Genomic DNA, 72,089 nt, shown 5'->3' on the forward strand with positions numbered 1-72,089 from the left:
TCTGTATGTGGTTGGGTGGCACGGGTTAACTGTGTGAGAGGGTGACAGAGGTTCACTCTGGGTGGGAGGGTGGCACGGGCTCGCTCTGGGTGAGAGGGTGGCACGGGTTCACTTTGGGTGGGAGGGTGGCACGGGTTCACTCTGGGTGGGAGGGTGGCACGGGTTCACTCTGGGTGGGAGGGTAGCGCGGGTTCATTCTGGGTGAGAGGGTGGCATGGGCTCACTCGGCCGAGAGGGTGACACGGGTTCACTCTGGGTGAGAGGGTGGCACGGGTTCACTATGGGTGAGAGGGTGACACGGGTTCACTCTGGGCGAGAGGGTGGCACGGGTTCACTCTGGGCGAGAGGGTGACACAGACTCACTCTGGGCGGGAGGGTGGCACGGGTTCACTCTGGTGGGAGGGTGGCACGGGTTCACTCTGGGTGGGAGGGTGGCACGGGTTTACTCGGTCGAGAGAGTGGCACGGGTTCACTCTGGGCGAGAGGGTGGCACGGGTTCACTCTGGGCGAGAGGGTGACACGGACTCACTCTGGGCGGGAGGGTGGCACGGGTTCCACTCTGGTTGGAGGGTGGCACGGGTTCACTCTGGGTGAGAGGGTGGCACGGGTTCACTCTTGGTGGGGGGGTGGCACGGGTTCACTCTGGGTGGGAGGGTGGCACGGGTTCACTCTGGGTGGGAGGGTGGCACGGGTTCACTCTGGGTGGGAGGGTGGCACGGGTTCACTCTGGGTGGGAGGGTGGCACGGGTTAACTCTGGGTGGGAGGGTGGCACGGGTTCGCTCTGGGTGGGAGGGTGGCGCGGGTTCGCTCTGGGTGGGAGGGTGGCACGGGTTTGCTCTGGGTGGGAGGGTGGCACGGGTTCGCTCTGGGTGGGAGGGTGGCACTGGTTCGCTCTTGGTGGAAGGGTGGCACGGGTTCACTCTGGGTGGAAGGGTGGCACGGGCTCACTCTGGGTGAGAGGGTGGCACGGGTTCACTCGGTCGAGAGGGTGGCGCGGGTTCACTCGGGCGAGAAGGGTGACACGGGTTCACTCTGGACGAGAGGGTGGCACGGGTTCACTCTGGGCGAGAGGGTGGCACGGGTCCACTCTGGGCGAGAGGGTGGCACGGGTTCACTCTGGGTTGGGAGGGTGGCACGGGTCCACTCTGGGCAGGAGGGTGGCACGGGTTCACTCTGGGTGGGAGGATGGCACGGGTTCACTCGGGGTGGGAGGGTGGCACGGGCCCACTCTGGGCAGGAGGGTGGCACGGGTTTCACTCTGGTGGGAGGGTGGCACGGTTCACTCTGGGCGAGAGGTGGCACGGGTTCACTCTGGGTGGGGGGTGGCACGGGTTCACTCTGGGTGGGAGGGTGGCACGGGTTCACTCTGGGTGAGAGGGTGGCACGGGTTCACTCTGGGTGAGAGGGTGGCACGGGTTCACTCGGTCGAGAGGGGTGGCGCGGGTTCACTCTGGGCGAGAGGGTGGCACGGGTTCACTCTGGGCGGGAGGGTGGCAAGGGTTCACTCTGGGTGGGAGGGTGGCACGGGTTCACTCTGGGTGGGAGGGTGGCACGGGTTCACTCTGGGTGTGAGGGTGGCACGGGTTCACTCGGTCGACAGGGTGGCACGGGTTCACTCGGTCGAGAAGGGTGGCACGGGTTCACTCTGGGCGAGAGGGTGGCACGGGTCCGCTCTGGGCGGGAGGGTGGCACGGGTTTCACTCTGGTGGGAGGGTGGCACGGGTTCACTCTGTGTGAGAGGGTGGCACGGGTTCACTCTGGGTGGGGGGGGTGGCACGGGTTCACTTTGGGTGGGAGGGTGGGACGGGTTCACTCTGGGTGGGAGGGTGGCACGGGTTAACTCTGGGTGGGAGGGTGGCACGGGTTCACTCTGGGTGGGAGGGTGGCACGGGTTCGCTCTGGGTGGGAGGGTGGCACGGGTTCGCTCTGGGTGGGAGGGTGGCACGGGTTCGCTCTGGGTGGAAGGGTGGCGCGGGTTCACTCTGGGTGGGAGGGTGGCACGGGTTCGCTCTTGGTGGACGGGTGGCACGGGCTCACTCTGGGTGGGAGGGTGGCACGGGTTCACTCTGGGTGGGAGGGTGGCACGGGTTCACTCTGGGTAAGAGGGTGGCACGGGTTCACTCGGTCGAGAGGGTGGCACGAGTTCACTCGGGCGAGAAGGGTGGCACGGGTTCACTCTGGGCGAGAGGGTTGCACGGGTTCACTCTGGGCGAGAGGGTGGCACGGGTCCACTCTGGGCGAGAGGGTGGCACGGGTTCACTCTGGGCGGAAGGGTGGCACGGGTTCACTCTGGTGGGAGGGTGGCACGGGTTTCCACTGGGTGAGAGGGTGGCACGGGTTCACTCTGGGTGGGAGGGTGGCACGGGTTCACTCTGGGTGGGAAGGGTGGCACGGGTTCACTCTGGATGGGAGGGTGGCACGGGTTCACTCTGAGTGGGAGGGTGGCACGGGTTCACTCTGGGTGGGAGGGTGGCACGGGTTCACTCTGGGTGAGAGGGCGCACGGGTTCACTCTGGATGGGAGGGTGGCACGGGTTCGCTCTGGATGGGAGGGTGGCACGGGATCGCTCTGGGTGGGAGGGTGGCACGGGTTCACTCTGGGTGGGAGGGTGGCACGGGTTCACTCTGGGTAAGAGGGTGGCACGGGTTCACTCGGTCGAGAGGGTGGCACGAGTTCACTCGGGCGAGAAGGGTGGCACGGGTTCACTCTGGGCGAGAGGGTTGCACGGGTTCACTCTGGGCGAGAGGGTGGCACGGGTCCACTCTGGGCGAGAGGGTGGCACGGGTTCACTCTGGGCGGAAGGGTGGCACGGGTTCACTCTGGTGGGAGGGTGGCACGGGTTTCCACTGGGTGAGAGGGTGGCACGGGTTCACTCTGGGTGGGAGGGTGGCACGGGTTCACTCTGGGTGGGAAGGGTGGCACGGGTTCACTCTGGATGGGAGGGTGGCACGGGTTCACTCTGAGTGGGAGGGTGGCACGGGTTCACTCTGGGTGGGAGGGTGGCACGGGTTCACTCTGGGTGAGAGGGCGCACGGGTTCACTCTGGATGGGAGGGTGGCACGGGTTCGCTCTGGATGGGAGGGTGGCACGGGATCGCTCTGGGTGGGAGGGTGGCACGGGTTCACTCTGGGTGGGAGGGTGGCACGGGTTCACTCTGGGTGGGAGGGTGGCACGGGCTCGCTCTGGGTGGGAGGGTGGCACGGGTTCACTCTGGGCGGGAGGATGGCACGGGTTAACTCTGGGCGGGAGGGTGACACGGGTTCACTCTGGGCGGGAGGGTAGCACGGGTTCACTCTGGGTGGGCGGGTGTTACGGGATCACTCTGGGTGGGAGGGTGTCACGGGTTCACTTTGGGTGGAAGGGTGGCACGGGTTCACTCTGGATGAGAGGGTGGCACGGGTTCACTCTGGGTGGGAGGGTGGCACGGGTTCACTCTGGGTGGGGTGGTGGCACGGGTTCACTCTGGGTGGGGTGGTGGCACGGGCTCACTCTGGGTGGGAGGGTGGCGCGGGCTCACTCTGGGTGGGAGGGTGGCACGGGTTCACTCTGGGCGAGAGGGTGACAAGGGTTCACTCTGGGTGGGAGCGTGACACGGGTCCACTTAGGGTGGAATGGGTGGCACGGGTTCACTCCCGGGTGGGAATGGTGGCACGGGTTCACTCCCGGGCGTGCCAGGCTAGGTGCAGGAGTTTTCCCCGAAGAAGTCGGCAGACCTCAGGAGGTCCTGCAGGTTGCCGTAGCGCTGCGCACCGCAGAGACACAGAGACAAAGGTCCCCCGTGTAGCCTCTAACAGCTGCAGGGGCAAGTGCTGTTAGCGAGTAGCAGCAGCACATAGACACAGACAAAGGTCCCCCGTGTAGCCTCTAACAGCTGCAGGGGCAAGTGCTGTTAGCGAGTAGCAGCAGCACATAGACACAGACAAAGGTCCCCCGTGTAGCCTCTACAGCTGCAGGGGCAAGTGCTGTTAGCGAGTAGCAGCAGCACATAGACACAGACAAAGGTCCCCCGTGTAGCCTCTAACAGAGCTGTAGGGGCAAGTGCTGTTAGCGAGTAGCAGCAGCACATAGACACAGACAAAGGTCCCCCGTGTAGCCTCTAACAGAGCTGTAGGGGCAAGTGCTGTTGGTAGTAGCGGCAGCACATAGACACAGACAAAGGTCCCCCGTGTAGCCTCTAACAAAGCTGTAGGGGCAAGTGCTGTTAGCGAGTAGCAGCAGCACATAGACACAGACAAAGGTCCCCCGTGTAGCCTCTAACAGAGCTGTAGGGGCAAGTGCTGTTAGCGAGTAGCAGCAGCACATAGACACAGACAAAGGTCCCCCGTGTAGCCTCTAACAGAGCTGTAGGGGCAAGTGCTGTTGGTAGTAGCGGCAGCACATAGACACAGACAAAGGTCCCCCGTGTAGCCTCTAACAAAGCTGTAGGGGCAAGTGCTGTTAGCGAGTAGCAGCAGCACATAGACACAGACAAAGGTCCCCCGTGTAGCCTCTAACAGCTGCAGGGGCAAGTGCTGTTAGCGAATAGCAGCAGCACATAGACACAGACAAAGGTCCCCCGTGTAGCCTCTAACAGCTGCAGGGGCAAGTGCTGTTAGTGAGTAGCAGCAGCACATAGACACAGACAAAGGTCCCCCGTGTAGTCTCTTAACAGAGCTGTAGCGGGGGCAAGTGCTGTTAGCGAGTAGCAGCAGCACATAGACACAGACAAAGGTCCCCCGTGTAGCCTCTAACAGAGCTGTAGGGGCAAGTGCTGTTAGCGAGCAGCAGCAGCACATAGACACAGACAAAGGTCCCCCGTGTAGCCTCTAACAGAGCTGTAGGGGCAAGTGCTGTTAGCGAGTAGCAGCAGCACATAGACACAGACAAAGGTCCCCCGTGTAGCCTCTAACAGAGCTGTAGGGGCAAGTGCTGTTAGCGAGTAGCAGCAGCACATAGACACAGACAAAGGTCCCCCGTGTAGCCTCTAACAGAGCTGTAGGGGCAAGTGCTGTTAGTGTAGCGGCAGCAGCACATAGACACAGACAAAGGTCCCCCGTGTAGCCTCTAACAGAGCTGTAGGGGCAAGTGCTGTTAGCAGCAGCAGCACATAGACAGAGACAAAGGTCCCCCGTGTAGCCTCTAACAGGCTGCAGGGGCAAGTGCTGTTAGTGTAGCGGCAGCAGCACATAGACACAGACAAAGGTCCCCCGTGTAGCCTCTAACAGAGCTGTAGGGGCAAGTGCTGTTAGCGAGTAGCAGCAGCACATAGACACAGACAAAGGTCCCCCGTGTAGCCTCTAACAGAGCTGTAGGGGCAAGTGCTGTTAGCGAGTAGCAGCAGCACATAGACACAGACAAAGGTCCCCCGTGTAGCCTCTTAACAGAGCTGTAGGGGCAAGTGCTGTTAGCGAGTAGCAGCAGCACATAGACACAGACAAAGGTCCCCTGTGTAGCCTCTAACAGGCTGCAGGGGCAAGTGCTGTTAGCGAGTAGCAGCAGCACATAGACACAGACAAAGGTCCCCCGTGTAGCCTCTAAACAGAGCTGTAGGGGCAAGTGCTGTTAGCGAATAGCAGCAGCAGCACATAGACACAGACAAAGGTCCCCCGTGTAGCCTCTTAACAGAGCTGTAGGCAGGGGCAAGTGCTGTTAGCGAGTAGCAGCAGCACATAGACACAGACAAAGGTCCCCCGTGTAGCCTCTTAACAGAGCTGTAGGGGCAAGTGCTGTTAGCGAGTAGCAGCAGCACATAGACACAGACAAAGGTCCCCCGTGTAGCCTCTTAACAGAGCTGTAGGCGGGGGCAAGTGCTGTTAGTGTAGCGTTAGCAGCAGCGTTGCCTGTGAAGGCCTTCGGCCGCTGTGGCTACACACACACAGAGGGGGTGGGTGGCCAGCAACACCACCACCAACACCACGCCCGGCCGCCTTTGTCTCTCTCCCCGCAGTGCTAGCGATGTTTTATACCGAACTGATTTAAGGCTGAGCCGACCTAGAGGAAGGAGACGCAGGACACACACACACGTGCACGCGCGCATACAACAATGTCGGTGACGTCATCGCGGCACTTGTGCCAGGCTAGGTGCATGAGGAGGAGGAAGTCACGGGACAGACCCAGCAGGTGCCACGGGTTGACTGCTGTGCCAGGCTAGGTGCATGAGGAGGAGGAAGTCACGGGACAGACCCTGCAGGTGCCACGGTTTGACTGCTGTGCCAGGCTAGGTGCATGAGGAGGAGGTCACGGGACAGACCCAGCAGGTGCCATGGGTTGACTGCTGTGCCAGGCTAGGTGCATGAGGAGGAGGTCACGTGACAGATCCAGCAGGTGCCATGGGTTGACTGCTGTGCCAGGCTAGGCGCAGGAGGAGGTCACGGGATAGACCCAACAGGTGCCACGGGTTGACAGCTGCTGTGCCAGGCTAGGTGCATGAGGAGGAGGAGGTCACGGGACAGACCCAGCAGGTGCCACGGGTTGACAGCTGCTGTGCCAGGCTAGGTGCACCACCTGTGTAAGTGTGGAGGAGTAGGCCAAATACCGCAGTTGTGCCACGTGTAGCGGCCTGCAGTGGACGAGGCAAGGGCTCACCTCCTCGACCCAGCCGGACCGCTCCAAGCTCGCGATGGCCGCTCGCACGGACGTCCTGGGGTTGTTGGTGGTGAGCGGGGTGCTGGTGAGCGGGGTGCTGGTGGTGAGCGGGGTGGTGGTGAGGGGGGTGGTGCTGGTGAGCGGGGTGGGGAGAGGGGTGGTGAGCTGAGTGGTGGTGGTGAGCGGGGTGGTGAGCGGTGTGGTGAGCGGAGTGGTAGTGAGGGGGGTGGTAAGGGGGGTGGTGAGGGGGATGGTGGTGATGGTGGTGGTGAGCGGAGTGGTTGTGGCGGTGGTGAGGGTGGTGGTGAGCGGAGTGGTGGCGGTGGTGATGGAGGTGGTGATGGAGGTGGTGAGCGGAGTGGTGGCGGTGGTGATGGAGGTGGTGATGGAGGTGGTGAGCGGAGTGGTGGCGGTGGTGATGGAGGTGGTGTTGGAGGTGGTGAGCGGAGTGGTGGTGGTGGTGGTGTCGGTGAGGGTGTCGGTGAGGGTGGGGCTCTCCGTCACCACCCCCCAATTGGTGAGCTCTGCAACTTGGTCCTCGTTGTTGTTGTTGTTATTGTTGTTGTTGTGGTTGTTGTGGTTGTTGTGGTTGTGGTTGTTGTGGTTGTTGTGGTTGTTGTGGAGGATGTCGACGAGGTGTAGGAGGAGGCGCTGTTTGTAGTGGCGGAGGTCGTGGTAGAGGCGCGTGCGGCGTCCACACTGCACGCCCACGTGGAACACCTGGGGGGGAGCACGTGACTCAACACGTGACTCAACACGTGACTCAACACGTGACTCAACACGTGACTCACAACGTCACTCACAACGTCACTGACTCCCCGCGTCACTCAGCACGTGACGCCCCATGTCACTCCCCACGTGACTCAGCAAGTGACTCACCACGTCACTCAGCACGTGACTCCCCATGTCACTCCCCACGTCACTCAGCACGTGACTCCACACGTCACTCAGCACGTGACGCCCCATGTCACTCCCCACGTGACTCAGCAAGTGACTCGCCACGTCACTCAGCACGTGACTCACCACGTCACTCAGCACGTGACTCCCCATGTCACTCCCCACGTGACTCAGCACGTGACTCCACACGTCACTCACAACGTCACTCAACACGTCACTCACAACGTCACTGACTCCCCGCGTCACTCAGCACGTGACGCCCCATGTCACTCAGCACGTGACTCACAACGTCTCCTGACTCACCACGTGACTTCACCATGTGACTCACCATCACGTCACCGACTCCCCACGTGACTCATCACGTGACTCACCACGCCACTCACCGCGCCACTCACTCACCGTGCCAATCACTCACCACGTGACTCGCCACGCCACTCACTCACCACGCCACTCACTCACCACGCCACTCACTCACCACGCCACTCACCACGCCACTCACTCACCGTGCCATTCACTCACCACGCCACTCACCACGCCACTCACTCCCCACGTGACTCATCACGCCACTCACCACGCCTCTTACTCACCGCGCCACTTACTCACCACGCCACTCACTCACCACGCCACTCACTCACCACGCCACTCACTCACCGCGCCATTCACTCACCACGCCACTCACTCCCCACGTGACTCATCACGCCACTCATCACGCCACTCACCACGCCACTCACTCACCACGCCACTCACTCACCACGCCACTCACCGCGCCACTCACCACGCCACTCACTCACCGCGCCACTCACTCACCTGCAGGTCGTGGGTGAGGAAGCACTCCGGCTGCAGGGTGAGGGGGTGGTAACCCTCACCCCACAGCTCCACGCGGACGCGGGGCGGGCGAGGCAGCTGGCAAGCCTCGCACCTCACCACCACCACGCCCCCGGGGCTGCTCCTCACCACCACGCCCCCGGGGCTGCTCCTCACCAGCACGCCCCCGGGGCTGCTCCTCACCACCACGCCACGCTCACCAAGGCGTAGACGCGGGTAGGAGTCGACACGTGCCTTGGGGGAGGGTGGTGGTGGTGGGGGTGTTAGTGCGGGGTGTTAGTGCGGGGTGTTAGTGCGGGGTGCTAGTGCGGGGTGCTAGTGCGGGGTGCTAGTGCGGGGTGTTAGTGCGGGGTGTTAGTGCGGGGTGTTAGTGCGGGGTGTTAGTGCGTGGTGTTAGTGCGGGGTGTTAGTGCGGGGTGTTAGTGCGGGGTGTTAGTGCGTGGTGCTAGTGCGGGGTGTTAGTGCGTGGTGCTAGTGCGGGGTGTTAGTGCGGGGTGTTAGTGCGGGGTGTTAGTGCGGGGTGTTAGTGCGGGGTGTTAGTGCGGGGTGTTAGTGCGTGGTGTTAGTGCGGGGTGTTAGTGCGGGGTGTTAGTGCGGGGTGTTAGTGCGGGGTGTTAGTGCGTGGTGTTAGTGCGGGGTGTTAGTGCGGGGTGTTAGTGCGTGGTGCTAGTGCGGGGTGTTAGTGCGGGGTGTTAGTGCGGGGTGTTAGTGCGGGGTGCTAGTGCGTGGTGCTAGTGCGGGGTGTTAGTGCGTGGTGCTAGTGCGGGGTGTTAGTGCGGGGTGTTAGTGCGGGGTGTTAGTGCGGGGTGTTAGTGCGGGGTGTTAGTGCGGGGTGTTAGTGCGTGGTGTTAGTGCGGGGTGTTAGTGCGGGGTGTTAGTGCGGGGTGTTAGTGCGGGGTGTTAGTGCGGGGTGTTAGTGCGTGGTGCTAGTGCGGGGTGTTAGTGCGGGGTGTTAGTGCGGGGTGTTAGTGCGGGGTGCTAGTGCGGGGTGTTAGTGCGGGGTGCTAGTGCGGGGTGTTAGTGCGGGGTGTTAGTGCGGGGTGTTAGTGCGGGGTGCTAGTGCGGGGTGTTAGTGCGGGGTGTTAGTACAGGGTGTTAGTGCAGGGTGTTAGTGCGGGGTGTTAGTGCGGGGTGTTAGTGCAGGGTGTTAGTGCGGGGTGTTAGTGCGGGGTGTTAGTACAGGGTGTTAGTGCAGGGTGTTAGTGCGGGGTGTTAGTGCGGGGTGTTAGTACAGGGTGTTAGTGCGGGGTGTTAGTGCGGGGTGTTAGTGCAGGGTGTTAGTGCGGGGTGTTAGTACAGGGTGTTAGTGCGGGGTGTTAGTGCGGGGTGTTAGTGCGGGGTGTTAGTGCGGGGTGTTAGTGCGGGGTGTTAGTACGGGGTGTTAGTGCGGGGTGTTAGTGCGGGGTGTTAGTGCGGGGTGTTAGTGCGGGGTGTTAGTGCAGGGTGTTAGTGCGGGGTGTTAGTGCGGGGTGTTAGTGCGGGGTGTTAGTGCGGGGTGTTAGTGCGGGGTGTTAGTGCGGGGTGTTAGTGCGGGGTGTTAGTACGGGGTGTTAGTGCGGGGTGTTAGTGCGGGGTGTTAGTGCGGGGTGTTAGTGCAGGGTGCTAGTGCAGGGTGTTAGTACAGGGTGCTAGTGCAGGGTGTTAGTGCAGGGTGTTAGTGCGGGGTGTTAGTGCGGGGTGTTAGTGCAGGGTGTTAGTGCGGGGTGTTAGTGCGGGGTGTTAGTGCGGGGTGTTAGTGCGGGGTGTTAGTGCGGGGTGTTAGTGCGGGGTGTTAGTGCGTGGTGCTAGTGCGGGGTGTTAGTGCGGGGTGTTAGTGCGGGGTGTTAGTGCGGGGTGCTAGTGCGGGGTGTTAGTGCGGGGTGCTAGTGCGGGGTGTTAGTGCGGGGTGTTAGTGCGGGGTGTTAGTGCGGGGTGCTAGTGCGGGGTGTTAGTGCGGGGTGTTAGTACAGGGTGTTAGTGCAGGGTGTTAGTGCGGGGTGTTAGTGCGGGGTGTTAGTGCAGGGTGTTAGTGCGGGGTGTTAGTGCGGGGTGTTAGTACAGGGTGTTAGTGCAGGGTGTTAGTGCGGGGTGTTAGTGCGGGGTGTTAGTACAGGGTGTTAGTGCGGGGTGTTAGTGCGGGGTGTTAGTGCAGGGTGTTAGTGCGGGGTGTTAGTACAGGGTGTTAGTGCGGGGTGTTAGTGCGGGGTGTTAGTGCGGGGTGTTAGTGCGGGGTGTTAGTGCGGGGTGTTAGTACGGGGTGTTAGTGCAGGGTGTTAGTGCGTGGTGTTAGTACAGGGTGCTAGTGCAGGGTGTTAGTACAGGGTGTTAGTGCAGGGTGCTAGTGCAGGGTGTTAGTGCAGGGTGTTAGTGCAGGGTGTTAGTGCAGGGTGTTAGTGCGGGGTGTTAGTGCGGGGTGTTAGTGCGGGGTGTTAGTGCGGGGTGTTAGTACAGGGTGTTAGTACAGGGTGCTAGTGCAGGGTGTTAGTACAGGGTGTTAGTGCAGGGTGCTAGTGCAGGGTGTTAGTGCAGGGTGTTAGTACAGGGTGTTAGTGCAGGGTGTTAGTGCGTGGTGTTAGTATGGGGTGTTAGTGCGGGGTGTTAGTGCGGGGTGTTAGTGCGGGGTGTTAGTGCGGGGTGTTAGTGCAGGGTGTTAGTGCAGGGTGTTAGTGCAGGGTGTTGGTACCTGGTAGCGAGGTTTCCATCGGCTCTGAGCTGTGAGGTTTTTCAGCCTTAGCTGCAGCAGCTCGTCCAGGTGGTCGAGAGAGACACGGAAACATGGGGGCGGAGACACGGCTACACACGCAGAGACACACGGAGACACACAGAGACACGGCTACACACACAGAGACACACAGAGACACTGCTACACACACAGAGACAAGCAGAGACACGGCTACACACACGGAGACACACACAGAGACACACGGAGACACACAGAGACACGGCTACACACACAGAGACACACAGAGACACTGCTACAAACACAGAGACACGCAGAGACACGGCCACACACACGGAGACACACACAGAGACACACGGAGACACACAGAGACACTGCTACAAACACAGAGACACGCAGAGACATGGCTACACACACGGAGACACACACAGAGACACATGGAGACACACAGAGACACTTCTACACACACAGAGACACACACAGAGACACTGCTACACACACAGAGACACACGGAGACACGCAGAGACACGCGGAGACACACAGAGACACTGCTACACACACAGAGACACACGGAGACACACAGAGACACGGCTACACACGGAGACACACACAGAGACACACAGAGACACTGCTACACACACAGAGACACGCAGAGACACGGCTACACACACAGAGACACACGGAGACACACAGAGACACTGCTACACACACAGAGACACACGGAGACACTGCTGCACACACAGAGACACTGCTACACACACAGAGACACGGAGACACTGCTACACACACAAAGACACACAGAGACACTGCTACACACACAGAGACACATGGAGACACTGCTACACACACAGAGACACACAGAGACACGGCTACACACGGAGACACACACAGAGACACACAGAGACACTGCTACACACACAGAGACACGCAGAGACACGGCTACACACACAGAGACACACGGAGACACACAGAGACACTGCTACACACACAGAGACACACGGAGACACTGCTACACACACAGAGACACTGCTACACACACAGAGACACGGAGACACTGCTACACACACAAAGACACACAGAGACACTGCTACACACACAGAGACACATGGAGACACTGCTACACACACAGAGACACGCAGAGACACGGCTACACACACAGAGACACACAGAGACACACAGAGACACGGCTACACACGGAGACACACACAGAGACACTACTACACACACAGAGACACACGGAGACACACACAGAGACACGCAGAGACACACAGAGACACTGCTACACACACAGAGACACACAGAGACACACAGAGACACGGCTACACATGGAGACACACACAGAGACATACAGAGACACTGCTACACATACAGAGACACACACAGAGACACTGCTACACACACAGAGACACACGGAGACACACGGAGACACACACAGAGACACACAGAGACACGGCTACACACGGAGACACACAGAGACACACGGAGACACACAGAGACACGCAGAGACACACAGAGACACGGCTACACACGCAGAGACACACAGAGACACACACAGAGACACACACAGAGGCACGCAGAGACACACAGAGACACTGCTACACATGCAGAGACACACGGAGACACACACACAGAGACACGCAGAGACACACGGAGACACACAGAGACACTGCTACACACGCAGAGACACACAGAGACACACACAGAGACACGCAGAGACACACAGAGACACTGCTACACACGCAGAGACACACAGAGACACACAGAGACACGGCTACACACGGAGACACACACAGAGACACACACAGAGACACACAGAGGCACTGCTACACACGCGGAGACACACAGAGACACACACAGAGACACGCAGAGACACACACAGAGACACGCAGAGACACACACAGAGACACACAGAGACACACACAGACACACGGAGACACACACAGAGACACACAGAGACACTGCTACACACGCAGAGACACACAGAGACAGGCAGAGACACGCAGAGACACTGCTGCACACGCGGAGACACACAGAGACACACACACAGAGACACGCACAGAGACACGCAGAGACACACACAGAGACACACAGAGACCCACACAGACACACGGAGACACACACAGAGACACACAGAGACACTGCTACACACACAGAGACACACGGAGACACACACAGAGACACACACAGAGACACTGCTACACACGCAGAGACACACGGAGACACACAGAGACGCACAGAGACACTGCTACACACGCAGAGACACACGGAGACACACGCAGAGACACACAGAGACACACAGAGCCATGCAGAGACACACACAGAGACACGGAGACACACACAGAGACACACAGAGACACACAGAGACACTGCTACACACGCAGAGACACACGGAGACACACACACAGAGACACACGGAGACACACAGAGACACTGCTACACACGCAGAGACACACAGAGACACACACAGAGACACGCAGAGACACACAGAGACACTGCTACACACGCAGAGACACACAGAGACACACAGAGACACTACACACGCAGAGACACACAGAGACACACACAGTGACACACAGAGACACTGCTACACACGCGGAGACACACAGAGACACACACAGAGACACGCAGAGACACACACAGAGACACGCAGAGACACACACAGAGACACACAGAGACACACACAGACACACGGAGACACACACAGAGACACACAGAGACACTGCTACACACGCAGAGACACACAGAGACAGGCAGAGACACGCAGAGACACTGCTGCACACGCGGAGACACACAGAGACACACACAGAGACACGCACAGAGACACGCAGAGACACACACAGAGACACACAGAGACACACACAGACACACGGAGACACACACAGAGACACACAGAGACACTGCTACACACGCAGAGACACACAGAGACAGGCAGAGACACGCAGAGACACTGCTGCACACGCGGAGACACACAGAGACACACACAGAGACACGCACAGAGACACGCAGAGACACACACAGAGACACACAGAGACACACACAGACACACGGAGACACACACAGAGACACACAGAGACACTGCTACACACGCAGAGACACACAGAGACAGGCAGAGACACGCAGAGACACTGCTGCACACGCGGAGACACACAGAGACACACACAGAGACACGGAGACACACACAGAGACACACAGAGACACTGCTACACACGCAGAGACACACAGAGACAGGCAGAGACACGCAGAGACACTGCTGCACACGCGGAGACACACAGAGACACACACAGAGACACGCACAGAGACACGCAGAGACACACACAGAGACACACACAGTCACACGGAGACACACACAGAGACACACAGAGACACTGCTACACACGCAGAGACACACAAAGACACACACAGAGACACACAGAGACACGCAGAGACACGCAGTGTGGTGAGTGAGTGGTGAGTGAGTGAGTGGTGAGTGAGTGGTGAGTGGTGAGTGAGTGGTGAGTGAGTGGTGAGTGGTGAGTGAGTGGTGAGTAGTAAGTGGTGAGTACTGTAAAGGTGAGTGAGTGAGTGGTGAGTGAGTGGTGAGTACTGTAAAGTTGAGTGGTGAGTGAGTGGTGAGTGGTGAGTGAGTGGTGAGTGGTGAGTAAGTGGTGAGTAGTAAGTGGTGAGTGTTGAGTAGTGAGTGGTGAGTACTGTAAAGTTGAGTGGTGAGTGAGTGGTGAGTAGTGAGTGGTGGGTAGTGAGTGGTGAGTGAGTGGTGAGTAGTGAGTGGTGGGTAGTGAGTGGTGAGTGAGTGGTGAGTGGTGAGTGAGTAGTAAGTGGTGAGTGAGTGGTGAGTAGTAAGTGGTGAGTGGTGATTGAGTGGTGAGTGGTGAGTGAGTGGTGAGTGGTGAGTGAGTGGTGAGTGAGTGGTGAGTACTGTAAAGGTGAGTAGTGAGTGGTGAGTACTGTAAAGTTGAGTGGTGAGTGGTGAGTGGTAAGTGGTGAGTAGTAAGTGGTGAGTACTGTAAAGGTGAGTGAGTGGTGAGTGAGTGGTGAGTGTTGAGTAGTAAGTGGTAAGTGGTGAGTAGTGAGTGAGTGGTGAGTACTGTAAAGGTGAGTGAGTGAGCGGTGAGTGAGTAGTGAGTGGTGAGTGATGAGTACTGTAAAGGTGAGTGGTGAGTGAGTGGTGAGTAGTAAGTGGTGAGTGAGTGGTGAGTGAGTGGTGAGTGGTGAGTGAGTGGTGAGTGAGTGGTGAGTGAGTGGTGAGTACTGTAAAGGTGAGTGGTGAGTACTGTAAAGGTGAGTGGTGAGTGAGTGGTGAGTACTGTAAAGGTGAGTGAGTGGTGAGTAAGTGGTGAGTGGTGAGTAGTAAGTGGTGAGTGGTGAGTACTGTAAAGGTGAGTGAGTGGTGAGTAGTAAGTAGTGAGTAGTGAGTGGTGAGTACTGTAAAGGTGAGTAGTAAGTGGTGAGTACTGTAAAGGTGAGTGGTGAGTACTGTAAAGGTGAGTGGTGAGTGAGTGGTGAGTACTGTAAAGGTGAGTAGTAAGTGGTGAGTACTGTAAAGGTGAGTGGTGAGTGGTGAGTACTGTAAAGGTGAGTGGTGAGTAGTAAGTGGTGAGTGGTGAGTACTGTAAAGGTGAGTGAGTGGTGAGTAGTAAGTGGTGAGTGGTGAGTACTGTAAAGGTGAGTGGTGAGTGAGTGGTGAGTAGTAAGTGGGGAGTACTGTAAAGGTGAGTGGTGAGTACTGTAAAGGTGAGTAAGTGGTGAGTGAGTGGTGAGTGGTGAGTACTGTAAAGGTGAGTGGTGAGTGAGTGGTGAGTGGTGAGTGGTAAGTGGTGAGTGAGTGGTGAGTGGTGAGTACTGTAAAGGTGAGTGGTGAGTGAGTACTGTAAAGGTGAGTGAGTGGTGAGTGAGTGGTGAGTGGTAAGTGGTGAGTGAGTGGTGAGTGGTGAGTACTGTAAAGGTGAGTGAGTGTTGAGAGTACTATAAAGGTGAGTGGTGAGTGGTGAGTAGTAAGTGGTGAGTAGTGAGTGGTGAGTGAGTGGTGAGTACTGTAAAGGTGAGTAAGTGGTGAGTAAGTGGTGAGAGTACTGTAAAGGTGAGTAGTAAGTGGTGAGTGAGTGGTGAGTACTGTAAAGGTGAGTGAGTGGTGAGTACTGTAAAGGTGAGTAAGTGGTGAGTAGTAAGTGGTGAGTACTGTAAAGGTGAGTAGTAAGTGGTGAGTACTGTAAAGGTGAGTGGTGAGTAGTGAGTGGTGAGTGAGTGGTGAGTGAGTGGTGAGAGTACTGTAAAGGTGAGTAAGTGGTGAGTAGTGAGTGGTGAGTAGTGAGTGGTGAGTACTGTAAAGGTGAGTGGTGAGTAGTAAGTGGTGAGTGAGTGGTGAGTGAGTAGTAAGTGGTGAGTGGTGAGTACTGTAAAGGTGAGTAGTAAGTGGTGAGTACTGTAAAGGTGAGTGGTGAGTAGTGAGTGGTGAGTGAGTGGTGAGTGAGTGGTGAGTGAGTGGTGAGAGTACTGTAAAGGTGAGTAAGTGGTGAGTAGTGAGTGGTGAGTAGTGAGTGGTGAGTACTGTAAAGGTGAGTGGTGAGTAGTAAGTGGTGAGTGAGTGGTGAGTGAGTAGTAAGTGGTGAGTGGTGAGTACTGTAAAGGTGAGTGAGTGGTGAGAGTACTGTAAAGGTGAGTGGTGAGTGGTGAGTAGTAAGTGGTGAGTGGTGAGAGTACTGTAAAGGTGAGTAAGTGGTGAGTAGTGAGTGGTGAGAGTACTGTAAAGGTGTGTGAGTGGTGAGTGGTGAGTAGTAAGTGGTGAGTGGTGAGTGGTGAGAGTACTGTAAAGGTGAGAGTACTGTAAAGGTGTGTGAGTGGTGAGTGGTGAGTAGTAAGTGGTGAGTGGTGAGAGTACTGTAAAGGTGAGTAGTAAGTGGTGAGTAGTAAGTGGTGAGTAGTGAGTGGTGAGTGAGTGGTGAGTGGTGAGTGAGTAGTAAGTGGTGAGTGGTGAGTGGTGAGTAGTGAGTGGTGAGTACTGTAAAGGTGAAGGGTGAGTGGTGAGTGGTGAGTAGTGAGTGGTGAGTGAGTAGTGAGTGGTGAGTGAGTGGTGAGTAGTAAGTGGTGAGTACTGTAAAGGTGAGTAGTAAGTGGTGAGTGGTGAGTAGTAAGTGGTGAGTGAGTGGTAAGTGGTGAGTAGTGAGTGGTGAGAGTACTGTAAAGTTGTGTGAGTGGTGAGTGGTAAGTGGTGAGTGGTGAGAGTACTGTAAAGGTGAGAGTACTGTAAAGGTGTGTGAGTGGTGAGTAGTAAGTGGTGAGTGGTGAGTGGTGAGAGTACTGTAAAGGTGAGTGGTGAGTAGTAAGTGGTGAGTGGTGAGAGTACTGTAAAGGTGAGAGTACTGTAAAGGTGTGTGAGTGGTGAGTAGTAAGTGGTGAGTGGTGAGTGGTGAGAGTACTGTAAAGGTGAGTGGTGAGTAGTAAGTGGTGAGTGGTGAGTGGTGAGAGTACTGTAAAGGTGTGTGAGTGGTGAGTAGTAAGTGGTGAGTGGTGAGTGAGTGGTGAGAGTACTGTAAAGGTGAGTAGTAAGTGGTGAGTAGTAAGTGGTGAGTAGTGAGTGGTGAGTACTGTAAAGGTGAGTAGTAAGTGGTGAGTAGTAAGTGGTGAGTGGTGAGAGTACTGTAAAGGTGAGTAGTAAGTGGTGAGTAGTAAGTGGTGAGTAGTGAGTGGTGAGAGTACTGTAAAGGTGAGTAGTAAGTGGTGAGTAGTAAGTGGTGAGTAGTGAGTGGTGAGTACTGTAAAGGTGAGTGGTGAGTAGTAAGTGGTGAGTGGTGAGTGGTGAGAGTACTGTAAAGGTGAGTGGTGAGTAGTAAGTGGTGAGTGGTGAGTGGTGAGAGTACTGTAAAGGTGAGTAGTAAGTGGTGAGTAGTAAGTGGTGAGTAGTAAGTGGTGAGTGGTGAGTGAGTGGTGAGAGTACTGTAAAGGTGAGTAGTAAGTGGTGAGTGGTGAGTGAGTGGTGAGAGTACTGTAAAGGTGAGTAGTAAGTGGTGAGTAGTGAGTGGTGAGTAGTGAGTGGTGAGTACTGTAAAGGTGAGTAGTAAGTGGTGAGTAGTAAGTGGTGAGTAGTAAGTGGTGAGTAGTGAGTGGTGAGAGTACTGTAAAGGTGAGTGGTGAGTAGTAAGTGGTGAGTGGTGAGTACTGTAAAGGTGAAGGGTGAGTGGTGAGTGGTGAGAGTACTGTAAAGGTGAGTAGTAAGTAGTGAGTGGTGAGTAGTAAGTGGTGAGTAGTAAGTGGTGAGTGGTGAGTGGTGAGTACTGTAAAGGTGAGTGGTGAGTAGTAAGTGGTGAGTGGTAAGTGGTGAGTGGTGAGTACTGTAAAGGTGAGTAGTAAGTGGTGAGTGAGTGGTGAGTGGTGAGTGGTGAGTACTGTAAAGGTGAGTAGTAAGTGGTGAGTAGTGAGTGGTGAGTACTGTAAAGGTGAGTAGTGAGTGGTGAGTGGTGAGTGAGTGGTGAGAGTACTGTAAAGGTGAGTGGTGAGTAGTGAGTGGTGAGTACTGTAAAGGTGAGAGTACTGTAAAGGTGAGTAGTAAGTGGTGAGTAGTGAGTGGTGAGTAGTAAGTGGTGAGTAGTGAGTGGTGAGTACTGTAAAGGTGAGTAGTAAGTGGTGAGTGAGTGGTGAGTGGTGAGTAGTGAGTGGTGAGTACTGTAAAGGTGAGTAGTGAGTGGTGAGTAGTGAGTGGTGAGTGGTGAGTACTGTAAAGGTGTGCCAGGTAGTTTGGGTCGTAGTAGCTGTGGGTGAGGGCTGCCACGACTCCTGAGAAATGCTCCCTGGGGCTCCTCACCGGGGCTGGTGAGCGACACGTGGTGAGGGTCAGGGTGAGCAACACGTGGTGAGGGTCAGGGTGAGCAACACGTGGTGAGGGTCAGGGTGAGCAACACGTGGTGAGGGTCAGGGTGAGGGTGAGCGACACGTGGTGAGGGTCAGGGTGAGCAACACGTGGTGAGGGTGAGCAACACGTGGTGAGGGTCAGGGTGAGCAACACGTGGTGAGGGTGAGCAACACGTGGTGAGGGTCAGGGTCAGGGTGAGCAACACGTGGTGAGGGTCAGGGTGAACAACACGTGGTGAGGGTCAGGGTGAACAACACGTGGTGAGGGTCAGGGTGAGGGTGAGCAACACGTGGTGAGGGTCAGGGTCAGGGTGAACAACACGTGGTGAGGGTGAGGGTCAGGGTGAGCAACACGTGGTGAGGGTCAGGGTGAACAACACGTGGTGAGGGTCAGGGTCAGGGTGAGCAACACGTGGTGAGGGAGAGCAACACGTGGTGAGGGTCAGGGTGAGCAACACGTGGTGAGGGTGAGCAACACGTGGTGAGGGTGAGGGTCAGGGTGAGCAACACGTGGTGAGGGTGAGCAACACGTGGTGAGGGTGAGGGTCAGGGTGAGCAACACGTGGTGAGGGTGAGCAACACGTGGTGAGGGTGAGGGTGAGGGTGAGCGACACGTGGTGAGGGTCAGGGTGAGGGTGAGCAACACGTGGTGAGGGTCAGGGTGAGGGTGAGCAACACGTGGTGAGGGTGAGCAACACGTGGTGAGGGTGAGGGTGAGCCACACGTGGTGAGGGTGAGGGTGAGCAACACGTGGTGAGGGTGAGGGTCAGGGTGAGCAACACGTGGTGAGGGTCAGGGTGAGGGTGAGCAACACGTGGTGAGGGTGAGGGTGAGCCACACGTGGTGAGGGTCAGGGTGAGCAACACGTGGTGAGGGTGAGCAACACGTGGTGAGGGTGAGGGTCAGGGTGAGCAACACGTGGTGAGGGTGAGCAACACGTGGTGAGGGTGAGGGTCAGGGTGAGCAACACGTGGTGAGGGTGAGCAACACGTGGTGAGGGTGAGGGTCAGGGTGAGCAACACGTGGTGAGGGTCAGGGTGAGGGTGAGCGACACGTGGTGAGGGTCAGGGTGAGGGTGAGCAACACGTGGTGAGGGTCAGGGTGAGGGTGAGCAACACGTGGTGAGGGTGAGCAACACGTGGTGAGGGTGAGGGTGAGCCACACGTGGTGAGGGTGAGGGTGAGCAACACGTGGTGAGGGTGAGGGTCAGGGTGAGCAACACGTGGTGAGGGTCAGGGTGAGGGTGAGCAACACGTGGTGAGGGTGAGGGTGAGCCACACGTGGTGAGGGTGAGCAACACGTGGTGAGGGTGAGGGTGAGCAACACGTGGTGAGGGTGAGGGTGAGCAACACGTGGTGAGGGTGAGGGTCAGGGTGAGCAACACGTGGTGAGGGTGAGGGTGAGCAACACGTGGTGAGGGTGAGCAACACGTGGTGAGGGTGAGGGTGAGCAACACGTGGTGAGGGTGAGCAACACGTGGTGAGGGTGAGGGTGAGCAACACGTGGTGAGGGTGAGCAACACGTGGTGAGGGTGAGGGTGAGCCACACGTGGTGAGGGTGAGCAACACGTGGTGAGGGTGAGGGTGAGCAACACGTGGTGAGGGTGAGGGTGAGCCACACGTGGTGAGGGTGAGGGTGAGCCACACGTGGTGAGGGTGAGGGTGAGCAACACGTGGTGAGGGTGAGGGTGAGCAACACGTGGTGAGGGTGAGCAACACGTGGTGAGGGTGAGGGTGAGCAACACGTGGTGAGGGTGAGGGGGAGCAACACGTGGTGAGGGTGAGGGTGAGCAACACGTGGTGAGGGTGAGCAACACGTGGTGAGGGTGAGCAACACGTGGTGAGGGTGAGCAACACGTGGTGAGGGTGAGCAACACGTGGTGAGGGTGAGGGTGAGCAACACGTGGTGAGGGTGAGCAACACGTGGTGAGGGTGAGCAACACGTGGTGAGGGTGAGCAACACGTGGTGAGGGTGAGCAACACGTGGTGAGGGTGAGGGTGAGCAACACGTGGTGAGGGTGAGCAACACGTGGTGAGGGTGAGGGTGAGCAACACGTGGTGAGTATCTCCCCCCCCCCCACCACCACCTTTCCTCACCTCTCCTCACCAGCCGACTGACGAGCGACTGCCGAGGTGGTACACACTTCCACCGCCTTACACCGCCACCACCACCACCATCATCACCGTCATCATCATCATCACCGTCATCATCATCATCACCGTCATCATCATCATCACCGTCATCATCACCATCACCGTCATCATCACCATCATCATCACCGTCACCACCATCGCTGTCGTTACTCCAATCGTCGTCTTCGTCCGAGGAGTCCGAAGCGATGAATCCTCTCAGACTGCCCTGGCTGCTGCTGCTGCTGCCACCCCACGTGGTGCTGCTGCTGCTGCCACCCCACGTGGTGGTGGTGGGGCCGCCCCCCCACGTGGTGGTGGTGAGGCCGCCACCCCACGTGGTGCTGCTGCTGCTGCCACCCCACGTGGTGGTGGTGGGGCCGCCACCCCACGTGGTGCTGCTGCTGCCACCCCACGTGGTGGTGGTGGGGTCGCCACCCCACGTGGTGCTGCTGCTGCCACCCCACGTGGTGCTGGTGGGGCCGCCACCCCACGTGGTGCTGCTGCTGCCACCCCACGTGGTGCTGTCCACCAGATGAGCCGGGCGATCGTCGATCCGCTGCTCATCGACACGCGGCAGCGGGGGTTGGTGGATCACCGAGAGAGACACCACAGAGACACCACAGAGACACAGAGAGACACACAGAGATATAGAGACACATAGAGACACACAGAGACACATAGAGACACGCAGAGACACCACAGAGACACGCAGAGACACGCAGAGACACAGAGAGACACACAGAGACACACAGAGACATAGAGTGACACACAGAGACACGCAGAGACACCACAGAGACACAGAGAGACACAGATAGACACACAGAGACACACAGAGATATAGAGACACATAGAGATACATAGAGACACACAGAGACACAGAGATACACATAGAGACACATAGAGACACACAGAGACACATAGAGACACTCAGAGACACATAGAGACGCACAGAGACACATAGAGACACACAGAGACTGACAGAGACCCACAGAGACCCACAGAGACCGACAGAAATCCCATAGAGACCCTTAGAGACCTATAGAGACCCACAGAGACCCATAGAGACCCATAGAGACCTAAAGAGACCCACAGAGACCCACAGAGACCCACAGAGACCCATAGAGATCGACAGAGAACCATAGAGACCCTTAGAGACCCACAGAGACCCACAGAGACCCACAGAGACCCATAGAGACCCATAGAGACCCACAGAGACCCACAGAGACCCATAGAGATCGACAGAGAACCATAGAGACCCTTAGAGACCCACAGAGACCCACAGAGACCCATAGAGACCCATAGAGACCCACAGAGACCCACAGAGACCCACAGAGACCTATAGAGACCCACAGAGACCCACAGACACTCATAGAGACCCACAGAGACCCACAGACACTCACAGAGACCCAGAGATACCCATAGAGACCCACAGAGACCCACATAGACCTATAGAGACCCACAGAGACCCACAGAGACCCATAGAGACCCATAGAGACCCATAGAGACCCACGGAGACCCACAGAGACCCATTGAGACCGACAGAGACCCACAGAGACCCACAGAGACCCATAGAGACCCACAGGGACCCACAGAGACCCATAGAGACCCATAGAGACCCACAGGGACCCACAGAGACCTATAGAGACCCACAGGGACCACAGAGACCCATAGAGACCGACAGAGACCCACAGAGACCCACAGAGACCCATAGAGACCCACAGAGACCCACAGAGACCCATAGAGACCGACAGAGACCCACAGAGACCCACAGAGACCCATAGAGACCCACAGAGACCCACAGAGACCCATAGAGACCCACAGGGACCCACAGAGACCCATAGAGACCCACAGAAACCCATAGAGATCGACAGAGACCCACAGAGACCCATAGAGACCCACAGAGACCCACAGAAACCTATAGAAGATCGACAGAGACTCACAGAGACCCATAGAGACCGACAGAGATCCTAGAGGCCACAGAGACCATAGAGACCCATAGAGACCCACAGGGACCCACAGGGACCCACAGAGACCCACAGAGACCCATAGAGACCCACAGAGACCACAGAAACCCATAGAGACCCATAGGGATCGACATAGAGCCATAGAGATCCATAGAGAACCATCAATATTCATAGCAACGGTCAGGAAGGGGTGGAGCCATGGGGGGGGGGTGGAGTCAGGATGGGGCTGGAGTCAGGGTGAGGGTGGAGTCAGGGTGGGGGTGGAGTCAGGGTGGGGGTGGAGTCAGGGTGGGTGTGGAGTCAGGATGGGGCTGGAGTCAGGGTGGGGGTGGAGTCGGGGCGGGGGTGGAGTTAGGGTGGGGGTGGAGTCGGGGTAGGGGTGGAGTTAGGGTGGGGGTGGAGTCGGGGTGGGGGTGGATTCAGGGTGGGGGTGGAGTCAGGGTGGGGGTGGAGTCAGGGTGGGTCTGGAGTCAGGATGGGGGTGGAGTCAGGATGGGGCTGGAGTCAGGGTGGGGGTGGAGTTAGGGTGGGGGTGGAGTTAGGGTGGGGGTGGAGTCAGGGTGGGGGTGGAGTTAGGGTGGGGGTGGAGTCAGGATGGGGCTGGAGACAGGGTGGGGGTGGAGTCAGGGTGGGGGTGGAGTCAGGGTGGGGGTGGAGTCAGGGTGGGGGTGGAGTCGGGGTGGGGGTGGAGTGAGGGTGGGGGTGGAGTCAGCGTGGGGGTGGAGCCATGGAGTAAGGGAGGGGGAGGAGCCAGGGGAGGGGGTGCAGTCAGTGTAGGGGTGGAGCTATGGGTGGAGTTGAGTTAGGGTGGGGGTGAGGCAATGGGTGGGGGTGGAGTCGGCGTGGGGGTGGAGCTATGGGTGGAGTGGAGTTAGGGTGGGGGTGTTGTCAGAGAGGGGGTGGAGTCAGGGTGGGGGTGGAGTCATGGTGGGGGTGGAGTCAGGATGGGGGTGGATTAAGGGGTGGAGATGGGGGAGGAGCCAGGGAAGGGGGTGGAGTCAGGGGAAAGGGTGGAGTCAGGATGGGGTGGAGTCAGACAGGGGGTGGAGTCAGGGGTGTAGGTGGGGGAGGAGCATGGGAAGGGGTGGGGTCAGGGTGGGCGTGGAGTCAGGGGAAGGGGTGGAGTCAGGGGATGGGGCGGAGTTAGGGGGTCACCTGACTGTCCCTTGTGACGTCTGCAGGTTGAGTCTGAGACTCAAACACCACGTGGCGACACAAAACACGGCCATGATGACCCCCCTAAGTAACACGGTTATTCTGACACCCCTAAGTGACACGGTTATTCTGACACCCCTAAGTGACACGGTTATTCTGACCCCCCTAAGTGACACGGTTATTCTGACCCCCCTAAGTGACACGGTCATTCTGACACCCCTAAGTGACACGGTTATTCTGACCCTCCCTAAGTGACACGGTTATTCTGACCCCCCTAAGTGACACGGTTATTCTGACCCCCCCTAAGTGACACGGTTATTCTGACCCCCCCTAAGTGACACGGTTATTCTGACCCCCCTAAGTGACACGGTTATTCTGACCCCCCTAAGTGACACGGTTATTCTGACCCCCCTAAGTGACACGGTTATTCTGACCCCCCTAAGTGACACGGTTATTCTGACCCCCCCTAAGTGACACGGTTATTCTGACCCCCCTAAGTGACACGGTTATTCTGACCCCCCTAAGTGACACAGTTATTCTGACAGCCCTAAGTGACACGGTTATTCTGACCCTCCCTAAGTGACACGGTTATTCTGACCCCCCTAAGTGACACGGTTATTCTGACCCCCCCTAAGTGACACGGTTATTCTGACCCCCCTAAGTGACACGGTTATTCTGACCCCCCCTAAGTGACACAGTTATTCTGACCCCCCCCTAAGTGACACGGTTATTCTGAAACCCCCTAAGTGACATGGTTATTCTGACCCCCCCTAAGTGACACGGTTATTCTGAAACCCCCTAAGTGACACGGTTATTCTGACCCCCCCTAAGTCACACGGTTATTCTGACCCCCCCTAAGTGACACGGTTATTCTGACCCCCCTAAGTGACACGGTTATTCTGACCTCCCCTAAGTGACACGGTCATTCTGACCCCCCCTAAGTGACACGGTTATTCTGACCCCCCCTAAGTGACACGGTTATTCTGACCCCCCTAAGTGACACGGTTATTCTGACCCCCCCTAAGTGACACGGTTATTCTGACCCCCCTAAGTGACACGGTTATTATGACCCCCCTAAGTGACACGGTTATTCTGACCCCCCCTAAGTGACATGGTTATTCTGACCCCCCCTAAGTGACACGGTTATTCTGACCCCCCTAAGTGACACGGTTATTCTGACCTCCCCTAAGTGACACGGTTATTCTGACGCCCCCGCCTAAGTGACACGGTTATTCTGACCCCCCTAAGTGACACGGTTATTCTGACCCCCCCTAAGTGACACGGTTATTCTGACCCCCCTAAGTGACACGGTTATTCTGACCCCCCTAAGTGACACGGTTATTCTGACCCACCCCCCTAAGTGACACGGTTATTCTGACCCCCCCTAAGTGACACGGTCATTCTGACCCCCCTAAGTGACACGGTTATTCTGACCCCCCATAAGTGACACGGTCATTCTGACCCCCCTAAGTGACACGGTTATTCTGACCCCCCTAAGTGACACGGTTATTCTGACCCCCCCTAAGTGACACGGTTATTCTGACCCCCCTAAGTGACACGGTTATTCTGACCCCCCTAAGTGACACGGTTATTCTGACCCCCCTAAGTGACACGGTTATTCTGACCCCCCCTAAGTGACACGTCATTCTGACCCCCCTAAGTGACACGGTTATTCTGACCCCCCTAAGTGACATGGTTATTCTGACCCCCCTAAGTAACACGGTTATTCTGACCCCCCTAAGTGACACGGTTATTCTGACCCCCCCTAAGAGACACGGTCATTCTGACCCCCCTAAGTGACACGGTTATTCTGACCACCCCCTAAGTGACACGGTTATTCTGACCCACCCCCCTAAGTGACACGGTTATTCTGACCCCCCTAAGTGACACGGTTATTCTGACCCCCCTAAGTGACACGGTTATTCTGACCCCCCTAAGTGACACGGTTATTCTGACCCCCCTAAGTGACACGGTTATTCTGACCCCCCTAAGTGACACGGTTATTCTGACCCCCCCAAGTGACACGGTTATTCTGACCCCCCTAAGTGACACGGTTATTCTGACCCCCCTAAGTGACACGGTTATTCTGACCCCCCTAAGTGACACGGTTATTCTGACCCCCCTAAGTGACACGGTTATTCTGACCCCCCCAAGCGACACGGTTATTCTGACCCCCCTAAGTGACATGGTTATTCTGACCCCCCTAAGTGACACGGTTATTCTGACCCCCCTAAGTGACACGGTTATTCTGACCCCCCTAAGTGACACGGTTATTCTGACCCCCCTAAGAGACACGGTTATTCTGACCCCCCTAAGTGACACGGTTATTCTGACCCCCCCTAAGTGACACGGTTATTCTGACCCCCCTAAGTGACACGGTTATTCTGACCCCCCTAAGTGACACGGTTATTCTGACCCCCTAAGTGACACGGTTATTCTGACCCCCCTAAGTGACACGGTTATTCTGACGCCCCCGCCTAAGTGACACGGTTATTCTGACCCCCCTAAGTGACACGGTTATTCTGACCCCTAAGTGACACGGTCATTCTGACCCCCCCTAAGTGACACGGTTATTCTGACCCCCCCCCCTAAGTGACACGGTCATTCTGACCCCCCTAAGTGACACGGTTATTCTGACCCCCCTAAGTGACACGGTTATTCTGACCCCCCTAAGTGACACGGTTATTCTGACCCCCCTAAATAACACGGTTATTCTGACCCCCCCTAAGTGACACGGTTATTCTGACCCCCCCTAAGTGACACGGTCATTCTGACCCCCCCTAAGTGACGCGGTTATTCTGACCCCCCTAAGTGACACGGTCATTCTGACCCCCCCTAAGTGACACGGTCATTCTGACCCCCCCTAAGTGACACGGTCATTCTGACCCCCCTAAGTGACACGGTTATTCTGACCCCCCTAAGTGACACGGTTATTCTGACCCCCCCTAAGTGACACGGTTATTCTGACCCCCCTAAGTGACACGGTTATTCTGACCCCCCCTAAGTGACACGGTTATTCTGACCCCCCTAAGTGACACGGTTATTCTGACCCCCCTAAGTGACACGGTTATTCTGACCCCCCTAAATGACACGGTTATTCTGACCCCCCCTGAGTGACACGGTTATTCTGACCCCCCCTAAGTGACACAGTTATTCTGACCCCCCTAAGTGACACGGTTATTCTGACCCCCCTAAGTGACACGGTTATTCTGACCCCCCTATGTGACACGGTTATTCTGACCCCCCTAAGTGACACGGTTATTCTGACCCCCCTAAGTGACACGGTTATTCTGACCCACCCCCTAAATGACACGGTTATTCTGACCCCCCTAAGTGACACGGTTATTCTGACCCCCCCTAAGTGACACGGTTATTCTGACCCCCCTAAGTGACACGGTTATTCTGACCCCCCTAAGTGACACGGTTATTCTGACCCCCCTAAGTGACACGGTTATTCTGACCCCCCCTAAGTGACACGGTTATTCTGACCCCCCCTAAGTGACATGGTTATTCTGACCCCCCTAAGTGACACGGTTATTCTGACCCCCCTAAGTGACACGGTTATTCTGACCCCCCCTAAGTGACACGGTTATTCTGACCCCCCTAAGTGACACGGTTATTCTGACCCCCCTAAGTGACACGGTTATTCTGACCCCCCCTAAGTGACACGGTTATTCTGACCCCCCCCCTTAGTGACACGGTTATTCTGACCCCCCCTAAGTGACACGGTTATTCTGACCCCCCTAAAAGACACGGTTATTCTGACCCCCCTAAGTGACACGGTTATTCTGACCCCCCCTAAGTGACACGGTTATTCTGACCCCCCTAAGTGACACGGTTATTCTGACCCCCCCTAAGTGACACGGTTATTCTGACCCCCCTAAGTGACACGGTTATTCTGACCCCCCCTAAGTGACACGGTTATTCTGACCCCCCCTAAGTGACACGGTTATTCTGACCCCCCTAAGTGACACGGTTATTCTGACCCCCCCCCTAAGTGACACGGTTATTCTGACCCCCCTAAGTGACACGGTTATTCTGACCCCCCTAAGTGACACGGTTATTCTGACCCCCCTAAGTGACACGGTTATTCTGACCCCCCCTAAGTGACACGGTTATTCTGACCCCCCCTAAGTGACATGGTTATTCTGACCCCCCCTAAGTGACACGGTTATTCTGACCCCCCTAAGTGACACGGTTATTCTGACCCCCCCTAAGTGACACGGTTATTCTGACCCCCCTAAGTGACACGGTTATTCTGACCCCCCTAAGTGACACGGTTATTCTGACCCCCCCCCTTAGTGACACGGTTATTCTGACCCCCCTAAGTGACACGGTTATTCTGACCCCCCCCCCTTAGTGACACGGTTATTCTGACCCCCCTAAGTGACACGGTTATTCTGACCCCCCTAAGTGACACGGTTATTCTGACCCCCTAAGTGACACGGTTATTCTGACCCCCCTAAGTGACACGGTTATTCTGACGCCCCCGCCTAAGTGACACGGTTATTCTGACCCCCCTAAGTGACACGGTTATTCTGACCCCTAAGTGACACGGTCATTCTGACCCCCCCTAAGTGACACGGTTATTCTGACCCCCCCCCCCTAAGTGACACGGTCATTCTGACCCCCCTAAGTGACACGGTTATTCTGACCCCCCTAAGTGACACGGTTATTCTGACCCCCCTAAATAACACGGTTATTCTGACCCCCCCTAAGTGACACGGTTATTCTGACCCCCCCTAAGTGACACGGTCATTCTGACCCCCCCTAAGTGACGCGGTTATTCTGACCCCCCCTAAGTGACACGGTCATTCTGACCCCCCCTAAGTGACACGGTCATTCTGACCCCCCCTAAGTGACACGGTCATTCTGACCCCCCTAAGTGACACGGTTATTCTGACCCCCCTAAGTGACACGGTTATTCTGACCCCCCCTAAGTGACACGGTTATTCTGACCCCCCTAAGTGACACGGTTATTCTGACCCCCCTAAGTGACACGGTTATTCTGACCCCCCTAAGTGACACGGTTATTCTGACCCCCCTAAGTGACACGGTTATTCTGACCCCCCTAAATGACACGGTTATTCTGACCCCCCCTGAGTGACACGGTTATTCTGACCCCCCCTAAGTGACACAGTTATTCTGACCCCCCTAAGTGACACGGTTATTCTGACCCCCCTAAGTGACACGGTTATTCTGACCCCCCTATGTGACACGGTTATTCTGACCCCCCCCCCCTTAGTGACACGGTTATTCTGACCCCCCCTAAGTGACACGGTTATTCTGACCCCCCCTAAGTGACACGGTTATTCTGACCCCCCTAAAAGACACGGTTATTCTGACCCCCCTAAGTGACACGGTTATTCTGACCCCCCTAAGTGACACGGTTATTCTGACCCCCCCTAAGTGACACGGTTATTCTGACCCCCCTAAGTGACACGGTTATTCTGACCCCCCCTAAGTGACACGGTTATTCTGACCCCCCCTAAGTGACACGGTTATTCTGACCCCCCCCCTAAGTGACACGGTTATTCTGACCCCCCTAAGTGACACGGTTATTCTGACCCCCCCTAAGTGACACGGTTATTCTGACCCCCCTAAGTGACACGGTCATTCTGACCCCCCCTAAGTGACACGGTTATTCTGACCCCCCTAAGTGACACGGTTATTCTGACCCCCCTAAGTGACACGGTTATTCTGACCCCCCTAAGTGACACGGTTATTCTGACCCCCCTAAGTGACATGGTTATTCTGACCCACCCCCCTAAGTGACACGGTTATTCTGACCCCCCTAAGTGACACGGTTATTCTGACCCCCCTAAGTGACACGGTTATTCTGACCCCCCTAAGTAACACGGTTATTCTGACCCCACTAATGACACGGTTATTCTGACCCCCCTAAGTGACACGGTTATTCTGACCCCCCTAAGTGACACGGTTATTCTGACCCCCCTAAGTGACACGGTTATTCTGACCCCCCTAAGTGACACGGTTATTCTGACCCCCCTAAGTGACACAGTTATTCTGACCCCCCTAAGTGACACGGTTATTCTGAGCCCCCCTAAGTGACACGGTTATTCTGACCCCCCTAAGTGACACGGTTATTCTGACACCCCTAAGTGACACGGTTATTCTGACCCCCCCCTAAGTGACACGGTTATTCTGACCCCCCCTAAGTGACACGGTTATTCTGACCCCCCTCCTAAGTGACACGGTTATTCTGACCCCCCCTAAGTTACACGGTTATTCTGACCCCCCCTAAGTGACACGGTTATTCTGACACCCCTAAGTGACACGGTTATTCTGACCCCCCCTAAGTGACACGGTTATTCTGACCCCCCCTAAGTGACACGGTTATTCTGACCCCCCCTAAGTGACATGGTTATTCTGAACCCCCCTAAGTGACACGGTTATTCTGACCCCCCCCCTAAGTGACACGGTTATGCTGACCCCCCCAAGTGACACGGTTATTCTGACACCCCCTAAGTGACACGGTTATTCTGACCCCCCTAAGTGACACGGTTATTCTGACCCCCCTAAGTGACACGGTTATTCTGACCCCCTAAGTGACACGGTTATTCTGACCCCCCTAAGTGACACGGTTATTCTGACCCCCCTAAGTGACACGGTTATTCTGACACCCCCTAAGTGACACGGTTATTCTGACCCCCCTAAGTGACACGGTTATTCTGACTCCCCTAAGTGACACGGTTATTCTGACCCCCCCTAAGTGACACGGTTATTCTGACCCCCCTAAGTGACACGGTTATTCTGACCCCCCTAAGTGACACGGTCATACTGACCCCCCTAAGTGACACGGTTATTCTGACCCCCCTAAGTGACACGGTCATACTGACCCCCCTAAGTGACACGGTTATTCTGACCCCCCTAAGTGACACGGTTATTCTGACCCCCCTAAGTGACACGGTCATTCTGACCCCCCTAAGTGACACGGTTATTCTGACCCCCCCCTAAGTGACACGGTTATTCTGACCCCCCCTAAGTGACACGGTTATTCTGACCCCCCTAAGTGACACGGTTATTCTGACCCACCCCCCTAAGTGACACGGTCATTCTGACCCCCCTAAGTGACACGGTTATTCTGACCCCCTCTAAGTGACACGGTTATTCTGACCCCACCCTAAGTGACACGGTTATTCTGACCCCCCCTAAGTGACACGGTTATTCTGACCCCCCCTAAGTGACACGGTTATTCTGACCCCCCCTAAGTGACACGGTTATTCTGACCCCCCCTAAGTGACACGGTTATTCTGACCCCCCTAAGTGACACGGTTATTCTGACCCCCCCTAAGTGACACGGTTATTCTGACCCCCCTAAGTGACACGGTTATTCTGACCCCCCCTAAGTGACACGGTTATTCTGATCCCCCTAAGTGACACGGTTATTCTGACCCCCCTAAGTGACACGGTTATTCTGACCCCCCTAAGTGACACAGTTATTCTGACCCCCCTAAGTGACACGGTTATTCTGAGCCCCCCTAAGTGACACGGTTATTCTGACCCCCCTAAGTGACACGGTTATTCTGACACCCCTAAGTGACACGGTTATTCTGACACCCCCTAAGTGACACGGTTATTCTGACCCCCCCTAAGTGACACGGTTATTCTGACACCCCTCCTAAGTGACACGGTTATTCTGACCCCCCCTAAGTTACACGGTTATTCTGACCCCCCCTAAGTGACACGGTTATTCTGACACCCCTAAGTGACACGGTTATTCTGACCCCCCCTAAGTGACACGGTTATTCTGACCCCCCCTAAGTGACACGGTTATTCTGACCCCCCCTAAGTGACATGGTTATTCTGAACCCCCCTAAGTGACACGGTTATTCTGACCCCCCCCCTAAGTGACACGGTTATGCTGACCCCCCCAAGTGACACGGTTATTCTGACACCCCCTAAGTGACACGGTTATTCTGACCCCCCTAAGTGACACGGTTATTCTGACCCCCCTAAGTGACACGGTTATTCTGACCCCCTAAGTGACACGGTTATTCTGACCCCCCTAAGTGACACGGTTATTCTGACCCCCCTAAGTGACACGGTTATTCTGACACCCCCTAAGTGACACGGTTATTCTGACCCCCCTAAGTGACACGGTTATTCTGACTCCCCTAAGTGACACGGTTATTCTGACCCCCCCTAAGTGACACGGTTATTCTGACCCCCCTAAGTGACACGGTTATTCTGACCCCCCTAAGTGACACGGTCATACTGACCCCCCTAAGTGACACGGTTATTCTGACCCCCCTAAGTGACACGGTCATACTGACCCCCCTAAGTGACACGGTTATTCTGACCCCCCTAAGTGACACGGTTATTCTGACCCCCCTAAGTGACACGGTCATTCTGACCCCCCTAAGTGACACGGTTATTCTGACCCCCCCCTAAGTGACACGGTTATTCTGACCCCCCCTAAGTGACACGGTTATTCTGACCCCCCTAAGTGACACGGTTATTCTGACCCACCCCCCTAAGTGACACGGTCATTCTGACCCCCCTAAGTGACACGGTTATTCTGACCCCCTCTAAGTGACACGGTTATTCTGACCCCACCCTAAGTGACACGGTTATTCTGACCCCCCCTAAGTGACACGGTTATTCTGACCCCCCCTAAGTGACACGGTTATTCTGACCCCCCCTAAGTGACACGGTTATTCTGACCCCCCCTAAGTGACACGGTTATTCTGACCCCCCTAAGTGACACGGTTATTCTGACCCCCCCTAAGTGACACGGTTATTCTGACCCCCCTAAGTGACACGGTTATTCTGACCCCCCCTAAGTGACACGGTTATTCTGATCCCCCTAAGTGACACGGTTATTCTGACCCCCCTAAGTGACACGGTTATTCTGACCCCCCTAAGTGACACGGTTATTCTGACCCCCCCCCCCTAAGTGACACGGCCATCACCTCGTCGGTTGCCATGACGACCGCGCGCTCCAGCTCATCAACTTCCTCGAGGTCGAAGTCCGAGTCGGTGTCCGGGGCGTCGCCATGGCGACCGAGGGCGATGGTGCTGCGGTTGCCATGTCGACCAAGGGCGATGGTGCTGCGGTTGCCATGTCGACCGCTGGCACCGTCGCCATGGCGACCGAGGGCGATGGTGCTGCGGTTGCCATGGCGACCAAGGGCGATGGTGCTGCGGTTGCCATGTCGACCGCTGGCGCCGTCGCCATGGCGACCGAGGGCGATGGTGCTGCGGTTGCCATGGCGACCGAGGGCGATGGTGCTGCGGTTGCCATGTCGACCGCTGGCGCCGTCGCCATGGCGACCGAGGGCGATGGTGCTGCGGTTGCCATGGCGACCGAGGGCGATGGTGCTGCGGTTGCCATGTCGACCGCTGGCGCCGTCGCCATGGCGACCGAGGGCAACGGTCCTGCGGTTGCCGCGGCGACCGTTGGCGCCGTAGCCATGGCGACCATCACCACCATCACCATCATCATCACCACCATCACCACCATCACCACCATCATCACCATCATCATCACCACCATCACCACCATCGCTGCCACCACCAATGGCATCTTCACTGCTGCTGTTTGCATCCAGAATCACTGCGCTGCAGAAGGAATACAAGGGTAGTGATGGTGGTGGTGGTGATGGTGGTGGTGGTGGTGATGGTGGTGATGGTGGTGGTGGTGGTGATGGTGGTGTTGGTGGTGATGGTGATGGTGGTGGTGATGGTGGTGATGGTGATGGTGGTGGTGATGGTGGTGATGGTGGTGGTGATGGTGATGGTGGTGGTGGTGGTGGTGATGGTGGTGATGGTGGTGGTGGTGGTGATGGTAGTGATGGTGGTGATGGTGGTGGTGGTGGTGGTGATGGTGGTGGTGGTGATGGTGGTGATGGTGGTGATGGTGGTGGTGGTGATGGTGGTGATGGTGGTGATGGTGGTGGTGGTGATGTTGATGGTGGTAGTGGTGGTGGTGATATTGATGGTGGTGTTGTTATCAGTGGTGATGGTGGTAGTGGTGATGTTGATGGTGGTGATGGTGATGGTGGTGATGGTGGTGATGGCGGTAGTGGTGATGGTGGTGATGGTGGTGGTGATGGTGGTGATGTTGATGGTGGTAATGGTGATGGTGATGTTGATGGTGGTGATAATGGTGATGTTGATGGTGGTGATGGTGGTGGTGGTAGTGTTGATGGTGGTGATGTTGATGGTGATGGTGGTAGTAGTGATGACGTTGATGTTGATGGTGGTGATGGTGTTGATGGTGGTGATGTTGATGGTGATGGTGGTGGTGGTAGTAGTGATGACGTTGATGTTGATGGTGGTGATGGTGTTGATGGTGGTGATGGTGGTGATCGTGGAGATCGTGGTGATGGTGGTAGTGGTGATGTTGATGGTGGTGATGTTGATGGTGATGTTGATGGTAATGGTGGTGATGTTGATGGTGGTGATGGTGGTGATGGTGGTGGTGGTGATGGTGGTGATGGTGATGTTGATGATGGTGATGTTGGTGGTGGTGATGTTGATGGTGATATTGATGGTGGTGATGGTGGTGATGATGGTGGTGATGGTGATGATGGTGATGTTGATGTGGTGATGGTGGTGATGGTGATAATGGTGATGTTGATGGCGGTGATGATGTTGATGGTGATGTTGATGATGGTCATCTTGATGGTGGTGATGGTGGTGATGGTGGTGATGTTGATGGTGATGGTGGTGATGGTAATGTTGATGGTTATGGTGATGGTGGTGATGGTGGTGATGGTCGTGATATTGATGGTGCTGATGTTGATGGTGTCAGTAGTGATGGTGGTAGTGGTGATGGTGATGGTGGTCGTGGTGATAGTGGTAGTGGTGATGGTGGTGGTGATGGTGGTGGTAGTGGTGATGGTAGTGATGTTGATGGTGTTGATGGTGATGGTATCAGTGGTCATGGTGATGGTGGTAGTGGTGATGTTGATGGTGGTGATGGTGGTAGTGGTGATGGTGATGATGTTGTTGATGTTGATGGTCGTGATGTTGATGGTGTTGATGTTGATGGTTTCAGTGGTGATGGTGATGATATTGATGGTGGTGATGTTATCAGTGGTGATGGTGGTAGTGGTGATGTTGATGGTGGTGATGGTGGTAATGGTGATGTTGATGGTGGTGGTGGTGATGGTGGTAGTGTTGATGTTGATGGTGGTGATGTTATCAGTGGTGATGGTGGTAGTGGTGATGTTGATGGTGGTGATGGTGGTAGTGGTGATGGTGTTGATGGTGGTGGTGATGGTGGTGATGTTGATAGTGGCAATGGAAATGGTGATGTTGATGGTGGTGATGGTGATGGTGGTGATGTTGATGGTGGTGATGGTGGTGATGGCGGTAGTGGTGATGGTGGTGATGGTAGTAGTGATGACGTTGATGTTGATGGTGGTGATGGTGTTGATGGTGGTGATGGTGGTGGTGATGGTGGTGATCGTGGAGATCGTGGTGATGGTGGTAGTGGTGATGTTGATGGTGGTGATGTTGATGGTGATGTTGATGGTAATGGTGGTGATGTTGATGGTGGTGATGGTGGTGATGGTGGTGGTGGTGATGGTGGTGATGGTGATGTTGATGATGGTGATGTTGGTGGTGGTGATGGTGATGTTGATAGTGATGGTGATATTGATGGTGGTGATGGTGGTGATGATGGTGGTGATGGTGATGATGGTGATGTTGATGTGGTGATGGTGGTGATGGTGATAATGGTGATGTTGATGGCGGTGATGATGTTGATGGTGATGTTGATGATGGTCATCTTGATGGTGGTGATGGTGGTGATGGTGGTGATGTTGATGGTGATGGTGGTGATGGTAATGTTGATGGTTATGGTGATGGTGGTGATGGTGGTGATGGTCGTGATATTGATGGTGCTGATGTTGATGGTGTCAGTAGTGATGGTGGTAGTGGTGATGGTGATGGTGGTCGTGGTGATAGTGGTAGTGGTGATGGTGGTGGTGATGGTGGTGGTAGTGGTGATGGTAGTGATGTTGATGGTGTTGATGGTGATGGTATCAGTGGTCATGGTGATGGTGGTAGTGGTGATGTTGATGGTGGTGATGGTGGTAGTGGTGATGGTGATGATGTTGTTGATGTTGATGGTCGTGATGTTGATGGTGTTGATGTTGATGGTTTCAGTGGTGATGGTGATGATATTGATGGTGGTGATGTTATCAGTGGTGATGGTGGTAGTGGTGATGTTGATGGTGGTGATGGTGGTAATGGTGATGTTGATGGTGGTGGTGGTGATGGTGGTAGTGTTGATGTTGATGGTGGTGATGTTATCAGTGGTGATGGTGGTAGTGGTGATGTTGATGGTGGTGATGGTGGTAGTGGTGATGGTGTTGATGGTGGTGGTGATGGTGGTGATGTTGATAGTGGCAATGGTAATGGTGATGTTGATGGTGGTGATGGTGGTGGTGATGGTGGTGATGTTGATGGTGGTGATGGTGGTGATGGCGGTAGTGGTGATGGTGGTGATGGTGGTGGTGATGGTGGTGATGTTGATGGTGGTGATGGTGTTGATGGTGGTGATGGTGGTGGTGATGGTGGTGATCGTGGAGATCGTGGTGATGGTGGTAGTGGTGATGTTGATGGTGGTGATGTTGATGGTGATGTTGATGGTAATGGTGGTGATGTTGATGGTGGTGATGGTGGTGATGGTGGTGGTGGTGATGGTGGTGATGGTGATGTTGATGATGGTGATGTTGGTGGTGGTGATGGTGATGTTGATGGTGATGGTGATATTGATGGTGGTGATGGTGGTGATGATGGTGGTGATGGTGATGATGGTGATGTTGATGTGGTGATGGTGGTGATGGTGATAATGGTGATGTTGATGGCGGTGATGATGTTGATGGTGATGTTGATGGTGGTCATCTTGATGGTGGTGATGGTGGTGATGGTGGTGATGTTGATGGTGATGGTGGTGATGGTAATGTTGATGGTTATGGTGATGGTGGTGATGGTGGTGATGGTCGTGATATTGATGGTGCTGATGTTGATGGTGTCAGTAGTGATGGTGGTAGTGGTGATGGTGATGGTGGTCGTGGTGATAGTGGTAGTGGTGATGGTGGTGGTGATGGTGGTGGTAGTGGTGATGGTAGTGATGTTGATGGTGTTGATGGTGATGGTATCAGTGGTCATGGTGATGGTGGTAGTGGTGATGTTGATGGTGGTGATGGTGGTAGTGGTGATGGTGATGATGTTGTTGATGTTGATGGTCGTGATGTTGATGGTGTTGATGTTGATAGTTTCAGTGGTGATGGTGATGATATTGATGGTGGTGATGTTATCAGTGGTGATGGTGGTAGTGGTGATGTTGATGGTGGTGATGGTGGTAATGGTGATGTTGATGGTGGTGGTGGTGATGGTGGTAGTGTTGATGTTGATGGTGGTGATGTTATCAGTGGTGATGGTGGTAGTGATGATGTTGATGGTGGTGATGGTGGTAGTGGTGATGGTGTTGATGGTGGTGGTGATGGTGGTGATGTTGATGGTGGCAATGGTAATGGTGATGTTGATGGTGATGATGGTGGTGGTGATGGTGGTGATGTTGATGGTGGTGATGGTGGTGATGGCGGTAGTGGTGATGGTGGTGATGGTGGTGGTGATGGTGGTGATGTTGATGGTGGTGATGGTCATGATGAATTCCCGCACCGGCGCCTCCGTTTTCTTGGTGGACGGATGATGACATCATCACCATCATCACTATCACCACCATCATCACCATCACCACCATCACCACCATCATGGCTGACGGTGATGGTGGTCATGAGTTCCTGATGGTCGGGCTGATTACAGAGCTCGCTGGGATTCCTAGACATCATCATCATCATCATCAACATCATCAACATCATCAACATCATCATCAACATCATCATCATCATCATCATCCACATCATCATCAACATCAACATCATCATCAACATCATCACCATCAACATCAACATCATCTTCAACTTCAACATCATCATCATCCACATCATCATCAACATCATCATCAACATCATCATCATCAACATCAACATCACCATCATCAACATCATCAACATCATCACCACCAACATCATCATCACCAACATCATCATCATCAACATCATCATCATCATCAACATCATCAACATTATCATCATCATCAACATCATCATCATCCACATCACCATCAACATCATCAACATCATCATCACCATCATCATCAACATCACCATCATCAACATCATCATCAACATCATCACCACCAACATCATCATCACCAACATCATCATCCACATCATCATCACCATCATCAACATCATCATCAACATCATCATCATCAACATCATCATCATCAACATCATCATCCACATCATCAACAATATCATCATCAACATCATCATCAACATCATCATCAACATAATCAACATCATCATCATCAACATCATCAACATCATCAACATCATCAACAACATCATCATCATCATTATCATCATCAACATCATCAACATCATCATCATCAATATCACCATCATCAACATCATCAACATCAACATCATCAACATCAACATCATCAACATCAACATCATCAACATCATCAACAACATCATCATCATCAACATCATCAACATCATCATCAACATCATCAACATTATCATCATCATCAACATCATCATCCACATCACCATCAACATCATCAACATCATCATCACCATCATCAACATCACCATCATCAACATCATCATCACCAACATCATCATCACCAACATCATCACCAATATCATCATCACCATCATCATCAACATCACCATCATCAACATCACCATTATCAACATCATCATCATCAACATCATCACCACCAACATCATCATCACCAACATCATCACCAACATCATCATCAACATCATCATCAACATCATCAACATCACCATCATCATCAACATCATCACCACCAACATCATCATCACCAACATCATCATCCACATCATCATCAACATCATCAACATCATCATCAACATCATCATCATCAACATCATCATCATCAACATCATCATCCACATCATCAACAATATCATCATCATCAACATCATCATCAACATCATCATCAACATAATCAACATCATCATCATCAACATCATCAACATCATCAACATCATCAACAACATCATCATCATCATTATCATCATCAACATCATCAACATCATCATCATCATCAATATCACCATCATCAACATCATCAACATCAACATCATCAACATCAACATCATCAACAACATCATCATCATCAACATCATCAACATCATCATCAACATCATCAACATTATCATCATCATCAACATCATCATCCACATCACCATCAACATCATCAACATCATCATCACCATCATCATCAACATCACCATCATCAACATCATCATCACCAACATCATCATCACCAACATCATCACCAACATCATCATCACCATCATCATCAACATCACCATCATCAACATCACCATTATCAACATCATCATCATCAACATCATCACCACCAACATCATCATCACCAACATCATCACCAACATCATCATCAACATCATCATCAACATCATCAACATCACCATCATCATCATCAACATCATCATCAACATCATCATCATCATCATCAACATCATCAACATCATCATCATCATCATCAACATCATCAACATCATCATCATTAACATCATCAACATCATCAACATCATCATCATCAACATCATCAACATCATCATCAACATCATCATCAACATCATCAACATCATCAACATCATCATCATCATCAACATCACCATCACCAACATCATCAACATCAACATCAGCATCATCAACATCACCAACATCATCATCAACATCATCAACATCATCAACATCATCATCAACATCATCATCATTAATATCACCAACATCATCATCAACTTCATCAACATCATCAACATCATCATCAACATCATCAACATCATCACAAGCACGTACACCAAGCTCTTAAGGCTAATGGTTACTCCGACTATACAATCCGCAAAGCTATCACTCAAACCATGAAGAAGGACCCTCTTGAGGAGCCTTTCAAAACCATCACTTTACCCTAAATCTTGAATAAACACAAGATCCAGGTCCGTTTCAACACATTACATGAAATCCGTGATCTGGTTCCGTCTGTAAAATATGTGATTCCGGACGTACAGTACCCTGGTGTCTACAAACTAAGTTGCCTCTGTGGTAGTAGTTACATTGGAGAAACCAAACGCCATGTCTCGGACCGCATTCGTGAACACGAAGCAGACCTTAAACACGGTAGGACCAACACCTCGGCCGTAGCAGATCATTGTTATAATTCAGTAGGCTCACATGACATTGACTTCTCCAAGACAGAGGTTCTTTGTAAGCCATCTGGCTACCATGAGAGATTCGTTCATGAGGCTATCCACATATACAAACACGGAGATAATTTCAACCGAGAAGATGGATTCTGGCTTAGCAATCATTGGAAGGATTTGATAAACCATTTTGGGGTCTTCATTGATTGTTCACGCTCATGGTTACCTTGAGAGATTCGTTCATAAGGCTATCCACACATACAAACACGGAGACAATTTCAACGGAGAAGATGGATTCTGGGCTTAGCAATCATTGGAAGGATTTGATAAACCATTTCGGGGTCTTCATTGATTGTTCACGCTTACGGTTACCATGAGAGATTCGTTCATGAGGCTATCCACATATACAAACACAGAGACAATTTCAACCGAGAAGATGGATTCTGGCTTAGCAATCATTGGAAGGATTTTATAAACCATTTTGGGGTCTTCATTGATTGCTCACGCTTACGGTTACCATGAGAGATTCGTTCATGAGGCTATCCACATATACAAACACGGAGACAATTTCAACCGAGAAGATGGATTCTGGGCTTAGCAATCATTGGAAGGATTTGATAAACCATTTCGGGGTCTTCATTGATTGTTCATGCTTACGGTTACCATGAGAGATTCGTTCATGAGGCTATCCACATATACAAGCACAGAGACAATTTCAACCGAGAAGATGGATTCTGGCTTAGCAATCATTGGAAGGATTTGATAAAACCATTTCGGGGTCTTCATTGATTGTTCACGCTTACGGTTACCATGAGAGATTCGTTCATGAGGCTATCCACATATAACAAACACGGAGACAATTTCAACCGAGAAGATGGATTCTGGCTTAGTAATCATTGGAAGGATTTGATAAACCATTTCGGGGTCTTCATTGATTGTTCACGCTTACGGTTACCATGAGAGATTCGTTCATGAGGCTATCCACATATACAAACACGGAGACAATTTCAACGGAGAAGATGGATTCTGGGCTTAGCAATCATTGGAAGGATTTGATAAAACCATTTCGGGGTCTTCATTGATTGTTTACGCTTACGGTTATCATGAGAGATTCGTTCAAGAGGCTATCCACATATACAAGCACGGAGACAATTTCAACCGAGAAGATGGATTCTGCCTTAGCAATCATTGGAAGGATTTGATAAACCATTTCGGGGTCTTCATTGATTGTTCACGCTTACGGTTACCATGAGAGATTCGTTCACGAGGCTATCCACACATACAAACACAGAGACAATTTCAACCGAGAAGATGGATTCTGGGCTTAGCAATCATTGGAAGGATTTGATAAACCATTTCGGGGTCTTCATTGATTGTTCACGCTTACGGTTATCATGAGAGATTCGTTCATGAGGCTACCCACATATAACAAGCACAGAGACAATTTCAACCGAGAAGATGGATTCTGGGCTTAGCAATCATTGGAAGGATTTGATAAAACCATTTCAGGTCTTAATTGATTGTTCACGCTTACGGTGGCTTTCGGACAGCATGCATTAATTTTTCGTCTCCCCCCTCCTTTTTCAGAACATAGATGGACTAGTCCTTCTAAACAAACTGCCAAATCTCTGCCCGTGGCGCTAACGTTTTATAAGTAAATAAATACGCCGTTTATAAATAAATAAATTAATGCGAACCGCCACTTCTTTCAAATGTTTCTGGCCGTGGGTTTTTCACACCTGATGATGACCGTTTGTGTTATGGTCGAAACGTCGTGAGAATTTTTGTTATTGTTTTATATATATTTTATTATTTTATTGTTTCCCTTCAACGTGACTTTACCGAAAGAGCTAAGAGTATGAATTGCTGCAGTCACGAAAGCTTTAAATCAAAATTGATCACCAACATCATCATCAAAAAAATCAACATCATCATCACCAACATCATCATCAACATCATCAACATCATCATCAACATCATTATCAACATCATCATCAACATCATCAACATCGTCAACATCATCATCAACATCAACATCATCATCAACATCATCATCATCATCAACATCATCAACATCATCATCAACATCATCATGATCATCACCAACATCATCATCAACATCATCATCACCAACATCATCATCACCAACAACATCAGCAAAATCATCACCAACATCATCATCAATATCATCATCAACATCAACATCATCATCACCAACATCATCATCAACATCGTCAACATCATCATCATCAACATCATCAACATCAACATCATCAATATCTTTTGATTTAAAGCTTTCGTGACTGCAGTAATTCATATTCTTAGTTTTTTCGGTAAAGTCACGTTGAAGAGAAACAACAGAATAACAAAATATATATAAAACAATAAAAAATTCTCACGACGTTTCGACCATAACTCAAACGGTCATCATCAGGTGTGTTGTTTCTCTTCAACGTGACTTTACCGAAAAAACTAAGAATATGAATATCATCAATATCATCAGCATCATCAACATCATCATCATCACCAACATCACCATCATAATCAAAATCATAAACATCATCGTCAACATCATTACCATCATCACAATCACTACCATCACCAACATCATCATCATCAACATCACCATCAACATCATCATCAACATCAACATAGTTACCATCACCACCATCAACATCTTCACCAACATCAACCTAACAGCACTTGCCCCTTCAGCCCCTGTGGGCTGCTTGGGGGAGCTTTGTCTGTGTGCGGGTTCCTCTGTGGCTTTGTGGTTAGAGCTGAGGTTGGAAATGGCGCGAAACGTCGACACAACAACACAAAGAGACACCACTCACTCACCACTACTCACCACTACTCACCACCCACTCACCACTCACTCACCACGCACTCACTCACCACTCACTCACCACTACTCACCACTCACTCACCACTCACTCACCACTCACTCACCCACTCACTCACCCACTCACTCACTCACCACTCACTCACCACTCAATCACCACTCACTCACTCACCACTCACTCACCACTCACTCACTCACTCACCACTACTCACCACTCACTCACCACTCACTCACCACTCACTCACCACTCACTCACCACTACTCACCACTCACTCACCACTCACTCACTCACTCACCACTCACTCACCACTCACTCACAACTCAATCACCACTCACTCACTCACCACTCACTCACTCACCACTCACTCACTCACCACTCACTCACTCACTACTCACTCACTCACCACTCACTCACCACTCACTCACCATTCACTCACTCACCACTCACTCACTCACCACTCACTCACCACTACTCACCACTCACTCACCACTCACCACTACCCACCACTACTCACCACTCATTCATCACTCACTCACTTATTCCGCACTCACCACTCACTCACTCATCACTCACTCACCACTCACTCACCACTAACTCACTCACCACTCACTCACCACTCACTCCCTCACTCACCACTCACTCACCACTCCCTCACTCACCACTCACTCACTCACCACTCACTCACTCAACACTCACTCACCACCCATTCACTCATCACTCACCACTCACTCACCACTCACTCACTCACCACTCACTCACCACTCACTCAATCACCACTCACTCACCACTCACTCACTCACTCACCACTCACTCACTCACTCACCACTCACTCACCACTCACTCACTCACACACTCACACACTCACCACTCACTCATCACTCACCACTCACCACTCACTCACCACTCACCACTCACTCACTCACTCATCACTCACCACTCACTCACTCACTCACCACTCATTCACCACTCACTCATCACTCATCACTCACCACTCACCACTCACTCACTCACACACTCACCACTCACTCACTCATCACTCACCACTCACTCACTCACCACTCACTCACTCACTCATCACTCACCACTCACCCACCCACTCACTCACCACTCACTCACTCACCACTCACTCACCACTAACTCACTCACCACTCACTCACCACTCACTCACCACTCACTCACCACTCACTCACTCACCACTCACTCACTCACCACTCACTCACCACTAACTCACTCACCACTCACTCACCACTCATTCACCACTCACTCACTCACACACTAACCACTCACTCACCACTCACTCACTCACTCACCACTCACTCACCACTCCCTCTGCGATCACACATTCGAGACGGTGATGATGATGATGTTCAGATGATGGTGATGATGAGATAGTGATGTTGAGATGGTGATGGTAATGATTTTGAGAATATCATTTTGAGATTATGGAGGTGATGATGATGGTGGTGATGATGTTGAGATGATGATGTTAATAATGATAGTGGTGATGATGTTGATGATGATGGTGATGAGATGATGGTGGTGATGTTGAGATGGCGGTGATGATGTTGATGATGTTGATGATGGTGATTAGGCTGAAATGGCGGTGATGATGGTGTTGAGATAGCGGTGATGATGTTGATAATGATTATGTTGATGATTATGTTGATGATGATGATGTTAACGCACGAACCCAGTCTCCATGTGCTACTGCGACGTTCTCCTGACGTGAGTGAGTGTGAGAGAGTGTGAGAGTGTGTGTGAGTGTGTGTGTGAGAATGTGTGTGTGAGAATGTGTGTGTGTTTGAGAATGTGTGTGTGTGAGTTTCAGGAAAGGGCGGTCCTGCACAGATGCCATATTTTCTGTCCGTCTGCTACAGCAGAGGTGTAGGAAATTTCCAGCAAGACCTACATCTCTGCTTTATTGACCTGGTCAAGGCCTATGATACCATCAGTAGGCGTGGGCTCTGGGTTGTTCTTCGTGCTTTTGGAGTACCTGACCCTCTGCTCACGATCATTAAGGACCTTCATGATGGTGAGCGGGCCCGGGTAAAACTACGTGGCCGGGAGTCAGAGCCATTCCCTGTACACCTTGGGGTGCGACAGGGATGTCCTCTGGCTCCCACATTATTTAACATCTATTGTGACCACGTAGTTCGTGAAGCCTTCAATAGCTGTACCGGGGGAATTTCCATATGGTACAGATATAATGGGAGGCTGATCGACGCCCGGGTGCGGTCAAGGGATGGCTCCCTATTGCTCAACCACGTTATGTATGCTGATGATTTGGTAATAGCTGCACATTCGGAGGAGGAGTTGGAGACGCTGCTGCTGAGACTGGAGCGTGCCACTAAGAGGTGGGGCCTTACCATCAGCCCCACCAAAACTAAGCACCTGCCTGGGTATTTTGTACCATCGGACACTCCACCCCCACAACTCCCAATCGGTGATGGGGCAGTTGTGGAGAGAGTGGAGAGTTTCCCATACCTGGGCAGCGTGCTTATGTCTGGCTCCAGTTTAACAGCAGAGGTCTCACTCCGAATCAGTCGAGCGGCAATATCTTTTCATCGGTTACGTAACGCTGTGTGGAAGCTACCTGGTCTGTCGCTCCGCACTAAGCTTCAGGTCTTCTCGGCCACGGTCATTCCCTCCCTTCTCTAAGCTTGCGAAACGTGGACCCCCCTAATGGAACATCTTCGCCGGTTAGAAACATTTAGGCTGGCTTGCCTACGATCCATCCTGGGTTTAACCAGACTGGATTGTGTGAGGAGCTCACAAATCCTTGAAAGATCTGGGCAAGGTCCCATCGGTGAGCTCCTCCGGCGGGCAAGGCTGCGATGCCTGGGTCATGTAGCCCGCATGCCCAGCCACCGCATGCCGAAACAGCTTTTGTTCGGCCGGATTGAGGGGGCTAAACGGGCGCGGCACGGGCTAGAGAAGAGATGGAGTGATGTAGTACAGGAGGACGTGGAGCTGAGTGGACTTGCCGATGACCGGTACCAGCGGTGTCAAGATCGGCCTCTGTGGAGGAGGCTCGTGAAGGATGCTACTGGGCAGTTGGAGGCAGTCGCCCTCCAACAACAACGGAGGGCGGAGGAGCGACGCTCACAACAACGAGCGGAGCGCCGGGTGGATAAAGCACAGCAGGTTGGCACAGTAGGGGGCACAGGTGGTGCATCAGCCAGTCATCTCAGTCAGTCGACCCGTGGCACCTGGGTCTGCCCCGTGACCTCCTGCCAGCGGGCGTTCAACACTTCACGTGGCCTCAGGGTGCACATAGCCTGGCACAAGCGTCGTGTTGACGTCACCGCCACTTAGTGGCGAATGGCGGTTGTTGTTGTTGTGTATGTGTGAGTGTATGTGTGTGAGTGTATGTGTGTGTGTATGTGTGTTGTGTGTTTTGTGAGTGGTGAGTGATGAGTGAGTGATGAGTGAGTGATGAGTGGTGAGTGAGTGGTTGGGTGAGTGAGTGGATGAGTGGGTAGTTGGGTGAGTGAGTGAGTGGGTGAGTGGATGAGAGAGTGGGTGGGTGAGTGGGTGAGAGAGTGGGTGGGTGGGTGAGTGAGTGGTTGAGTGGGTGAGTAAGTGGGTGAGTAAGTGAGTGGGTGGGTGAGAGAGTGGGCGGGTGAGTGGTTGAGTGAGTGTGTGAGTGAGTGTGTGAGTGAGTGGGTGAGTGGGTAAGTGGGTGAGTGTGTGAGTGGGTGAGTGGGTGGGTGTGTGAGTGAGTGGGTGAGAGATTGAGTGAGTGGGTGTGTGGGTGGGTGAGTGTGTGTGAGAGAGTAGGTTGGTGGGTGAGTGGGTGAGTGGGTGGGTGAGAGAGTGGGTGGGTGAGAGGGTAGGTGGGTGAGTGAGTGGGTGAGTGGGTGAGGAAGTGAGTGGGTGAGTGGGTGAGTGTGTGAGTGAGTGGGTGAGTAAGCGAGTGAGTGGATGAGTGAGTGAGTGAGTGGGTGAGTGGATGAGTGTGTGAGTGAGTGGGTGAGTGAGAGGGTGAGTAAGTGGGTGAGTGAGTGGGTGAGAGAGTGGGTGAGTGAGTGGGTGAGTGGGTGAGTGTGTGAGTGGGTGAGTAAGCGAGTGAGTGAATGGATGAGTGAGTGTGTGAGTGGATGTGTGTGAGTGAGTAGGTGAGTGAGTGGGTAAGTGAGTGGGTGGGTGAGAGAGTGAGTGGGTGGGTGAGGCTACACGGGGGATCTTTGTCTTGTCTGTTATATGGGGAGACAAAGGCGGCCGGGCGTGGTGGTGCTGACCACCCACCCCCTCTGTGTGTGTCACAGCGCCGGTAGCCTTCATAGGCAGCGCTGCTGCTGCTACTAACAGCACTTGCCCCTACAGCCTGCTAGAGGCTACACGGGGGACCTTTGTCTGTGTCTACCTTCATAGACGCTGCTGCTGCTACTCGCTACTACCAACAGCACTTGCCCCTACAGCCTGTTAGAGGCTACACGGGGGACCTTTGTCTGTGTCTACCTTCATAGACACTGCTGCTGCTACTCGCTACTACCAACAGCACTTGCCCCTACAGCCTGCTAGAGGCTACACGGGGGACCTTTGTCTGTGTCTACCTTCATAGACACTGCTGCTGCTACTCGCTACTACCAACAGCACTTGCCCCTACAGCCTGCTAGAGGCTACACGGGGGACCTTTGTCTGTGTCTACCTTCATAGACACTGCTGCTGCTACTCGCTACTACCAACAGCACTTGCCCCTACAGCCTGCTAGAGGCTACACGGGGGACCTTTGTCTGTGTCTACCTTCATAGACACTGCTGCTGCTACTCGCTACTACCAACAGCACTTGCCCCTACAGCCTGCTAGAGGCTACACGGGGGACCTTTGTCTGTGTCTACCTTCATAGACACTGCTGCTGCTACTCGCTACTACCAACAGCACTTGCCCCTACAGCCTGCTAGAGGCTACACGGGGGACCTTTGTCTGTGTCTACCTTCATAGACGCTGCTGCTGCTACTCGCTACTACCAACAGCACTTGCCCCTACAGCCTGCTAGAGGCTACACGGGGGACCTTTGTCTGTGTCTACCTTCATAGACACTGCTGCTGCTACTCGCTACTACCAACAGCACTTGCCCCTACAGCCTGCTAGAGGCTACACGGGGGACCTTTGTCTGTGTCTACCTTCATAGACACTGCTGCTGCTACTCGCTACTACCAACAGCACTTGCCCCTACAGCCTGCTAGAGGCTACACGGGGGACCTTTGTCTGTGTCTACCTTCATAGACGCTGCTGCTACTCGCTACTACCAACAGCACTTGCCCCAACAGCCTTTTAGAGGCTACACGGGGGACCTTTGTCTGTGTCTACCTTCATAGACGCTGCTGCTGCTACTCGCTACCAACAGCACTTGCCCCTACAGACTGCTAGAGGCTACACGGGGGACCTTTGTCTGTGTCTACCTTCATAGACGCTGCTGCTACTCGCTACTACCAACAGCACTTGCCCCTACAGCCTGCTAGAGGCTACACGGGGGACCTTTGTCTGTGTCTACCTTCATAGACGCTGCTGCTGCTACTCGCTACCAACAGCACTTGCCCCTACAGCCTGCTAGAGGCTACACGGGGGACCTTTGTCTGCGTCTACCTTCAGAGACACTGCTACTACCAACAGCACTTGCCCCTTACACCCTGCTTGAGGCTACACGGGGGACCTTTGCGTGCATTCGGACCGGTTTTGACATTCAGGTGTCTCATCAGCAGTGCCAGGCTCCGCTGGAACGAGTGGTGGTTGACTGTCCCAGATGCCTATAGGAACGGGGCCGGTTTTGACATTCAGTGTCTCATCAGCAGCAGTGCCAGGGGGCTCTCCGTTTGAACGAGCACTGGTTATACTGCCCTAGATGTTCATAGGTGAGGAGTGGTTTTGACATTCAGAGTCTCATCAGCAGTGCCAGGCTCCGCTTGAACGCGCGCTGGTGATACTGCCCTAGATGTTCGTAGGTGAGGAGTGGTTTTGACATTCAGTGTCTCATCAGCAGTGTCAGGGGGCTCTTCGCTTGAAGCAGCGCTGCTGAATGGACACAGATGTTCGTAGGTGAGGAGTGGTTTTGACATTCAGTGCATCATCAGCAGTGCCAGGCTCCGCTTGAACGAGCGCTGGTGATACTGCCCCAGATGTTCGTAGATGAGGAGTGGTTTTGACATTCAGTGTCTCATCAGCAGTGCCAGGGGGTTCTCCGCTTGAACGAGCGCTGGTGATACTGCCCCAGATGTTCGCAGGTGAGGAGTGGTTTTGACATTCACTGTCTCATCAGCAGTGTCAGGAGGCTCTTCGCTTGAAGCAGCGCTGCTGAATGGACACAGATGTTCGTAGGTGAGGAGTGGTTTTGACATTCAGTGTCTCATCAGCAGTGCCAGGCTCCGCTTGAACGAGCGCTGGTGATACTGCCCCAGATGTTCGTAGGTGAGGAGTGGTTTTGACATTCAGTGCATCATCAGCAGCAGTGCCAGCGGGCTCTCCGCTTGCCCCGTGCCCGTGAAACCGCCCCAGACGCGTCTAGCGGCGATGGGCCGCGCGGGCTGCTGATGAGGAGTGTGAAAGCGACTCAGGACTCACTTGGCACGGGACACGGACACACTTTAATGGTCTTAGTCAACGACGCAGCGCGGCTGGGATGCGTGTGTACACGCGTGTGTGTGTACACGTGTGTGTGTACACGTGTGTGTGTGTACACGCACGTGTGTGTGTGTGTGTGTACACACACACGTGCGTGTGTGTGTACACGCGTGTGTGTGTGTACACGCGTGTGTGTACACGTGTGTGTGTGCGTTTACACGTGTGTGTGTGTGTACACGTGTGGCGTGGACAGTGCTGTGGGGGGAGGTCCAATTTCGATTGGCTCCTCCCCTCATGGCGTCTGTGTCCACCACAGGGGCTAAACGGGGGCTCTGGACAGGTGCGAGGGGCTGGTAACCCCTCCACCTTCAATTAATTACCACTAAACCACGAGTTAAACTGAAATATGTAACTAATAAGCTTGTGCCGGAGGCCCCGGGGGGCCAGGCGTCTATGACGTCTCCTGGCCAAACCCCAATTGGCGGAGCCAGGAGATTGAATATCTACCCTCGGGGCTCCTCCAGAAACAACGAAAAGCCACTACGGATGGCCACGTGGATTGTTCGAACGCTCACTGCGGAGGAGAGGCTGCCACTCCTCTGTTGGGAGCTGGACCGGTACCGCCTGGATCTGTGTGGCATTCAGGAGGTCCGGTGGACCGGCTCTGGCTCTGCCACCATGAGGGGTGGACAGTCCTCTACTCGGGGCAGGAGACTGCCAAACAACAGGGTGTGGCTCTTCTTTTGAACAAAAGAATGAAGGGGGCGTGGGAGCGTGGCGGTGAGGTGTGGGAAGCTGTAAGCCCCAGGCTACTTTGGGCTCGCCTTCCCATCAACCGGAGGCGAGGAATAGTGGTCGTGGTTACTTATGCCCCCACCGAAGATGAACATCCGTGGAGGGATGCAGGCAAAGCCGATGAGTCAGATGCCTTCTATGACCTCCTGTCACAGGTGCTGGCTAAAGTGGCCCCTCGGGATAGAGTCATCATGTTGGGTGACTTCAATGCCCGAGTTGGTCATGATACTGGCACCTGGTCAGGAGTGATTGGAGGGCATGGGCCAGATCAGCTCAATAACAACGGTAGGAGGCTGCTAGATTTTTGTGCAGCCCATGGGCTTGTAATTACCGACACGCTGTTCCGGCATCGGCGCATCCACACAACATCATGGATGCATGCCGGGTCCAAGCAAGAACATCTGCTGGACTACATAGTGACGGACCAGCGGATGCGAGCCCATGTCCTTGACACCAGGACCTACCGTGGAGCTGATCTGCCCTCTGACCATCGACTAGTCATCTGTAAGATGCGCCTGCCATTCTACCACTCCGGTGGTGGGTGTACACCCAGGGCCCCATTCCAACCTAAAGTGGCCTGGTCTCAGTTATCTGATGAAAGTTGCAAGCGGGAATTTCATCATCGCTTGCGGCTGGGATTGGCATCGTCCCCGACTCCTCCTGATGTCGGTGGTAAATGGGCGAGCTTTAGGACTGTGACTCATGCAGCTCCAATGGCTGCTTTGGGTACGCGGTCCAGACCTCCCCAGAGATCCTGGCTGACAGAGGAGGTGTTCAGGATGGTTGAGAAAAAGCGACAGGCCCACTGTCATCGGCTACAGAATCCCACGTCAGAGAATGAGGAGGCTTACCGCAGCCTTTGCTCGGAGGTTCGGAGAGCCGTGAGGCGCTGCAAGGATGGGGGGTGGTCGCGGGTTGCTGAGGAGATGGAGTCTGCATCAGTGGCCCGTGATCACAAATCTCTATTTAACTCCATCAAAAAAGTAATCTGCAGCGCCACACCTATTACCATCATTAGGGGAAAAAACGGTGACCCAATCTCCGACCCCCAGGAACAGGTTTGCAGATTTGCTGAGCATTTCTGTGAGGTCCCGGGGGAGGGAAAATCCCTCAGCCAGGAAAACATCGTGGCACGAAGTGAGGATGACCCTGCTGAGGCTGCGGTGTCTCAAATATTGGAAGAAGTCACCCCCTGTGAGTGGCTGGCTGAGGTGCCATCTGTTGAGGAAGTACTGAAGGCGATCCGGAGTCTGAGACCAGTAAAGGCAGCGGGCAGAGATGATCTCCCAAGTGAAATGCTGAGGGAGGGCGGCGTTTGTGCACAGACTGCCCTATATGACATCATAACAACAGTTTGGACCACTGGACGGGTTCCGCAGGATTGGAAGGATGCCCTGGTGGTCCCCCTTTTTAAGAAGGGGGACCGCACAGACTGTAACAACTACAGGGGCATCTCACTCCTCAGTGTACCGGGAAAGGTCCTGGCAAGGATTATTCAACATCGCCTTGCCAGGCACGCTGAGGAGAGGCTTGCGGAGCCCCAATGCGGTTTCAGGAAAGGGCGGTCCTGCACAGATGCCATATTTTCTGTCCGTCTGCTACAGCAGAGGTGTAGGGAATTCCAACAAGACCTACATCTCTGCTTTATTGACCTGGTCAAGGCCTATGATACCATCAGTAGGCCTGGGCTATAGGTTGTTCTTCGTGCTTTTGGAGTACCTGACCCTCTGCTCACGATCATTAAGGAGCTTCATGATGGTGAGCGGGCCGGGTAAAACTACGTGGCCGGGAATCAGAGCCATTCCCTGTACACCTTGGGGTGCGACAGGGATGTCCTCTGGCTCCCACATTATTTAACATCTATTTTGACCACGTAGTTCGTGAAGCCTTCAATAGCTGTACCGGGGGAATCTCCATATGGTACAGATATAATGGGAGGCTGATCGACGCCCGGGTGCGGTCAAGGGATGGCTCCCTATTGCTCAACCACGTTATGTATGCTGATGATTTGGTAATAGCTGCACATTCGGAGGAGGAGTTGGAGACGCTGCTGCTGAGACTGCAGCGTGCCACTAAGAGGTGGGGCCTTACCATCAGCCCCACCAAAACTAAGCACCTGCCTGGGTATTTTGTACCATCGGACACTCCACCCCCACAACTCCCAATCGGTGATGGGGCAGTTGTGGAGAGAGTGGAGAGTTTCCCATACCTGGGCAGTGTGCTTATGACTGGCTCCAGTTTAACAGCAGAGGTCTCACTCCGAATCAGTCGAGCGGCAATATCTTTTCATCGGTTACTTAACGCTGTGTGGAAGCTACCTGGTCTGTCGCTCCGCACTAAGCTTCAGGTCTTCTCGGCCACGGTCATTCCCTCCCTTCTCTACGCTTGCGAAACGTGGACCCCCCTAATGGAACATCTTCGCCGGTTAGAAACATTTAGGCTGGCCTGCCTACGATCCATCCTGGGTTTAACCAGACTGGATTGTGAGAGGAGCTCAAAAATCCTTGAAAGATCTGGGCAAGGTCCCATCGGTGAGCTCCTCCGGCGGGGAAGGCTGCGATGGCTGGGTCATGTAGCCCGCATGCCCAGCCACCGCATGCCGAAACAGCTTTTGTTCGGCCGGATTGAGGGGGCTAAGCGGGCGCAGCACGGGCTAGAGAAGAGATGGAGTGATGTGGTACAGGAGGACGTGGAGCTGAGTGGACTTGCCGATGACCGGTACCAGCGGTGTCAAGATCGGCCTCTGTGGAGGAGGCTCGTGAAGGATGCTACTGGGCAGTTGGAGGCAGTCGCCCTCCAACAACAACGGAGGGCGGAGGAGCGACGCTCACAACAACGAGCGGAGCGCCGGGTGGCTAAAGCACAGCAGGTTGGCACAGTAGGGGGCACAGGTGGTGCATCAGCCAGTCGTCTCAGTCAGTCGACCCGTGGCACCTGGGTCTGCCCCGTGACCTCCTGCCAGCGGGTGTTCGACACTTCACGTGGCCTCAAGGTGCACATAGCCTGGCACAAGCGTCGTAGTGACGTCACCGCCACTTAGTGGCGAATGGCGGTTGTTGTTGTACACACACGCGTGTCCACACGCGTGTGTGTACACGTACACGCGTGTGTGCGTATGTGTGTACACACGCGTGTGTGTGCGTGTACACACGTGTGTGTGTGTACACGCACACACACGTGTGTGTCTCCCTGTCTGTCTCCGTGTCTCCCCGGGAGAGGCGGCTGTCTCTGTCCCCGCGTCTCCCGGCGTCTCCCGGCGTCTCCCGGCGTCTCCCCGCGTCTCCCCGCGTCTCCCCGCGTCTCCCCGCGTCTCCCCGTAGTCTCCCCGCGTGTCTCCCCACGTGTCTCCCCGTGTCTCTCCGCGTGTCTCTCCGCGTGTCTCTCCGCGTGTCTCCCCGCGTGTCTCTCCCCGTGTCTCTCCCCGCGTGTCTCCCCGTGTGTCTCCCCGCGTGTCTCCCCGCGTGTCTCTCTCCGCGTGTCTCACACGAGGCTCTGCGAGGGAGACGGGCCGTGCGTGGGAGAGGTGGCTGTCTCTGTCCCCGTGTCTCCCCGCGTGTCTCACCGTGTCTCCCCGCGTCTCCCCGTGTCTCCCCGTCTCTCCCCGTGTCTCTCCGTGTCTCCCCGTCTCTCCCTGTGTCTCCCCGCGTGTCTCACACGAGGCTCTGCGAGGGAGACGGGCCGTGCGTGGGAGAGGTGGCTGTCTCTGTCCCCGTGTCTCCCCGCGTGTCTCCCCGCGTGTCTCCCCGCGTCTCCCCGTGTGTCTCCCCGCGTGTCTCACACGAGGCTCTGCGAGGGAGACGGGCCGTGCGTGGGAGAGGTGGCTGTCTCTGTCCCCGTGTCTCCCCGCGTCTCCCTCCTCAGCTCCGCCACGTGCCGGCTCAGCTCGGCACGCTTCACCAGCAGCTCACGCATTCTCTGCTGCACGCACTCCTGCACGGGGGGAGACACGGGGGAGACACGGGGGAGACACGGGGGACAAGAGGGAGACACGGGGAGACACGGGGGACAAGGGGGAGACACGCGGGAGACACAGGGAGACAGGGGGGAGACACGGGGGAGACACGGGGGGAGACACGGGGAGACACGGGGAGACACGGGGGGAGACACGGGGGAGACACGGGGGAGAGACACGGGGGAGAGACACGGGGGAGAGACACGGGGGAGACACGGGGGAAGACACGGGGGGAGACACGGAGGGAGACACGGGGGGAGACACGGGGGGGGGACAAGGGGGAGACACGGGGAGACACGGGGGGAGACACGGGGGACAAGGGGGAGACACGGGGGGAGACACAGGGGAGACAGGGGGAGACACGGGGAGACACGGGGGAGACACGGGGAGACACGGGGGAGACACGGGGGGAGACACGCGGGAGACACGGGGAGACACGGGGGAGACACGGGGAGACACGGGGGAGACACGGGGGGAGACACGGGGGGAGGCACGGGGGGAGACACGGGGGAGACACGGGGGGAGACACGCGGGAGACACGGGGAGACACGGGGGAGACACGGGGTGAGACACGGGGGGAGGCACGGGGGGAGACATGGGGAGAGACACGGGGGAGACAAGGGGGGAGACACGGGGGGAGACACGGGGGAGACACGGGGGGAGTAAACGAGTGAGTGGGTGAGTGAGTGAGTGTGTGTGTGAGCATGTGTGTGAGTGTGTGAGTGAGTGAGTGAGTGTGTGAGTGAGCGTGTATGTGAGTGAGTGAGTGAGCGTGTGAGTGAGCGTGTGAGTGAGCGACTGAGTGAGCGTGCGACTGAGTGAGCGTGCGAGTGAGTGAGCGTGCGAGCGACTGAGTGACGTGCCTGTGAGCGTGTGAGTGAGCGTGTGAGTGAGCGTGTGAGTGAGTGAGTGAGCGTGTGAGTGAGCGTGTGAGTGAGCGTGTGAGTGAGCGAGTGAGTGAGTGAGCGTGTGAGTGAGCGTGTGAGTGAGCGTGTGAGTGAGCGTGTGAGTGAACGAGTGAGTGAGTGTGTGGGTGAGCGTGTGAGTGAGCGTGTGAGTGAGCGAGTGAGTGAGTGTGTGAGTGAGCGTGTGAGTGAGCGGGTGAGCGTGTGAGTGAGTGTGTGAGTGAGCGTGTGAGTGAGCGGGTGAGCGTGTGAGTGAGCGTGTGAGTGAGCGACTGAGTGAGCGTGCGAGTGAGTGAGCGTGCGAGTGAGTGAGCGTGCGAGCGACTGAGTGACGTGCCTGTGAGCGTGTGAGTGAGCGTGTGAGTGAGCGTGTGAGTGAGTGAGTGAGCGTGTGAGTGAGCGTGTGAGTGAGCGAGTGAGTGAGTGAGCGTGTGAGTGAGCGTGTGAGTGAGCGAGCGTGTGAGTGAGCGTGTGAGTGAGCGTGTGGGTGAGCGTGTGAGTGAGTGTGTGGGTGAGCGTGTGAGTGAGCGTGTGAGTGAGTGTGTGGGTGAGCGTGTGAGTGAGCATGTGAGCGTGTGAGTGTGTGAGTGAGCGTGTGAGTGAGCGGGTGAGCGTGTGAGTGAGCGTGTGGGTGAGCGTGTGAGTGAGCGAGTAAGTGAGCGAGTGAGTGAGTGTGTGAGTGAGCGTGTGAGTGAGCGAGTAAGTGAGTGTGTGAGTGACTGAGTGAGTGAGCGTGTGAGTGAGTGAGTGACTGAGCGACTGAGTGAGTGAGCGACTGAGTGTGTGAGTGACTGAGTGAGCGACTGAGTGAGTGTGTGAGTGAGTGAGTGAGCGAGCGAGTGAGTGTGCGAGCGACTGAGCGACGTGCCTGTGAGCGTGTGAGTGAGTGAGCGAGCGACTGAGTGAGCGAGCGACTGAGTGAGTGTGAGAGCGAGCGACTGAGTGAGCGAGTGACTGAGCGACGTGCCTGTGAGTGAGTGAGCGACTGAGTGACTGACTGAGCGAGTGAGCGACTGAGTGAGTGAGCGAGCGACTGAGTGAGCGAGCGACTGAGTGAGTGAGTGAGTGAGCGACTGAGTGGGTGAGCGAGCGACTGAGCGACGTGCCTGTGAGCGTGTCAGCGAGTGAGTGAGTGAGTGAGCGACTGACTGAGTGAGCGAGTGAGTGAGTGTGTGAGTGACTGAGCGACGTGCCTGTGAGCGTGTGAGCGAGTGAGCGACTGAGTGAGTGAGCGTGTGAGCGAGTGAGTGAGCGAGCGAGCGACTGAGTGAGTGAGCGAGCGAGTGACTGAGTGAGCGACTGAGTGAGTGAGCGAGCGAGTGAGTGAGTGAGCGAGTGAGCGACTGAGTGGGCGAGCGAGCGACTGAGTGACGTGCCTGTGAGCGTGTGCGTGTGGCGCTCCAGCGTAGGTAGTAGTCGCCCCAGAGCTGCAGGTGGCGCATGCTGGCACTGGGGTAGAGTGAGTGAGTGTGTGAGTGTGTGTGAGTGTGTGTGAGTGTGTGAGTGTGTGAGTGTGTGTGTGAGTGTGTGTGAGTGTGTGTGAGTGTGTGAGTGTGTGGGTGAGTGAGTGAGTGTGTGAGTGTGTGAGTGAGTGTGTGAGTGTGTGGGTGTGTGTGTGAGTGTGTGAGTGTGTGAGTGTGTGTGTGAGTGTGTGTGAGTGTGTGAGTGAGTGAGTGTGTGTGTGAGTGTGTGTGAGTGTGTGTGAGTGTGTGAGTGTGTGTGTGAGTGTGTGAGTGTGTGTGTGAGTGTGTGAGTGAGTGTGTGAGTGTGTGAGTGTGTGGGTGAGTGAGTGAGTGTGTGAGTGTGTGAGTGAGTGTGTGAGTGTGTGGGTGAGTGAGTGAGTGTGTGAGTGTGTGAGTGAGTGTGTGAGTGTGTGAGTGTGTGGGTGAGTGAGTGAGTGTGTGAGTGAGTGTGTGAGTGTGTGAGTGTGTGAGTGAGTGTGTGAGTGTGTGAGTGTGTGGGTGAGTGAGTGAGTGTGTGAGTGTGTGAGTGAGTGTGTGAGTGTGTGAGTGTGTGGGTGAGTGAGTGAGTGTGTGAGTGTGTGAGTGAGTGTGTGAGTGAGTGTGTGAGTGAGTGTGTGAGTGGGTGAGTGTGTGAGTGAGTGAGTGTGTGAGTGAGTGAGCGATGTGCCTGTGAGTGTGTGAGTGAGTGAGCGAGTGAGTGAGTGAGCGACTGAGTGAGTGTGTGAGCGACGTGCCTGTGAGCGTGTGAGTGAGCGACTGAGTGAGTGTGTGAGTGACTGAGCGACTGAGTGACTGAGTGAGTGTGCGAGCCACTGAGCGACGTGCCTGTGAGTGAGTGAGCGACTGAGTGAGTGTGCGAGCGAGCGACTGAGTGAGTGAGCGAGCGACTGAGCGACGTGCCTGTGAGCGTGTGCGTGTGGCGCTCCAGCGTAGGTAGTAGTCGCCCCAGAGCTGCAGGTGGCGCATGCTGGCACTGGGGTAGAGTGAGTGAGTGAGTGGGTGAGTGAGTGTGTGAGTGAGTGGGTGAGTGAGTGAGTGAGCGAGTGTGTGAGTGAGTGAGTGAGTGTGTGAGTGTGTGAGTGAGTGTGTGAGTGGGTGAGTGTGTGAGTGAGTGAGTGTGTGAGTGAGTGAGCGATGTGCCTGTGAGTGTGTGAGTGAGTGAGCGAGTGAGTGAGTGAGCGACTGAGTGAGTGTGTGAGCGACGTGCCTGTGAGCGTGTGAGTGAGCGACTGAGTGAGTGTGTGAGTGACTGAGTGACTGAGCGACTGAGTGAGTGAGCGAGCGACTGAGCGACGTGCCTGTGAGTGAGTGAGCGACTGAGTGACTGACTGAGCGAGCGAGCGAGCGACTGAGTGAGCGAGTGACTGAGCGACGTGCCTGTGAGCGTGTGCGTGTGGCGCTCCAGCGTAGGTAGTAGTCGCCCCAGAGCTGCAGGTGGCGCATGCTGGCGCTGGGGTAGAGTGAGTGAGTGGGTGAGTGAGTGTGTGAGTGTGTGGGTGAGTGAGTGAGTGAGCGAGTGTGTGAGTGAGTGAGTGAGTGTGTGAGTGTGTGAGTGAGTGTGTGAGTGAGTGTGTGAGTGGGTGAGTGTGTGAGTGAGTGAGTGTGTGAGTGAGTGAGCGATGTGCCTGTGAGTGTGTGAGTGAGTGAGCGAGTGAGTGAGTGAGCGACTGAGTGAGTGTGTGAGCGACGTGCCTGTGAGCGTGTGAGTGAGTGAGCGAGCGACTGAGTGAGCGACTGAGTGGGCGAGCGAGCGACTGAGCGACGTGCCTGTGAGCGTGTGCGTGTGGCGCTCCAGCGTAGGTAGTAGTCGCCCCAGAGCTGCAGGTGGCGCATGCTGGCACTGGGGTAGAGCACGTGCTGCTGCTGCTGCTGCTGGTGGACTCCGCCGGGCTCCATGTACAGCGGGTTGCTGAAGTCCTCCGGACGTGAGTTCACCATGGACCACAGAGACACCGTGCGTGTCGTTACACGCTGGGGGGAGGGCGGGGGGGAGACACCAAGGGGTGAGTGGAGTGGTGAGTGAGTGGGTGAGTGAGTGGGTGAGTGAGTGAGTGTGTGTGAGTGGTCCGGCAAAACAACCGGAGTGGTCCGGCAAAACAACCCCCTACCTCCTCGCGGTGCCGGACGGGCAACTCTGTCGTGGACAGTGCTGTGGGGGGAGATCCAATTTTGATTGGCTCCTCCCCTCATGGCATATGTGTCCACCACAGGGGCTAAACGGGGGCTCTGGACGGGTGCGAGGGGCTGGTAACCCCTCCACCTTCAATTAATTACCACAAAACCACGAATTAAAGTGAAATATGTAACAACTAAGCTTGTGCCGGAGGCCCCGGGGGGCCAGGCGTCTATGACGTCTCCTGGCCAAACCCCAATTGGCGGAGCCAGGAGATTGAATACCTACCCTCGGGGCTACTCCAGAAACAACGAAAAGCCACTACGGGTGGCCACGTGGAATGTTCGAACGCTCACTGCAGAGGAGAGGCTGCCACTCCTCTGTCGGGAGCTGGACCGGTACCGCCTGGATCTATGCGGCATTCAGGAGGTCCGGTGGACCGGCTCTGGCTCCTGCCACCATGAGGGGTGGACAGTCCTCTACTCGGGGCAGCAGACTGCCAAACAACAGGGTGTGGGTCTTCTTTTGAACAAAAGAATGAAGGGGGCGTGGGAGCGTGGCGGTGAGGTGTGGGAAGCTGTAAGCCCCAGGCTACTTTGGGCTCGCCTTCCCATCAACCGGAGGCGAGGAATGGTGGTCGTGGTTACTTATGCCCCCACCGAAGATGAACATCCGTGGAGGGATGCAGGCAAAGCCGATGAGTCAGATGCCTTCTATGACCTCCTGTCACAGGTGCTGGCTAAAGTGGCCCCTCGGGATAGAGTCATCATGTTGGGTGACTTCAATGCCCGAGTTGGTCATGATACTGGCACCTGGTCTGGAGTGATTGGAGGGCATGGGCCAGATCAGCTCAATAACAACGGTAGGAGGCTGCTAGATTTTTGTGCAGCCCATGGGCTTGTAATTACCAACACGCTGTTCCGGCATCGGCGCATCCACACAACATCATGGATGCATGCCGGGTCCAAGCAAGAACATCTGCTGGACTACATAGTGACGGACCAGCGAATGCGAGCCCATGTCCTTGACACCAGGACCTACCGTGGAGCTGATCTGCCCTCTGACCATCGACTAGTCATCTGTAAGATGCGCCTGCCATTCTTCCACTCCGGTGGTGGGTGTACACCCAGGACCCCATTCCAACCTAAAGTGGCCTGGTCTCAGTTATCTGATGAAAGTTGCAAGCGAGAATTTCATCATCGCTTGCGGCTGGGATTGGCATCGTCCCCGACTCCTCCTGATGTCGAGGGTAAATGGGCGAGGTTTAGGACTGTGACTCATGCAGCTGCAATGGCTGCTTTGGGTACGCGGTCCAGACCTCCCCAGACACCCTGGATGACAGAGGAGTTGTTCAGGATGGTTGAGAAAAAGCGACAGGCCCACTGTCATCGGCTACAGAATCCCACGTCAGAGAATGAGGAGGCTTACCGCAGCCTTCGCTCGGAGGTTCGGAGAGCCGTGAGGCGCTGCAAGGATGGGTGGTGGTCGCGGGTTGCTGAGGAGATGGAGTCTGCCTCAGTGGCCCGTGATCACAAATCGCTATTTAACTCCATCAAAAAAGTAACCTGCAGCGCCACACCTATTACCATCATTAGGGGAAAAAACGGTGATCCAATTTCCGACCCCCAGGAACAGGTTCGCAGATTTGCTGAGCATTTCTGTGAGGTCCTGGGGGAGGGAAAATCCCACAGCCAGGAAAACATCGTGGCACAAAGTGAGGATGACCCTGCTGAGGCTGCGGTGCCTCAAATATTGGATAAAGTCACCCCCTGTGAGTGGCTGGCTGAGGTGCCATCTGCTGAGGAAGTATTGAAGGCGATCAGGAGTCTGAGACCAGGAAAGGCAGCGGGCAGAGATGATCTCCCAAGCGAAATGCTGAGGGAGGGTGGCGTTTGTGCACAGACTGCCCTATATGACATCATAACAACAGTCTGGACCACTGGACGGGTTCCGCAGGATTGGAAGGATGCCCTGGTGGTCCCCCTTTTTAAGAAGGGGGACCGCACAGACTGTAACAACTACAGGGGCATCTCACTCCTCAGTGTGCCGGGAAAGGTCCTGGCAAGGATTATTCAGCATCGCCTTGCCAGGCACGCTGAGGAGAGGCTTGCGGAGCCCCAATGCGGTTTCAGGAAAGGGCGGTCCTGCACAGATGCCATATTTTCTGTCCGTCTGCTACAGCAGAGGTGTAGGGAATTCCAACAAGACCTACATCTCTGCTTTATTGACCTGGTCAAGGCCTATGATACCATCAGTAGGCCTGGGCTCTGGGTCGTTCTTCGTGCTTTTGGAGTACCTGACCCTCTGCTCACGATCATTAAGGACCTTCATGATGGTGAGCGGGCGCGGGTAAAACTACGTGGCCGGGAGTCAGAGCCATTCCCTGTACACCTTGGGGTGCGACAGGGATGTCCTCTGGCTCCCACATTATTTAACATCTATTTTGACCACGTAGTTCGTGAAGCCTTCAATAGCTGTACCGGGGGAATCTCCATATGGTACAGATATAATGGGAGGCTAATCGATGCCCGGGTGCGGTCAAGGGATGGCTCCCTATTGCTCAACCACGTTATGTATGCTGATGACTTGGTAATAGCTGCTCAGTCAGAGGAGGAGTTGGAGACGCTGCTGCTGAGACTGGAGCGTGCCACTAAGAGGTGGGGCCTTACCATCAGCCCCACCAAAACTAAGCACCTGCCTGGGTATTTTGTACCATCGGACACTCCACCCCCACAACTCCCAATCGGTGATGGGGCAGTTGTGGAGAGAGTGGAGAGTTTCCCATACCTGGGCAGTGTGCTTATGACTGGCTCCAGTTTAACAGCAGAGGTCTCACTCCGAATCAGTCGAGCGGCAATATCTTTTCATCGGTTGCGTAACGCTGTGTGGAAGCTACCTGGTCTGTCGCTCCGCACTAAGCTTCACGTCTTCTCGGCCACGGTCATTCCCTCCCTTCTCTACGCTTGCGAAACGTGGACCCCCCTAATGGAACATCTTCGCCGGTTAGAAACATTTAGGCTGACCTGCCGACGATCCATCCTGGGTTTAACCAGACTGGATTGTGTGAGGAGCTCACAAATCCTTGAAAGATCTGGGCAGGGTCCCATCGGTGAGCTCCTCCAGCAGGCAAGGCTGCGATGGCTGGGTCATGTAGCCCGCATGCCCAGCCACCGCATGCCGAAACAGCTTTTGTTTGGCCGGATTGAGGGGGCTAAGCGGGCGCGGCACGGGCTAGAGAAGAGATGGAGTGATGTGGTACAGGAGGACGTGGAGCTGAGTGGACTTGCCGATGACTGGTACCAGCGGTGTCAAGATCGGCCTCTGTGGAGGAGGCTCGTGAAGGATGCTACTGGGCAGTTGGAGGCAGTCGCCCTCCAACAACAACGGAGGGCGGAGGAGCGACGCTCACAACAGCGAGCGGAGCGCCGGGTGGCTAAAGCACAGCAGGTTGGCACAGTAGGGGGCACAGGTGGTGCATCAGCCAGTCATCTCAGTCAGTCGACCCGTGGCACCTGGGTCTGCCCCGTGACCTCCTGCCAGCGGGCGTTCGACACTTCACGTGGCCTCAGGGTGCACATAGCCTGGCACAAGCGTCGTGGTGACGTCACCGCCACTTAGTGGCGAATGGCGGTTGTTGTTGTTGTTGTGTGTGAGTGGTGAGTGAGTGGGTGAGTGAGTGGGTGAGTGTGTGAGTGGGTGAGTGAGTGAGTGAGTGGTGAGCGAGTGGTGAGTGAGTGGGTGAGTGGAGTGGTGAGTGGGTGGGTGAGTGAGGGGTGAGTGAGTGGTGAGTGGGTGGGTGAGTGAGTGGAGTGGTGAGTGAGTGAGTGGGTGAGTGGGTGAGTGGGTGAGTGAGTGGGTGGGTGAGTGGAGTGGTGAGTGAGTGTGTGTGTGAGTGAGTGGGTGAGTGGGTGGGTGGGTGGTGAGTGAGTGAGTGGTGAGTGAGTTAGTGAGTGAGTGGTGAGTGAGTGGTGAGTGAGCGAGCGAGTGGTGAGTGAGCGAGTGAGTGGTGAGTGAGTGGGTGAGTGGTGAGTGGGTGAGTGAGTGGTGAGTGAGTGGGTGAGTGGGTGGTGAGTAAGTGGGTGAGTGAGTGAGTGGGTGAGTGTGTGAGTGAGTGGGTGAGTGAGTGGTGAGTGAGTGAGTGAGTGGTGAGTGGTGAGTGAGTGGGTGAGTGAGTGAGTGTTGAGTGAGTGGTGAGTGAGTGGTTGAGTGAGTGGGTGAGTGGTGAGTGAGTGAGTGGTGAGTGAGTGAGTGGTGAGTGAGTGGTGAGTGAGTGGTGAGTGAGTGAGTGGTGAGTAGTGAGTGAGTGGTGAGTGAGTGGTGAGTGAGCGGTGAGTGAGTGATGAGCGAGTGGTGAGTGAGTGAGTGAGTGGTGAGTGAGTGGTGAGTGAGTGAGTGAGTGGTGAGTGAGTGGTGAGTGAGTGGTGAGCGAGTGGTGAGTGAGTGGTGAGTGAACGGTGAGTGGTGAGTGAGTGAGTGGTGAGTGAGTGGTGAGTGAGTGGTGAGTGAGCGAGTGGTGAGTGAGTGGTGAGTGAGTGGTGAGTGAGCGGTGAGTGAGTGGTGAGCGAGTGGTGAGTGAGTGAGTGGTGAGTGAGCGAGTGGTGAGTGAGTGGTGAGTGAGTGGCGAGTGAGTGAGTGAGTGGTGAGTGAGCGAGTGGTGAGTGAGTGGTGAGTGAGTGGTGAGTGAGTGGTGAGTGAGTGAGCGAGTGGTGAGTGAGTGAGTGGCGAGTGAGTGGTGAGTGAGTGAGCGAGTGAGTGAGTGAGTGGTGAGTGAGTGGTGAGTGAGCGAGTGGTGAGTGAGTGGTGAGCGAGTGGTGAGTGAGTGGTGAGTGAGTGGTGAGTGAGTGAGTGGTGAGTGAGTGGTGAGTGAGTGAGTGGTGAGCGAGTGGTGAGTGGTGAGTGAGTGGTGAGTGAGTGGTGAGTGAGTGAGTGGTGAGTGAGTGGTGAGTGAGTGGTGAGTGGAGTGGTGAGCGAGTGGTGAGTGGGTGGTGAGTGGTGAGCGAGTGGTGAGTGGAGTGGTGAGCGAGTGGTGAGTGGGTGGTGAGTGGTGAGCGAGTGGTGAGTGAGTGGTGAGCGAGTGGTGAGTGGTGAGTGAGTGAGTGGTGAGTGAGCGAGTGGTGAGTGAGTGAGTGGTGAGTGAGTGGTGAGTGAGTGAGTGGTGAGTGAGTGGTGAGTGAGTGGTGAGTGGTGAGTGAGTGGTGAGTGAGTGAGTGGTGAGTGAGTGAGTGAGCGAGCGGTGAGTGAGCGAGTGGTGAGTGAGTGGTGAGCGAGTGGTGAGTGAGTGGTGAGCGAGTGGTGAGCGAGTGGTGAGTGAGTGGTAAGTGAGTGGTGAGCGAGTGAGTGAGTGGTGAGTGAGTGGTGAGTGAGCGGTGAGCGAGTGGTGAGTGAGTGGTTAGCGAGTGAGTGAGTGGTGAGTGAGTGGTGAGTGAGTGGGTGGGTGGTGAGTGAGTGGTGAGTGAGCGGTGATTGAGCGGTGAGTGAGCGAGTGAGTGGTGAGTGAGTGGTGAGCGAGTGGTGAGTGAGCGAGTGAGCGGTGAGTGAGCGGTGAGTGAGTGGTGAGTGAGTGGGTGGTGAGTGAGTGGTGAGTGAGTGGTGAGTGAGTGGTGAGTGAGTGAGTGGTGAATGAGTGGTGAGTGATTGAGTGGTGAGTGAGCGAGTGGTGAGTGAGTGAGTGAGTGGTGAGTGAGTGGTGAGCGAGCGGTGAGTGAGTGGTGAGTGAGCGAGTGAGCGGTGAGTGAGTGGTGAGCGAGTGGTGAGTGAGCGAGTGAGCGGTGAGTGAGTGGTGAGTGAGTGAGTGAGCGGTGAGCGAGCGGTGAGTGAGTGGTGAGTGAGTGGTGAGTGAGTGGTGAGTGAGCGGTGAGCGAGCGGTGAGCTCACCTCCTTGACGCGTTGCTGTTCGCTGTTGCCCAGGAAGGTTCCGTAGAGGCAGCTGTAGAGGTGGTCCAGCACCGTGATGAGGAACACTTCATTAAACTCAAACGCAGCCGGGAACTGTGTAACCACAGAGACACGCGGGGCGATAGGAGATGTTGACTACCTCGCCTGGTACGCAGGAGGTCGTGGGTTCAATCCCAGACACTGAGAGATGTTGACTACCTCGCCTGGTACATAGGAGGTCGTGGGTTCAATCACAGACACTGAGAGATGTTGACTACCTCGCCTGGTACACAGGAAGTCGTGGGTTCAATCAGAGACACTGAGAGATGTTGACTACCTCGCCTGGTACATAGGAGGTCGTGGGTTCAATTAGAGACACTGAGAGATGTTGACTACCTCGCCTGGTACACAGGAGGTCGTGGGTTCAATCCCAGACACTGAGAGATGTTGACTACCCCGCCTGGTACACAGGAGGTCGTGGGTTCAATCCCAGACACTGAGAGATGTTGACTACCGCGCCTGGTACGCAGGAGGTCGTGGGTTCAATCCCAGACCCTGAGAGATGTTGACTACCTCGCCTGGTACACAGGAGGTCGTGGGTTCCATTCCGGACCCTGAGAGATGTTGACCACCTCGCCTGGTACACAGGAGGTCGTGGGTTCAATCCCAGACACTGAGAGATGTTGACTACCTCGCCTGGTACACAGGAGGTCGTGGGTTCAATTAGAGACACTGAGAGATGTTGACTACCTCGCCTGGTACACAGGAGGTCGTGGGTTCAATCCCAGACACTGAGAGATGTTGACTACCTCGCCTGGTGCACAGGAGGTCGTGGGTTCAATCACAGACACTCAGAGATGTTGACTACCTCGCCTGGTACGCAGGAGGTCGTGGGTTCAATCACAGACACTGAGAGATGTTGACTACCTCGCCTGGTACGCAGGAGGTCGTGGGTTCAATCCCAGACCCTGAGAGATGTTGACTACCTCGCCTGGTACACAGGAGGTCGTGGGTTCCATTCCGGACCCTGAGAGATGTTGACCACCTCGCCTGGTACACAGGAGGTCGTGGGTTCAATCCCAGACACTGAGAGATGTTGACTACCTCGCCTGGTACACAGGAGGTCGTGGGTTCAATCCCGTACACTGAGAGATGTCGACTACCTCGCCTGGTACGCAGGAGGTCGTGGGTTCAATCCCAGACACTGAGAGATGTTGACTACCTCGCCTGGTACACAGGAGGTCGTGGGTTCAATCCCGTACACTGAGAGATGTCGACTACCTCGCCTGGTACGCAGGAGGTCGTGGGTTCAATCCCAGACACTGAGAGATGTTGACTACCTCGCCTGGTACGCAGGAGGTCGCGGGTTCAATCCCAGACACTGAGAGATGTTGACTACCTCGCCTGGTACACAGGAGGTCGTGGGTGCAATCACGGATACTGAGAGATGTCGACTACCTCGCCTGGTACACAGGAGGTCGTGGGTTCAATCACAGACACTGAGAGATGTTGACTACCTCGCCTGGTGCACAGGAGGTCGTGGGTTCAATTAGAGACACTGAGAGATGTTGACTACCTCGCCTGGTACACAGGAGGTCGTGGGTTCAATCCCAGACACTGAGAGATGTTGACTACCTCGCCTGGTACACAGGAGGTCGTGGGTTCAATTAGAGACACTGAGAGATGTTGACTACCTCGCCTGGTACACAGGAGGTCGTGGGTTCAATCCCAGACACTGAGAGATGTTGACTACCTCGCCTGGTACATAGGAGGTCGTGGGTTCAATCACAGACACTGAGAGATGTTGACTACCTCGCCTGGTACAGAGGAAGTCGTGGGTTCAATCAGAGACACTGAGAGATGTTGACTACCTCGCCTGGTACGCAGGAGGTCGTGGGTTCAATCCCAGACACTGAAAGATGTTGACTACCTCGCCTGGTACATAGGAGGTCGTGGGTTCAATCACAGACACTGAGAGATGTTGACTACCTCGCCTGGTACACAGGAAGTCGTGGGTTCAATCAGAGACACTGAGAGATGTTGACTACCTCGCCTGGTACGCAGGAGGTCGTGGGTTCAATCCCAGACACTGAGAGATGTTGACTACCTCGCCTGGTACGCAGGAGGTCGCGGGTTCAATCCCGTACACTGAGAGATGTTGACTACTTCGCCTGGTACACAGGAGGTCGCGGGTTCAATCCCGTACACTGAGAGATGTTGACTACCTCGCCTGGTACGCAGGAGGTCGTGGGTTCATTCCCAGACACTGAGAGATGTTGACTACCTCGCCTGGTACACAGGAGGTCGTGGGTTCAATCCCAGACACTGAGAGATGTTGACTACCTCGCCTGGTACGCAGGAGGTCGTGGGTTCAATCCTAGACACTGAGAGATGTTGACTGCCTCGCCTGGTACGCAGGAAGTCGCGGGTTCATTCCCGTACACTGAGAGATGTTGACTACCTCGCCTGGTACGCAGGAGGTCGTGGGTTCAATCCCAGACACTGAGAGATGTTGACTACCTCGCCTGGTACGCAGGAGGTCGTGGGTTCAATCCCAGACACTTAGAGATGTTGACTACCTCGCCTGGTACGCAGGAGGTCGTGGGTTCAATCCCGTACACTGAGAGATGTTGACTACCTCGCCTGGAACGCAGGAGGTCGTGGGTTCAATCCCAGACACTGAGAGATGTTGACTACCTCGCCTGGTACGCAGGAGGTCGTGGGTTCAATCCCAGACACTTAGAGATGTTGCCTACCTCGCCTGGTACGCAGGAGGTCGCGGGTTCAATCCTAGACACTGAGAGATGTTGACTACCTCGCCTGGTACGCAGGAGGTCGTCGGTTCAATCCCAGACACTGAGAGATGTTGACTACCTCGCCTGGTACACAGGAGGTCGTGGGTTCAATCCCAGACACTGAGAGATGTTGACTACCTCGCCTGGTACACAGGAGGTCGTGGGTTCAATCCCAGACACTGAGAGATGTCGACTACCTCGCCTGGTACACAGGAGGTCGTGGGTTCAATCCCAGACCCTGAGAGATGTTGACTACCTCGCCTGGTACGCAGGAGGTCGTGGGTTCAATCCCGTACAATGAGAGATGTTGACTACCTCGCCTGGTATACAGGAGGTCGTGGGTTCAATCCCAGACACTGAGAGATGTTGACTACCTCGCCTGGTACGCAGGAGGTCGTGGGTTCAATCCCAGACACTGAGAGATGTTGACTACCTCGCCTGGTACACAGGAGGTCGTGGGTTCAATCCCAGACACTGAGAGATGTCGACTACCTCGCCTGGTACACAGGAGGTCGTGGGTTCAATCCCAGACCCTGAGAGATGTTGACTACCTCGCCTGGTACGCAGGAGGTCGTGGGTTCAATCCCGTACAATGAGAGATGTTGACTACCTCGCCTGGTATACAGGAGGTCGTGGGTTCAATCCCAGACACTGAGAGATGTTGACTACCTCGCCTGGTACGCAGGAGGTCGTGGGTTCAATCCCAGACACTGAGAGATGTTGACTACCTCGCCTGGTAAACAGGAGGTCGTGGGTTCAATCCCAGACACTGAGAGATGTTGACTACCTCGCCTGGTACACAGGAGGTCGTGGGTTCAATCCCAGACACTGAGAGATGTCGACTACCTCGCCTGGTACACAGGAGGTCGTGGGTTCAATCCCAGACCCTGAGAGATGTTGACTACCTCGCCTGGTACACAGGAGGTCGTGGGTTCAATCATAGACCCTGAGAGATGTTGACTACCTCGCCTGGTACGCAGGAGGTCGTGGGTTCAATCCCGTACAATGAGAGATGTTGACTACCTCGCCTGGTATACAGGAGGTCGTGGGTTCAATCCCAGACACTGAGAGATGTTGACTACCTCGCCTGGTACGCAGGAGGTCGTGGGTTCAATCCCAGACACTGAGAGATGTTGACTACCTCGCCTGGTACACAGGAGGTCGTGGGTTCAATCCCAGACACTGAGAGATGTTGACTACCTCGCCTGGTACACAGGAGGTCGTGGGTTCAATCCCAGACACTGAGAGATGTCGACTACCTCGCCTGGTACACAGGAGGTCGTGGGTTCAATCCCAGACCCTGAGAGATGTTGACTACCTCGCCTGGTGCGCAGGAGGTCGCGGGTTCAATCCCAGACCCTGAGAGATGTTGACTACCTCGCCTGGTACGCAGGAGGTCGTGGGTTCAATCCCAGACACTGAGAGATGTTGACTACCTCGCCTGGTACACAGGAGGTCGCGGGTTCAATCCCAGACACTGAGAGATGTTGACTACCTCGCCTGGTACGCAGGAGGTCGCGGGTTCAATCCCAGACACTGAGAGATGTTGACTGCCTCGCCTGGTACACAGGAGGTCGTGGGTTCAATCCCAGACACTGAGAGATATTGATTACCTCGCCTGGTACGTAGGAGGACGTGGGTTCAATCCCAGACACTGAGTAGATGTTGATTACCTCGCCTGGTACACAGGAGGTCGTGGGTTCAATCCCGTACACTGAGATATGTTGACTACCTCGCCTGGTACACAGGAGGTCGTGGGTTCAATCCCGTACACTGAGAGATGTTGACTACCTCGCCTGGTACACAGGAGGTCGTGGGTTCAATCATAGACCCTGAGAGATGTTGACTACCTCGCCTGGTACACAGGAGGTCGCGGGTTCAATCCCGTACACTGAGAGATGTTGACTACCTCGCCTGGTTCGCAGGAGGTCGCGGGTTCAATCCCGTACACTGAGAGATGTTGACTACCTCGCCTGGTACGCAGGAGGTCGTGGGTTCAATCCCGTACACTGAGAGATGTTGACTACCTCGCCTGGTACACAGGAGGTCGTGTGTTCAATCATAGACCCTGAGAGATGTTGACTACCTCGCCTGGTACGCAGGAGGTCGTGGGTTCAATCCCAGACACTGAGAGATGTTGACTACCTCGCCTGGTATGCAGGAGGTCGTGGGTTCAATCCCAGACACTGAGATATGTTGACTACCTCGCCTGGTACGCAGGAGGTCGTGGGTTCAATCCCAGACCCTGAGAGATGTTGACTACCTCGCCTGGTACACAGGAGGTCGTGGGTTCTATCCCAGACACTGAGAGATGTTGACTACCTCGCCTGGTACACAGGAGGTCGTGGGTTCAATTAGAGACACTGAGAGATGTTGACTACCTCGCCTGGTACACAGGAGGTCGTGGGTTCAATCCCAGACACTGAGAGATGTTGACTACCTCGCCTGGTACATAGGAGGTCGTGGGTTCAATCACAGACACTGAGAGATGTTGACTACCTCGCCTGGTACAGAGGAAGTCGTGGGTTCAATCAGAGACACTGAGAGATGTTGACTACCTCGCCTGGTACGCAGGAGGTCGTGGGTTCAATCCCAGACACTGAAAGATGTTGACTACCTCGCCTGGTACATAGGAGGTCGTGGGTTCAATCACAGACACTGAGAGATGTTGACTACCTCGCCTGGTACACAGGAAGTCGTGGGTTCAATCAGAGACACTGAGAGATGTTGACTACCTCGCCTGGTACGCAGGAGGTCGTGGGTTCAATCCCAGACACTGAGAGATGTTGACTACCTCGCCTGGTACGCAGGAGGTCGTGGGTTCAATCCCGTACACTGAGAGATGTTGACTACTTCGCCTGGTACACAGGAGGTCGCGGGTTCAATCCCGTACACTGAGAGATGTTGACTACCTCGCCTGGTACGCAGGAGGTCGTGGGTTCATTCCCAGACACTGAGAGATGTTGACTACCTCGCCTGGTACACAGGAGGTCGTGGGTTCAATCCCAGACACTGAGAGATGTTGACTACCTCGCCTGGTACGCAGGAGGTCGTGGGTTCAATCCTAGACACTGAGAGATGTTGACTGCCTCGCCTGGTACGCAGGAAGTCGCGGGTTCATTCCCGTACACTGAGAGATGTTGACTACCTCGCCTGGTACGCAGGAGGTCGTGGGTTCAATCCCAGACACTGAGAGATGTTGACTACCTCGCCTGGTACGCAGGAGGTCGTGGGTTCAATCCCAGACACTTAGAGATGTTGACTACCTCGCCTGGTACGCAGGAGGTCGTGGGTTCAATCCCGTACACTGAGAGATGTTGACTACCTCGCCTGGAACGCAGGAGGTCGTGGGTTCAATCCCAGACACTGAGAGATGTTGACTACCTCGCCTGGTACGCAGGAGGTCGTGGGTTCAATCCCAGACACTTAGAGATGTTGCCTACCTCGCCTGGTACGCAGGAGGTCGCGGGTTCAATCCTAGACACTGAGAGATGTTGACTACCTCGCCTGGTACGCAGGAGGTCGTCGGTTCAATCCCAGACACTGAGAGATGTTGACTACCTCGCCTGGTACACAGGAGGTCGTGGGTTCAATCCCAGACACTGAGAGATGTTGACTACCTCGCCTGGTACACAGGAGGTCGTGGGTTCAATCCCAGACACTGAGAGATGTCGACTACCTCGCCTGGTACACAGGAGGTCGTGGGTTCAATCCCAGACCCTGAGAGATGTTGACTACCTCGCCTGGTACGCAGGAGGTCGTGGGTTCAATCCCGTACAATGAGAGATGTTGACTACCTCGCCTGGTATACAGGAGGTCGTGGGTTCAATCCCAGACACTGAGAGATGTTGACTACCTCGCCTGGTACGCAGGAGGTCGTGGGTTCAATCCCAGACACTGAGAGATGTTGACTACCTCGCCTGGTACACAGGAGGTCGTGGGTTCAATCCCAGACACTGAGAGATGTCGACTACCTCGCCTGGTACACAGGAGGTCGTGGGTTCAATCCCAGACCCTGAGAGATGTTGACTACCTCGCCTGGTACGCAGGAGGTCGTGGGTTCAATCCCGTACAATGAGAGATGTTGACTACCTCGCCTGGTATACAGGAGGTCGTGGGTTCAATCCCAGACACTGAGAGATGTTGACTACCTCGCCTGGTACGCAGGAGGTCGTGGGTTCAATCCCAGACACTGAGAGATGTTGACTACCTCGCCTGGTAAACAGGAGGTCGTGGGTTCAATCCCAGACACTGAGAGATGTTGACTACCTCGCCTGGTACACAGGAGGTCGTGGGTTCAATCCCAGACACTGAGAGATGTCGACTACCTCGCCTGGTACACAGGAGGTCGTGGGTTCAATCCCAGACCCTGAGAGATGTTGACTACCTCGCCTGGTACACAGGAGGTCGTGGGTTCAATCATAGACCCTGAGAGA

The 72,089-nt window shown here is 54.6% G+C and overlaps 1 protein-coding gene across 1 annotated transcript; it reads right to left on the reverse strand.

The window, feature by feature from the left end:
- Window positions 1-1,304: 1,304 nt before the first annotated feature.
- Window positions 1,305-37,862, reverse strand: LOC142907276 (uncharacterized). Its single transcript, XM_076056583.1, has 8 exons — window positions 37,699-37,862; window positions 32,973-33,621; window positions 20,882-21,473; window positions 18,651-18,743; window positions 10,950-11,059; window positions 8,270-8,521; window positions 6,566-7,285; window positions 1,305-3,743 (listed from the first exon to the last, which is right to left on the reverse strand). The coding sequence occupies exons 1-8, from the start codon at window positions 37,812-37,814 to the stop codon at window positions 3,678-3,680; spliced, it is 2,598 nt and encodes an 865-aa protein (XP_075912698.1). The 5' UTR covers window positions 37,815-37,862; the 3' UTR covers window positions 1,305-3,677.
- Between the last annotated feature and the right edge of the window lie 34,227 nt (window positions 37,863-72,089).

This window comes from Petromyzon marinus, chromosome 76 (assembly GCF_048934315.1).
Source record: "Petromyzon marinus isolate PM22_M1 ecotype Great Lakes invasive population chromosome 76, UKy_Petmar_22M1.pri1.0, whole genome shotgun sequence".
NCBI lineage: Eukaryota > Metazoa > Chordata > Hyperoartia > Petromyzontiformes > Petromyzontidae > Petromyzon > Petromyzon marinus.

Bases quoted from the DNA above. Each gene is read 5' to 3' on its own strand.
- LOC142907276 (XM_076056583.1), bottom strand. From the start codon at position 37,814: ATGACCACCATCACCGTCAGCCATGATGGTGGTGATGGTGGTGATGGT. The intron at 18,744-20,881 runs GTGAGGAAAGGT...GTCGCTCACCAG, and splicing joins CAGTCGGCTGGTGAGGAGAG to CCCCGGTGAGGAGCCCCAGG. The intron at 11,060-18,650 runs GTACTCACCACT...CTGCGTGTGTAG, and splicing joins CTACCTGGCACACCTTTACA to CCGTGTCTCCGCCCCCATGT.